Below are 71,745 nucleotides of genomic sequence, written 5' to 3'. Positions count from 1 at the left end.
GGGACCGAAATGGGCATTAACCCACTGTAGAGGCAAAACACACGGATCCACACGACCCGTTTATAAAAATCCGAATAGTTTTTCAAAAAAAAAACACAAGCCTCGGGGGCTAGATCTACAAAAATAGATCTCGAAAACGCCACCGTTCATTGGCCAAAAACACTTATCTCGGTTTTCTTTCGAATCAAAACATAGCAAGGGTAAGGGAAAATAACATGCGAAAGTATGAACTTTACCTTTCAAAATATAAATGCTTCGAAAAATGGCTACGAGTTGCTTGTAATTTTTTGCTTGGTATTTCGTATATCTCTTCCGAATGTGTTACAATAGTGAGTTACAATGACTATTTATAATGCTTGTGGATCCTATCTTTATGAGTTTAAATAATAGTAGAACTCTATCCTATTTTTAGGAGTTTGAATCCTAGCAAAATTCTATCCTATTTTTAGGAGTTTAAATCCTAGAAGGACGAAAAGGTGTGTTGACAGATGCCCCTCTTTGCCTATAGTCGTGTAACGGGGATATGTCAAAGATTAAAAGACATACTTTTCGTTCAGTGGAGTTAAAAATTGACTCTGATGTTTCAATAACTCCCTGTTGAATTGAGTTACGGATGACTCCTCCATCGTGAAGTCGAGTTCATCTTGAAATTGTATGAAATTGAAGCCGTAGTTCGGAATTTGAATCAGCACGTGGCTTCCCGTTGCCCTTCGGTCTTCTTCTCGGTTTAAAGACCTTGGATCGGAATCGAACTAAAAAATCTTCATTGACAGATAGTTTTTTCTTGACTTAAGCTATGCTGCTTGAAAATTGTTGCTTGTCACTCAAGCACGGCTAACCCAGGTCCTCTTCTCGACTTGAAAACCTCGATTGCAACCGGAAAGTAGTGCGATTGATGTGTCATCGAGCTGAATGGAATCGAACTCGACAATTTTGATGGCAGATAACCCTTCTAGCTTTGAGTTATGTTGTAAATGATGTGACTTGGAGCTGAGCGTAGTCGAACTCGAAGGTCTTTGTTGACAGATAATCCTTCTGTGAGTTGGATATCCCTCGTCGTGAAGTTAAAATCCAATCTAAAGATGAATGATGCTTGTGTGCACGATTCCCTTCGTCGTGAAGTTGAAACCGCGGGTGGCCCCTTCGTCGTGAAGTTGAGCCTAGAATTGGATATCCTTCGTCGTGAAGTTGAAATCCAAGTAAGTAGCATTGTTCCGAGTCCAATATCCTCCGTCGTGAAGTTGAAATTGGCTCTGGAATCGGGAAATTATTTGTTGACAACCAGCCGTCCCTTCGTTGTGAAGTTGAACTTGTGTTGTCTCAAGTCCAATATCCTTTGTTGTGAAGTTGAAATTGGCTCCAAAATTGGGAAATTATTTGTTAACAACCAACGGTCCCTTCGTCGTGAAGTTGAACTTGCGTTGTCTCGAGTCCAATATCCTTCGCTGTGAAGTTGAATTTGGCTCTGAAATTGGGAAGTTGTTTGTTGACAACCAGCGAACCCTTCGTCGTGAAGTTGAACTTGCGTTGTCCGGAGTCCAATATCCTTCGTTGTGAAGTTGAAATTGGCTCTGAAATTGAGAAGTTGTTTGTTGACAACCAGCGGTCCCTTCGTCGTGAAGTTGAACTTGCGTTGTCTGGAGTCCAATATCCTTCGCTGTGAAGTTGAAATTGGCTCCGAAATTGGGAAATTTTTTGTTGACAACCAGCGGTCCCTTCGTCGTGAAGTTGAACTTGCGTTGTCTGGAGTCCAATATATTTCGCTGTGAAGTTGAAATTGGCTCCGAAATTGGGAAATTGTTTGTTGACAACCAGCGGTCCCTTCGTCGTGAAGTTGAACTTGCGTTGTCTCGAGTCCAATATCCTTCGCTGTGAAGTTGAAATTGACTCTAAAATTGGGAAGTTGTTTGTTGACAACCAGCGGTCTCTTCGTCATGAAGTTGAACTTGCGTTGTCTGGAGTCCAATATCCTTCGTTGTGAAGTTGAAATTAGCTCTGAAATTGAGAAGTTGTTTGTTGACAACCAGCGGTCCCTTCGTCGTGAAGTTGAACTTGCGTTGTCTGGAGTCCAATATCCTTCGTTGTGAAGTTGAAATTGGCTCTGAAATTGGGAAGTTGTTTATTGACAACCAGCGGTCCCTTCGTCATGAAGTTGAACTTGCGTTGTCTTGAGTCTAATATCCTTCGCTGTGAAGTTGAAATTGGCTCTGAAATTGGGAAATTGTTTATTGACAACCAGCGGTCCCTTCGGCGTGAAGTTGAACTTGCGTTGTCTGGAGTCCAATATCCTTCGTTGTGAAGTTGAAATTGGCTCTGAAATCGAGAAGTTGTTTGTTGACAACCAACGGTCCCTTCATCGTGAAGTTGAACTTGTGTTGTCTAGAGTCCAATATCCTTCGCTGTGAAGTTGAAATTGGCTCTGAATTTGGGAAGTTGTTTGTTGACAACCAGCCGTCCCTTCGTTGTGAAGTTGAACTTATGTTGTCTCGAGTGTCACGATATCCTCCGTCGTGGAGTTGAAATAGTGGATGGCCACTTCGTTGTGAAGTTGAGCCTTGACTTGAATATCCTTCGTCGTGAAGTTGAAATCCAAGTATTGTATGTTGCGGGTGGACACAATTCCCTTCGCCGTGAAGTTGAAACCGTGGAGACCCCTTTATTGTGAAGTTTGACTTCGAGCTAGATATCCTTCGTCGTGAAGTTGAAATCCACTCTCGAGCAAATTTTATTGTTTCGAGAGAAACTTTCAATCTGTCGAGTTAGTCGAAGTGTAGCTTCTTGCTGCTGAGTTAAGCAACCAACATGAATCTTTAAATGTGCTTTTGAATCGAGTATCATTCGTCTTGAAGTTGAAACTTGACTCTAAAAGCTGCAAAAAATTATGTATGTGGAAAATGATAAATATGATGCTCTAAAATGTATACATAAGATGCATGTAACATGAATTGGTTATATTTTATCTCCTGAAAAAGGTCTGATAATTTGCATTAGGATGTTGAATCCCCAAATGATGCCCCAATATTTGATGTTGAATCTCCAAAGATGCCCCAAATGTTCCTCATTTCTTGCTTCAGCATTGATTCTGAGCATGAGTTTTTTGTCTAAGAGTCACATGTCATTTACCAAGATCCACTATAGAGAGACTGTCTTGTTTGAAAAAAAATGTTTTTCTTTCTCTTTTATTTTCAAAGTTCTGAAAATATCAATAAAGAGTTTCGAAAAATGTTTAATCAAAAGTTTTGAAAATATTGTCTCTTTCACGGTTTTACAATTGAGACGAATCATAAAACTAGAGTTCATTGTATATCAAATGTTTAATTACAATGTTAATCCTTCAATAAATTATAGCTATTTGACACGTGCCAAGATCAAAGCTATCTTTGGGAAATGGTTAAGTAAGGAAAAGATAAAAAGGTCTCAGGTTATTGTGTTTGGCCAAAGGTTTGGCATTTGATGCTCAAAGGTTTGATGGGGTGATTGTACGCTCCTCTACTGGAAGTGTTCTCCGACTCCCAGCTTTCATAGTCACATTTGGATTGTGCGATGCCTTATCAAGGAATTTGTGTGATCGCCTCAGTTGCACAATTTTTATATTCGAGCCGCCTTTTCTGGTTTTCAACTCGAAACCTCCTTTGGTTTCAAGACGTTATTCAGGATTTACGTCTTGAACCCCCCTTGTTATTTTTCTCTACCATGCATTAATTACATTGTTTTTTACAAACAAAGATTAATCTTGATGGACGGGATAAAATCTGAAGATATTCTCTTCTGTTTAGAAATCCATGTATGATTAGAATGGACTTTTAAGGTACGTAATGTAGGTCAGGGTTCATGGTTATAAAAGAAAAGGATAAATAGGCCCAAATAAGTGTTTCAGGGTGTTAAACCAAGGATCAATTCATTCTGATGCCTTCAATCTTGCTCGAAATGTTTCTCTCTCTTGATGCTCTATGATCTTCGAGTGAAGTGATTCAGTGATTCGGGAATGATTGTGCTTGATCAATCTCATAGTTTGAAGTTTGATGTACCATTTGTCTTTATGGAATCTTTGCATGTGCTTTTTTGTCCCTTTTTCTTTTTGATTTTTTTTTCTTCTTTTCTTTTTTGTTTTTTGCCCTTTTTGTTCTGATTGAATCTTCGCACTTGGCATTTGGTTCACCTTTTGGTATATCATCTGAATCAATGTCTTTACTCATGTGAGCATATTTCTTCCACCTTGTCCCTAGTGTGGAGGGTGATCCTTGGTTATGGTTGAATCAGAAGAAAAATACTACAGGCTCAAAAGGGGACACAAGGGATATATTTTTTCTCCTGTTGTGAAGGGATAAATAAAGAAAGTCGTTCATCATTTCATACATGTAAATCTTCACAGAAGAGGTATCCCTAGGGGGATAGATTTTCAAGATTAATTCTATTTGCATGAAAACAGTGTAATCAATGTATGATAGAATTATTTCGAATGAATTCTTCTTCTTTTTTCCCAGATGTTTCAATGTTCAGGCTTCCCGCGAGATGTCCCAAGTTGGTTCTTTAGAAGAATGCTCATGTTAAAATGAACAACTCGATGCTTTGGGTTTTAATGGTAAGAAAGGTTATTTTTTTAGTCTAAAAAAGAAAGTGGTGTATTCTTATTGACTCAAAGAAAGGTATGAGCGTATCAAAAAGATAAAGGCAATGTTCAAGAATTTCAAAATGAGGTAATGTCAAAATTTCATCTTTTGGTAATGATCACGAGTTGTTTTGGGCAAAGAATCAAGGTATTTTATTTTGGGGTTTGAGACAGGGTAAGAAATGTCTAATCTTTCCATATGTCAAAAATCTATAATTCTTGAAGAATTAAAAGAATCATTAATTCATTTAATATTCGAAGAACTAAAGATTAAAATTTGTTCAATTGCTCCACCTTAGAAAGCAGCATGAATTCAATCATTTAAAAGATTAAGCAAACATGAAAGATCAAAGACGTGTTCAAACAAAACAATCCTCTAAGTGCAAATGGTATATGCCATGCCCCCTTCTTCGGCAAGCGCCTTACAGTTTTCAGAGGAATGTTTGGGGCTTCTTATGTGGTAACAGCTAACAGCTTCAACATCGTAGCTCTTAGGATATGTGGATTTTTTTCTTAGATCATCCTGGCTGGCTTTGTCCTACAATCAGCTGATCAGGCTCTCACTGTATTATTTTCAGTTTTTTCTTTTGATGTTACAATCTTGCTTCCATGTGGTGTCATGTCGTTAAAACCACTTCATCGAATCCTCCATGAAGAAATTTCATGTTTATAAAAATGCTTAAAAATGAAATGTAGATGCACAACGCAAAATGAAAAAAAAATGCATGAAATGTTCGAGGCATTGATCCAGAAAAATGTCCATTATTATAAATAATCCTTATTTTGTCAAAAATGTTTTATCTTGTAAGAGACATAAAAACAATCAAAGGTACATTCGGACTAAATCCTCTAGACCCCGAACAACTTCCAGCAGGTTGACAAGTCTTCTGTTTTCATCTGTCACTGGTTGTATACCTTGTCGAACCACTCCAGCTTCCCTTGTCAGGCCATGTAGATGGCGAGCTGCCTTCTGTACTTGATCCAGGAAGTCTCGGATGACTGTGTCTCTGGCCTTCACACTTTGTTGTGCTTGCTCCCAACGGAAACGCCACTGCAAATCCCCGTCGAAGGGCATTATCTGAAGCTCGCTCACTTGCTTTTTGAATCCATCTACAATAGGTTCTAACTCAGCTATTGTTTTACCATCTCTCTCATGTTGTTTTTCCAGATCAGCCATTTGGATTCTCAGGCGTTGGTTTTGATGCTGACTGTCTGCTAAGCGCCTCTGGGCAGTCTTCATCTGTTCCTTCCAAGTTCTCTCATCAGGCCCCTCGAATTTTCTTTTCAGGCTATGGGCTTCATCTTTCCAATACTCAGAGGACACTTTCAACTTGGAGTTATCCTTGACAGCATCTTGATACCCCTTTCTCATATCTTTGAGCTCAAAACGGACTCTTTTCTGCTCTCTTTCCAGTTTATCTGCTCGATCTTTCTGAGATTCGGCATCTAGCTTCCACTGATAGCGCTCGGCTTCAAGTTCTCTGACCTTCTGCTTTAACTCATTTTTCACAGCTTCAAACTCTGCCTTAGCTATCTCAAGTTCAGAAGGGACTTGCTTGAGATGTTCCTCCATGGTCTGTGTGTCCTCACAGTCTGGCACCGGGATGTTATCATTCTTTCTCAATCTTCGCCATTCCACATAATCCGGAGTGAACATATCTCTAGCAGCCACAACATCTATCCGGGATACTTTCTTCCATGACTCGACTATCTCTTTGATCTTCTTCTTATAACTGTCACCGTGATACACAAACTCTGATGTAGATAATACGTATGTTGCTGGGACAAACTGACGTGCCCCATACTGTCTAAGTGTCAACAACAGAGCATACCCAACTGCACCCTAAAGTCCAAGTAAGGTCATAGTATCAGAATCCCCAAATCGAAAAAAAACATCACTGAGGAACAACCAGGGGGCTCTCCAAGTAATATCCCGGTCCTAAATATGTGTGAAGACCTTCATCCATTTTTCATTCGAAACACCTTCAAGCCATTTCATGGTGATGAACTCTCTCAAAGGTGAATACGTAGTGCTAAATCGGCGGTAGGCAACCCCATTAGTCTTCCAGAAGTGGCTGTGAATCCAGACTTGAAGGAGCTGAACACATCCAATGAATCTACCTCCGCCATCTCTTCGGAAATAGTTGAGAGACCGAAAGGTCTCGGCTAAGATGGTTGGTGCTGGGTTGACTCGTTTCGGAAGTTACTCAATCAGTTCCACCACGGCTGTGTCAATGCATCCCAAAATCTTCGGAAAGATGATCAAGCCATACAGACCTAGTGCAAAAAAGGTCTATAGTCTTTCATTCATCAGGGTGGTCATTAGTTTCCTTATGTGAATCCACTCAATTCCTTTCCCGTTACCTTTGTTTCGGAGTCGGTCAGTCACCCACTTTTCATCAACCCCTGCAATCTTGGCCAGTCTGTTCTTGAAAGGCTGACTCTTGATGTGTTTGATGTAGGCTCGCTCCAGTTTAATGCTTTCACAGTGCAATAGTGTAGTATACTCATCGATGGTAGGTACCATGTCCTCTTGGTTAAAAGTGAAGCAATTGTATCTCGTGTTCCAGAATTGAACCAAGGCTCTGATTAAGGGCTCACCGGTCTTAACATGAAGCAAAAGTGCAATGTCACTATACCGCTGACTGAACTTCTGTTTTCAATCATTCTTCCAATTGTCCCAGATGTCTCGAAGTTCTTGCATATTGTTCTATTTTAGGCTGATAGAGGCTTAGCTAACAAGCTCTGACACATAACTTCCTTGAAGACTGTCTCCCTTTTCTTTCTGAGTATTCTCGGACCATAGTCGTACCTCGGGGTTTTTAATCTCCTGTATTACAACACCTTTGTCCACTAATGCAGATTATTTATGGTTAACGAACACATTTTTTGGTGGATCAACACCTCTTTTGAATGATGCAGATGATGGAAATAAAATAAAAGAGAGGAAAAAAAATGAAAAGAGTTAGTAAGGTAAAGATAATAATCAAAGCAATCATGAAAATAAAAGTCATATCCCACATGCTTATTATTCCTATCCGTACATGATCTCTATCCCACAAGTTGATTTTGAACAAGTCCTAACCGCATAAATTTCTAGTTCACATGTTTTGAACAGAAAGTAAAGCAGAAAATAATTTTAGCATCCTAGGGTTTAAAACGAGGTTTTGGGATGGGCCCTAACTCCTTGTAGTCTCCGAGTTTAGGTTCTAAAAAAAGGTACTTGAGTTCTACTTGTCGGTGCCCCTTTGGGCTTGCCAGACCTTTAGTCCTAAACCCATCACAGGCTTGTGTGGACTAAGTTAAACTCGAGATGACACATTCCCTTATGCCTGCACGGTGAATAAATTCACACGAAGACATAAGGTATATGAATCCCGAAGGCTACTTGCTAGGCCTGCACGGTGAATAAATTCACACGAAGGCGTCGTTTTCACCCCCACTTAAAATAGGGTTTGAAGCTCGGGTATAAAGCCTTAGATAAAAAAAAACTTTGAAGGCTGAAATCATGAGAAAACGATTATTCCAACTATTTACTCGAAAATATAATCAAAAGTAAGTAAAAAGGATCGAAATATTACCTTAAAATTTAAACTTACCCTTTTCGTTAAAAAGACAACTGGAAATTACCTTAGCCTGACTCATTTACCTGTGTCCCCAGCAGAGTCGCCAAGCTGTCGCAACTTTCTTTCGGTTGGGCCCCGAAATTGGGCTTCGACTTGAAAAATATGGATTGGAGTCGCCACCTGTAACACCCCCAACCCATACCCGACCCGGATATGAGTCGGAGATACTACATTGACTTTAAAACACAACTCTTAATAAATAATAGTAAAATATTTGTACTTGTATTAAGAAAATACAATAATATACATACTGTAATATAAGTTTATCAAAATTTTCAGAGCATACACAACTTAACCCTTTAATTACATGCCAACTGCTATTTACATCACAAAATGACCTACTGATTAAGTTGCTTCTGATCTGATGGTTGCAGGAGTAATACTGTCAAGCTGCTTCACCTGTCTCTTCTAATTTCCCGGATCCTACGTGTGAAACACTCACACGCTAAGTCATCGACTTAGTGAGGCAATAATAATAAGGCAATGTAATGTAATGAAAATGTCAGGATCATATGAGATGAGATGCAAACATGTACTTAATCAATATAGTATACTTCATCAAAATCCATACCTGTAAGCGTATGACTGTAACATTCATTATTCTGTATTAATAAGTTTATTGGCCCATGATAGCATATTGAGAACCTAAGGTATTTGAGTAATGTGAGGTTGTGCACTATGCTGTCACCACAGCTCGTATAAATGCACCGAAGTGCCCGTAGAATTGCACCGAAGTGCCCGTAGAATTGCACCGAAGTGCCCGTAGAATTATGTCCATAAGGACCACGTAGAATTCTTTAAGAATCATATACATATACTATGGATCAAGTATGTGTCTTTCAAGACTTCACACAGGTTCCAAAGGATATACATATGTCCTAAAGAACCGAGTATACCCTCTACCCTTGGCATGCCAACTATACCTATAGTTCTCATCTACATAACATGGGCTTATACATTTCCTGTAGTTCATATCGCGTAGTCATATTATTTCCATACCTTTATCACATAGACATATCAATTTCATACCTTTATCACATAGCCCATATAACCTTTTCTGTATATTCATGTCATGCAATACACATAATATAAATTCATGTCATGTATCATAATATGGAATGTGATCATATATCAAAATATAGAATCTAGACTTATCACAAGTCTAGAACTGAATATAATACTATATTCATGCTATGCATATGCACTCACCTATACTTCTTTGCCTTTTCCTCGATCGATCCTACTTGTAGATTGTTCCCGAACTCGAGTAGGCTCGGTATCTACATAAACATAATTTTTAAGATGATCATCAGACGTCTATGTCTTGAAATTAAGCTTTAATAGCTTACTAATTTAAAGAATCTATAGCTTAGTCTTGCTTTATTTTCTTTCTTCTTCTTTTTCTCATGGGGGAATCGGTTCCCCCCCCTGGGGGTATCGATTCCCCTCAAGCAATCTGGAATTTCATATACGATGAGGGGGTATCGGTTCCCCCCCTGGGGTATCGATTCCCCTCTAGCATTCTGGAAATCATATTCGTTGAAGGGGTATCGGTTCCCCTTGAATGGGTACCGATTCCCCTAACCCAGAAATCCTATTTTGAGCCCAGAAATCATCTAATTTCAGCTCAAACATACTTATTTCAATCCCTTTAACACTCTTAGCTCTCATACACTTACTTAAACTAATTACTATCCATTCAATACCTCTAAAACTAAGAAAACTACTCATCCATATAGAATTGAAGAATCTTACTCCAATTTCAACTTGTTCTAATTTCAATTCTATTACTTCATACTTCTTAATTAGCTTATTGACAAGTCAAAAATCTGATTTAAACATCAAAAACTCATCCATATCAAAATTTCATCTAAAAACTCATTTTCCAAATCATTCTCTAAATCACTTATCTTGTTGTTTTAATGTCCTATAAGGTTTCCTTTATCTTATATAACATACAAACTTTCATTTCCAATCTTAACAATCAAAGAAACTACCAAGTTCAGTTTCTTACCTTTAATTGCAAACCCACGTTGGAGAAGGAAGAGAAGAAACTAAGAAAGAAGGAATGAGAGTATTCTGGAACCTAATACTCCACGTGGTTCTCATATATCCCATAACATCTTATTTTAATAAAATTTCCTTCCAAATGACCATTTGGTCCCTACCTTCATTTCATATTTACTAACCTTTATTTTTAAACTATATAAATCATTCTACTTTAATCCCCAAATGTTGAAACTTTGCAAATCAATCACTCACCCGACATGGAGGATGTTACAAATCTCTCCCCCTTAAGAAAATTCGTCCTCGAATTTTTCATTGCACGAACAAATGAGGGTATTGATGTCGCATATCCTCTTCACGCTCCCACGTTGCTTCTTCTACTTTGTGATTTCTCCACAATACTTTGACCAAAGGAATAATCTTGTTCCTCAATTGCTTAACTTCATGTGCTAAAATTTTAATCGGTTCTTCATCATAAGTCAAGTCAGGACGAACCTCAATCTCTTCTGGTGTCACGATATGAGAAGGGTCAGATCTATATCTTCGAAGCATTGAAACGTGAAAAACATCATGTATCTTTTCCATCTCAGGTGGTAAAGTTAGCTGATATGCTACAGGTCCTACTCTCTTTACAATCTCATATGGTCCAATAAACCGAGGACTCAATTTTCCTTTCCGACCAAATCTCAACACCTTCTTCCATGGAGACACTTTTAAAAACACTTTATCTCCAACTTGAAATTCAATTTCTTTCCTTTTAAGATCAGAATAGGACTTTTGCCCGATCAGAGGCCACTTTGAGGTTATGCTGAATTTCTCGAACTTTCTGTTCTACATCCTGAATTAAATCCGGACCAAGAACACTTCGGTCTTTGAGTTCATACCAATTTAATGGAGTACGACATTTTCTTCCATATAATGCTTCATATGGGGCCATCTTTATACTAGACTGATAACTATTGTTGTAAGCGAACTCTGCCAGCGGTAAATACTTTTCCCATGATCCTTTAAATTCCATTACGCATGCTCTCAACATATCTTCCAGTATCTGAATAGTTCTCTCTGATTGCCCATCAGTCTGAGGATGAAAAGCCGTACTAAAGTTTAAACGAGTCCCCAACGCTCCATGCAAAGATTTCCAGAATCTAGAAGTGAATCGAGGGTCTCGATCAGAGACTATGGAAACAGGTACTCCATGCAATCTAATAACTTCTCTAATATACAGCTCTGCATACTTTTCCATAGAGAAATCAGTTCTAACAGGGAGGAAATGCGCTGACTTAGTTAATCGATCAACAATTACCCAGATTGATTCTCTTTTGTTCGGAGTCAAGGGTAACCCCGAAACAAAATCCATCGTGACATTTTCCCATTTCCATTGAGGAATGAAAAGCGGTTGCAATAATCCTGATGGAACTTGATGCTCGGCTTTGACTTGTTGACATATCAAACACTTAGACACAAATTCTGTGATGCTTCGCTTCATCCTGACCACCAAAATCGATCCTTCAAATCCATACATCTTGGTTCCACCCGGGTGCATCGTTAACGGACTGCAATGAGCCTCTGTTAATATTTCTTTCTTCAAGTCGTCATTGTCGGGTATTACAATTCTTCCTTTACAATATAGATTTCCATCTGACTTAATCTCAAAGTCTTTAATCTCTTTGTTCTTTACTTGCTCAATTCTTTTCAAACACATTTCATCTTTACCTTGCAATTCTCTTATTCGTTCCAACCATGCTGGTTTAAGGGTTAATTCCGCACAAAGACCACCGTCTCCCGTTAAAGATAATCTTGCATCCATAGCTCGTAAAGCTGCAAACGTCTTTCTACTCAGAGCATCTGCTACCACATTAGCCTTTCCGGGATGATAGTCAATTATCACATCATAATCCTTTAAGAACTCTACCCATCTACGTTGCCTCAAATTCAATTCTTTTTGAGTCATCAGGTACTTCAGGCTCTTATGATCCGTATATAAGTAACAACGCTCCCCATAAAGATAATGACGCCAAATCCTGAGAGCGAATACTACAGCAGCCATTTCTAGATCATGGGGTAATTCCTTTCATGTGGTTTCAACTGTCTCGATGCGTACGCTACCACTTTTCCTTCTTGCATTAATACACACCCCAACCCGTTATGGGATGCGTCACTGTATACTACAAAATTCTTGCCAGATTCCGGTTGAACTAATATCGGAGTTTCCGTCAGAATTCTCTTTAAAGCTTCGAAGCTTTCTTTACATTCAGAAGTCCAAACAAAGGATACGTTCTTTCTCATTAGCTTTGTTAGAGGCAGCACAATCATCGAAAAATTCTTAACGAATCTTCGATAGTAACCGGCAAGTCCCAGAAAACTCCGAACTTCAGACACATTCTTAGGAACTTCCCAATCCATTATAGCTTTAACCTTTTGAGGGTCTACTCTAATCCCAACTGCCGAGATCACATGTCCCAGGAAAATTACTTCCTTTAACCAAAACTCACATTTGGACAATTTGGCATACAACTTTTTATCTCTTAAAATTTGCAAGACGATCCTCAGATGTGTGCTATGCTCTTCATGGGATTTCGAGTACACCAGTATGTCATCAATAAAGACAACCACAAACTGGTCCAAGTAGGGCTGAAAAATCCTGTTCATGAGATCCATGAAAGCAGCAGGTGCATTCGTTACTCCGAATGGCATTACGATAAATTCATAATGACCATATCTCGTTCTGAAAGCTGTCTTTGGAATATCTTTCTCCTGGATCTTCAATTGATGAAAACCCGAACGTAGATCAATCTTCGAAAATACCGAAGCTCCTTTTAGTTGATCAAACAAATCATCAATGCGCGGAAGGGGATACTTGTTCTTGATGGTCACCTTATTGAGCTGTCGATAGTCAATGCAAAGACGCATTGATCCATCCTTCTTTTTAACAAATAACACCGGAGCTCCCCAAGGCGATACACTTGGTTGGATAAATCCCTTCTCTAGCAATTCTTGTAATTGATTCTTTAACTCTTGCAATTCTTTCGGAGCCATTCGATAAGGTGCCATTGCAATCGGAGCTGTTCCCGGCATTATTTCAATTTGGAATTCTACCTCTCTATCCGGAGGTAATCCTGGCAATTCAGCAGGAAAAACATCAGGGAACTCTAGAACTATTGGAATTTCCTCTAACCTTTTCTCTTGAGCTCTTGAATCAATCACATTTGCAAGGAAACCCTGACATCCTTGTAGCAATAATTTCTTGGCAGACATCACTGATATTACATTTGCTAAAGGATTAAACTTTTCACTGCTCACACTTATCTCTGTTCCTTCCGGACTTTTCAGAGTTACCTTTTTCAATCTGCAACTAACATCTCCATAATACCGGAACAACCAATCCATTCCCAGAATCACTTCAAACTCATCAAAGGGTAATTCCATCAGATTAGCAGGGAATTCAATTCCCTGAACCTTTATGGGACACCCCTTACAGACTTTATTCACCCGGGCACTATGGCCTAACGGAGTTGTTACTATAATCTCATTACTCGTAGCTTCTAAGGGAATCCCCAACTCCTTTACTAACTTACTTGTAATATAAGAATAATTAGAACCCGGATCAATCAGTACCAGTACTAATTTATCATACAACTGAAAAGTACCTGCTATAATATCAGGATCATCACGGTCTTCACTTGTCTTTAGGTTGTATACTCGAGCAGTGGATCGAACTTCAGGTTGAGCAGAGAATTCAGACGGGTTCCTTCCTCTGCCTCTTCCTCGTCCTCTTTGTGAGAAAGAACCAGCTCTTCCAGATGGTGCCGGCTCACCAACAATCAAGGGACAATCCCGGACAAAATGTCCGGCCTCTCCGCATCGAAAACAAGTCCCAGCTATCATACGACAATCCCCATAATGGTTTTTCCCGCAGTGCTCACACTGTTTCCTTTGACCCGGAGTAGATCTCCCAGCACCGGATTCCACTGACTGCGTCTGTCTAGTTCTTGCCTAACTTGCTCCCCTAGCAGACGATGCAACTGATTCTGATCTAGTTTGTGATCGAAATCCCGAGTCTCTTCCCCTTTTTGTTGGTGTTGAACCAGAATAAGTAGTCGTCCTCTTTGATGTCTGAACTCTTGAGTCCCCAAATCTTTCATTCTGAGCCCTTTCAAGAGCTTTTGCACGATTGATCGCCTCCTGGAACGAGGACAAGTTTAATGCTATCAACATTTCTTTAAGTCTAGGGCGCAAGCCCTCCACGAACCATTCACAAGCATCTTTCTCAGTAGGCACAAGCTCAGCTGCAAACCTGCTCAGCTTATTAAATTCACATTCGTACTCATACACAGAGCGGCTCATCTGCTTCAAATTCATAAATTCCTGCTTCATTTGTCGGATAAACTGGTCTCCAATATACTTGTTTTTAAATTCTTCTAAAAACAAAGACCAAGTCAACCGGTCGGTTGACATTCTCATGGTGACATTCGTCCACCATATCCTCGCCTGACCCCTTAATAACGACACAGCTCCATCTAATTTCTCCACTTCGGAACAGTGGAGACCATCTAACATGATTTTCAAATCATTCAACCAAAGATCCGCTGACACCGGGCCTTCCTCAGCTTCTCCCTTAAATTCGGGAGCTCCTAAACTTCTCAACTCCTTTGCTACATTAATTCTTGGAGTTAGTGGAACAGGAGGTTGAAGACGCGTCAGAATAGCGTCTAACGTTCTGAAGAACGTATCTTGATCTTGCACAGGCACTCCTTGAGATGCCTGTTCTTCACCTTGCCCGGCCAGGGCAGGTGAATTACTGCTTTCAGCATGCCTATCTTCTCCCGCTTCACTTCGGGAGCTATTATGTCCGGACATCTAATAAGAATAAACACATTATCCTATTAGCAAAACAGCATACTCATACTATACCAGATCAGAAGTTCTCACTATTTGTTGGCATGTATTCCATTTAAAGACTCCATAGACTCTGGTTTATGCCTAGAATCGGCTAAACCATAGCTCTGATACCATTAAATGTAACACCCCCAACCCATACCCGACCCGGATATGAGTCGGAGATACTACATTGACTTTAAAACACAACTCTTAATAAATAATAGTAAAATATTTGTACTTGTATTAAGAAAATACAATAAATATACTGTAATATAAGTTTATCAAAATATTCAGAGCATACACAACTTAACCCTTTAATTACATGCCAACTGCTATTTACATCACAAAATGACCTACTGATTAAGTTGCTTCTGATCTGATGGTTGCAGGAGTAATACTGTCAAGCTGCTTCACCTGTCTCTTCTAATTTCCCGGATCCTACGTGTGAAACACTCACACACTAAGTCATCGACTTAGTGAGGCAATAATAATAAGGCAATGTAATGTAATGAAAATGTCAGGATCATATGAGATGAGATGCAAACATGTACTTAATCAATATAGTATACTTCATCAAAATCCATACCTGTAAGCGTATGACTGTAACATTCATTATTCTGTATTAATAAGTTTATTGGCCCATGATAGCATATTGAGAACCTAAGGTATTTGAGTAATGTGAGGTTGTGCACTATGCTGTCACCACAGCTCGTATAAATGCACCGAAGTGCCCGTAGAATTGCACCGAAGTGCCCATAGAATTGCACCGAAGTGCCCGTAGAATTATGTCCATAAGGACCACGTAGAATTCTTTAAGAATCATATACATATACTATGGATCAAGTATGTGTCTTTCAAGACTTCACACAAGTTCCAAAGGATATACATATGTCCTAAAGAACCGAGTATACCCTCTACCCTTGGCATGCCAACTATACCTATAGTTCTCATCTACATAACATGGGCTTATACATTTCCTGTAGTTCATATCGCGTAGTCATATTATTTCCATACCTTTATCACATAGACATATCAATTTCATACCTTTATCACATAGCCCATATAACTTTTCTGTATATTCATGTCATGCAATACACATAATATAAATTCATGTCATGTATCATAATATGGAATGTGATCATATATCAAAATATAGAATCTAGACTTATCACAAGTCTAGAACTGAATATATACTATATTCATGCTATGCATATGCACTCACCTATACTTCTTTGCCTTTTCCTCGATCGATCCTACTTGTAGATGTTCCCGAACTCGAGTAGGCTCGGTATCTACATAAACATAATTTTTAAGATGATCATCAGACGTCTATGTCTTGAAATTAAGCTTTAATAGCTTACTAATTTAAAGAATCTATAGCTTAGTCTTGCTTTATTTTCTTCTTCTTCTTTTCTCATGGGGGAATCGGTTCCCCCCCCTGGGGGTATCGATTCCCCTCAAGCAATCTGGAATTTCATATACGATGAGGGGTATCGGTCCCCCCTGGGGTATCGATTCCCCTCTAGCATTCTGGAAATCATATTCGTTGAAGGGGTATCGGTTCCCTTGAATGGGTACCGATTCCCCTAACCCAGAAATCCTATTTGAGCCCAGAAATCATCTAATTTCAGCTCAAACATACTTATTTCAATCCCTTTAACACTCTTAGCTCTCATACACTACTTAAACTAATACTATCCATTCAATACCTCTAAAACTAAGAAAACTACTCACCATATAGAATTGAAGAATTTACTCCAATTTCAACTTGTTCTAATTTCAATTCTATTACTTCATACTTCTTAATTAGCTTATTGACAAGTCAAAAATTGATTTAAACATCAAAAACTCATCCATATCAAAATTTCATCTAAAAATCATTTCCAAATCATATCTAATCACTTATCTTGTTGTTTTAAGTCCTATAAGGTTTCCTTTATCTTATATAACATACAAACTTTCATTTCCAATCTTAACAATCAAAGAAACTACCAAGTTCAGTTTCTTACCTTTAATTGCAAACCCACGTTGGAGAAGGAAGAGAAGAAACTAAGAAAGAAGGAATGAGAGTATTCTGGAACCTAATACTCCACGTGGTCTCATATATCCCATAACATCTATTTTAATAAAATTTCCTTCCAAATGACCATTTGGTCCCTACCTCATTTCATATTACTAACCTTTATTTTTAAACTATATAATCATTCTACTTTAATCCCCAAATGTTGAAACTTTGCAAATCAATCACTCACCCGACATGGAGGATGTTACACCACCGATCATTTATTTAAAACAAATGGGTTGATCGGATACCCTATTTCTTACCTGATCTGTGTCTTTCCAAAGACGTGTCGGGTTCGGGAGTCGGTTACGGTCAAGGAATGATTAGCATCCTTGAACCGCCCTTTCGGTACTACGTAATTTCCAGTTGTCTTTGATTAAGAAAATTGCAAGTTAAATTAAAAGGTAAAATTTGATCCGAATTACTTACCCTTAATGAGTTTACGGAAATACCCTTAAAAATAAGATGTTAAAAGAAAATAATAATAATAATAAAAGAAAATAACAAAACTAAAGAGTAAACCAAGGAAATAAATGAAACCAATAATAATAAACATAAAATAATTGGATGAAACCAAAACAAATAAAATGAAATTGAATAAAATAAAATAAATGAAGATAAAATATATATACAAAAAGAATAAAAAAGGTAAAGTATTTTTTAAAATAAGAAAAATAATAATAAGAGCAAAGAAACTAAAAATATAATGAAAATAAATAAATAGTATAAATAAAAATATTATATATATATATATATATAAATGTATGTAATATAATAAAATACTAAATAGTAATAATAATAAATAAATGAAAATAAATATACATATAATATTAAAAAAAAATAGTAATCATAGAAATATAAAATAAAATGAAGTAAGAATATATATATATAACGTTAGGAAAATATAATAAAAAAATAGTAAATAAGTAAACATAGATAAAATAATATATATATATATATATAATAAGAAAATAATATAATATAAAGAAAAAAAATGAAAAAGAAGAGAATTATAATAAATAAATAAAATATAATTAAATATATATATATATACATATAAATAATAAGGGTTAAATTAAAACAAAAAATGAATTAGGGGTCGAAATTAAAAGACAATTGAAGAAAAAACGAACCTGTGTGTATTTAAAATCAGGGGGACCGAAATGGGCATTAACCCACTGTAGAGGCAAAACACACGAATCCACACGACCCGTTTATAAAAATCCGAATAGTTTTTCAAAAAAAAACACAAGCCTCGGGGGCTAGATCTACAAAAATAGATCTCGAAAACGCCCCCGTTCATTGGCAAAAAACACTTCTCTCGGTTTTCTTTCGAATCAAAACACAACAAGGGTAAGGAAAAATAACATGCGAAAGTATGAACTTTACCTTTCAAAATATAAATGCTTCGAAAAATGGCTACGAGTTGCTTGTAATTTTTTGCTTGGTATTTCGTATATCTCTTTCGAATGTGTTACAATAGTGAGTTACAATGACTATTTATAATGCTTGTGGATCCTATCTTTAGGAGTTTAAATAATAGTAGAACTCTATCATATTTTTAGGAGTTTGAATCCTAGCAAAATTATATCCTATTTTTAGGAGTTTGAATCTTAGTAGGACGAAAAGGTGTGTTGACAAGTTCAAGTTTCAATATTATATTTCGAGTTCGAGTTGAACTTGATAATTTTTAACTTGTGAGTTTGAGTGGAGTTGAGCTTACTTTTAAAGTTTTCAAGTTCGAGTCGAGCTCAACAATACTCGAGTTCGACTTGGCTCGTTTAACAAACGACGTTTGGTTTAATTTTTTAAAAAAAAAACAAATTTTCTGGTTTTCAACCGGTCCGGTTCGAACGGTTCAGCGGTTCTGACCGGTTCACTAGTAGCGGTTTAACCGATTTAGATTGAACCGGACTAGGCAACGGTTCCTGGTTTAACCGGTTGAACCGGCCGGTCCGGTTTTCAAAATAATGTTAACAAGTCGGATCATTTACAGGTCAGGTTAAAACAGGTCAGGTTAAAAACAGATCAGGTTAAAAACATGTTAGGTTGAAAACAAATCAGGTTGAAAACAGGTCGGATAATACCAGTTATTTACCAGGTCAATCTCGGGTTCGGGTTCATATCAGTTAGATGCAGTTCGGGTTCGGGTATCATATTTTCGGTTCAATTCGGGTTCAGTTCGTTCTCAGGTCGGATGCAGGTCGGGTTCGGATCCACAATTTTTAGATCCAAATCTTGTTCAGGTCAACACCAGTTTTGACTCGAGTCGGTTTCGGATCGCCATAGTGCAGATCAAAAACAATTTTGACTCGAGTCAATTTCAGTCAGTTTTGCAGGTCGAGTCAGGTTTTTTACGGCCCTAGTATTGAGTTTTGAGTTACGTCTTCAAATTAAAAGACATCTCACCCATAAATGAGGATATTATACTTCATTTAATTAAATTATGGGTTTGATGAAAGGCATTGTAAATGCATTGTTGTTTAATGTATAATACGTCTTTAATGAAAGTGCTCCACTTTGCATATAATTTCCAAGCAAACTGATCTGTGCTCCACTTTGCATATAATTTCCAAGCAAACTGATCTGTGCTCCACTTTGCATATAATTTCCAAGCAAACTAATCTGTGCTCCACTTTGCATATATGTAGTTTCAATAAAGGCATATTCCTTGGCTTCCGTGCCTCGAGCATATTGTTCATATTTAAGTTTTCAATTGAAGTCTATGTGATCCTAATACTAGCGAAGAGTCCTTTTAACATTCAGAAGTTCCAAGTTTAAATTATGCGATCCATTGTCCGTGTTTGAAAGTGAAAGGTTAAGGGAGATTAATATGACTGAAATAATGATTGGACAAATAGGTCAGGTAGCTTTTATCTAAGATGCTAGCATGCAATTTAACTATCATTCCAACAAAAAAAGGATTATGGTACTCCTTTTCCTTTTATACTACTCACAAAATTAATTAGGGAACTATTGAATATTTGAAATGTTCAAAACTGTCTATTACACTATAATCTGAATTACTAAGAGAAAATTATTTACGTGAATCTATATGCAAATTAGGGCATTATAAGAATTAAATTAACTTGCATTAACCATTCCTATGTTCTAAAATGTTGCTGCAAGTGCCTAGAAAACAATTTTCCACGAACAATTGCAATTAATTCCGTTAGTTGACTTACCATTTCTAGTATTTACCTTGTTTGATATGGACAGATTGTTTACAGATTTTTGCCAAATTTATAGGCTAACTTATAAGTGTTTCCATATTTCTTGTATAGTTAACTTTCCTATTAAGACTCTTGAATATATATAATATAGGTCCCTCAAGCTGTAACCAGATTATTAAAAATGCAAGAGATTCTTTTACCTACTGATATGCCGATTTACAAATTCTAAATGCAAGGATTTTAAAGTATTGTGTATTTTTCTGCACATTGTTTGTTCATCAATAATTCCCAGTTTCCAAGGGAAATTAACTCCTAACTTAAAACACCGCCTTAAGAATTCCAAGCTTTCGACAAAACAGACTACATGAACTCAATTACTAGATTGAGATAACAAAACAATACCTGTGCGCAAGTCCTCGTGACAATGCTATTAGTGCTGGTTTCACCTCCTTTCTGATGAACACGGTAGTGGCGGGTAACTGTTCCATGAGCTGCTTCAGCTTCAATAGTCTTTCCATCTGGGCACACTTGGAAAAAAATTCAATTACTCATATACCCAAAAAGAAAATACAAGATAATTTAAAATTATAGTTGGGGGTTTTATCACGGTAGCTGACAGCGTTACAAACATAATGAATTGTTCGAAGTTGTATACTGTAACCACTATAAGAACAAATTTCATGTAGTATCGTAATGGCTTTATATAAATTTTGTTTCGAGTTAAAAATTTTATTCAACTAATTTACAAATTACAATAATGTCATGTTAGTAAAACTTTATGTAAATTCATGAATCATTAATCAACAAGACCTAGTTTTCCGCATCCCATACAAATTGTCCAAGAACATCTGCAATTAAAGCTTCTATCTTCTAAGAGATGATGGATATACCCTTTTGAAAGAAGGCTAAAGAAATACTGAAGAAGAATCTGAAAAGTATTTTTTTTATTCACGAAAATTTAGCCATCAAAGACAGCATTTCTTCAGTTTTTACTTTGTTTTAGTCAAAAGCAGCAATTACAATTTTCCATTACGCCCACAAGTTCTTATTTTCTTTGATGCTTCAGCAGCCTGCATCAAAACCACCTGAGCACTACAGTACACCATTTCTCTTTCAGATATTTAGTCTTTCTGAAATTGAATTACAACTTTTTTTCAGAACATTATTTGATTTCCATCCATGTTAAGACTTACTGCTCAGAGATTTCACAAGATTATATCCAACAAAAATGTCCCTAATGGTTGTTACATTGTGGGTGCTTGTGCATGGATGCTGTGCCTGTCTTATTCCTTTTATCTTTTCTATGTATGAGGCCATTAGGCTATGGTGCATGTGCATAGGTGCTGTTCTCTATCTATTTATGGATGTGTTTAGTTGAGAGGGGAGAGAATATACCAGCACTGATGTCATCAACCCAAGAGATCCAAACCCTGTCCCGTGCAAAAAAGGGAAAAAAAGCTTAGCAAATCAACAAAGGAAAATGAAGCATGGCATTAAAAACCTTAGATAGAAATTTCTCAATGAAATGCCTCTTTTACTTTCAGAGAAGCAGCTGCTTATAATTATATATGAAGCAGATGTAATAATCTTAAATATGCTAGACTTTGGGCTAAGAAATCACTTTGCACATCACCATCATAGTTTTTGCATGCCCATACATAACCTCCTTCGCTTTTTAGAGCATAAGCAACCATATCATCAATAAGACGGTGCTCATACCAACAACACAGCAAAGCTAGTTATGCTAGTGTAGTTACTCCAAATAAGAACAATAGAAAACTGCAATGGGTACTGTATCTCACCAAACACTTTCTGCCTCAAACTTGGATTTCCATTGAGTTTCATAAACTTCCTGGAAAATGTCTTTAAATCTTCAGAAAAAAGAAAAACATCAGAAATCACCAAATTATAGAAATACATGGTTACAAATATCAAATAAGAAGTAAGAATGTGAAAAAAACAAAAAACCATATCATGCAAATGCAAACCTTCCATCATAACTCTTCATAATTGTATTTTTTGTGCTAAGATAAAGTGGCCATTTTTTCTGGTAAGCATTGTTCATTGAAGACTCGGCAAAAGCACAAATAGACTGTTTTCAATTCAAAGCCATAATAATAGTTAATGGATTCTAGAAGCCTGTTGGGCATACATGTCACATGTTGAACATGTACCTCATCAGTGTTGTACATGGACAAAGCTACACCGCCAGAACCTTTGAAGTTGAAAACCTCGAGCTCCTTCTTCCCACCACTTGTATCAGGAACCGCAAAAATAAAGAGTCATGAGATAAAATAAGATTAAAGTAAGATGAATATGGGTTTTCCTCTGCAGAAAATCTGCTAGGCCATGTCAAAGTACAAAACCTATAGATTGACAGAGTTTCTCTGTTAAAATAGGAGATTACCAAAAACAAGCACGAGTTTTCCAGGTTCTTGGACAACTAAATCGGTTGCTCGGTACTGATCACCAAAAGTATGCCTCCCGATGCAGATTGGCTTGGTCCAGCCTGAAATGTTTTAGATGAATAAAACAAATAACAGTGATGATAAGAATAATCATGGTTTTGAGAACCGGACCGGTTAATGAATCGGTCATGCTACCGGTTTATTGGTTTAACCGATCGAATCGGTCCGACCGATCGGAAGAATCGGACGACGTCATAATTATTTAAAAAATTAAATAAAAATACTAAAAATATTTAATAAAAAATAATTTTTTATATCACAAATCATATTCAAAACAAGTTATAACATATATAAATTAAAAACCATAAAATCAAGTGAAATAAAATGATTCAAATTAACTACAACATAATATTTAAGGTAAAACATATTAAATAATAAATATAATTATATAATTATAATTAAAAAATAAATTTGGGGCTAAAAAAATCATAACAAAAATGATATTGTTTGGTTTAATTTTTTTAAAAAACAATCCCATATGACTAAGAAACATAGAAGAGCATCCCAAAAGTCTAAAGAGAAAATATGAGAACAAAACAATCTCACATTGCTAAGAAACATAGAAGAGCATCACAATTAACTTCTATAAATAATAGAGGTAATTTGATATTCAAAATCATGGAGCCTTTTGGTGAGCATTGAGTGAACTATTCTTTCACTTCAATCAAGCTCGAATTTTAGGCTTCAATAGAGCTTCTAATTTTTTTTTAGTTCAAGCTTTTTTGAGTTCAAGTTTTAATATTATATTTCGAGTTCGAGTTGAACTTGATAATTTTTTAACTTGTGAGTTTGAGTGGAGTTGAGCTTACTTTTAAAGTTTTCAAGTTCGAGTTGAGCTCAGCAATACTCGAGTTCGACTTGGCTCGCTTAACAAACGACGTTTGGTTTAATTTTTTTTTTAAAAAAAACAAAATTTCCGGTTTTTTCGATTTTTTCTGGTCCAGTTCGAACGGTTCAGCGGTTCTGGCCAGTTCACTAGTAGCGGTTCAACCGGTTTAGATTGAACCGGACTAGGCAACGGTTCCCGATTGAACCGACCGATCCGATCTGATTTTCAAAACATTGCTTGTAGCATATCTTTTATTTTTTTTTCTAGATTGAATTTAATAATATTTTTTATTACTTTTATTTAGTTATCTTATTGATCTAAACATATTTTGGATTCTCAAGTTGATTCTATTTTATTAATAAACATTACAATCACCGAAGATAAATCACGATTGAAATATAATAAAATTAATTTGCTAAAGTGTCGCACTCATTGTGGACAATGACATTTATTTGTATTTATCACATTTTAATTGTATGATTAGGTTTTTAATTTTTTATGATATTATTTTGTTCTTTTAATTTTATTATATATTTTTCTCTATTAAATAAAATTAATGGCTATTATTAGTTAAAAAGTTAAGATAGAATTATTTAGTTTGGTTTGTATATTTTTCAAATCTTGACTAAGACTAAATTTATTCAAAAGTTAGATTCTGTTTATGAAAATCGAATCAAGTAATAGATATCATTACATTTAAACTAATATTTATGGCTCTTTCATTATAAATATTATTTTTGAAAAAATTGCTCTCGTTAATCTCTTCATAAGTCGATTATAAACCGAAATTCAATCATTACAATGAAAGAAGTAAGAGAGTATCAAAAATATTTATTCCCCATAACACATAAATTATAAAGACATGAATATTGAGTTCATTCAACATAACTAAAGCCACCAGCTACGGGACTATCATCGACTCTTAAGAGGTTGTTTGGTTCACGGCATATAATATTATCGGGGTAATGAAATCCTTACTCCCCCGTTTGGTTAGCCGGTAATTTTATTCACGGTAATATTTTATTATCAACAGTAGATTTTTTTTGGTATATTACCGAAAATGTAATTATCTCATTCTCTTAGGTATTGTTAGATTACTGACGTTTTAGACTAAAATGCCCTTAATTTTTTTCCTTTCAAAATTATCATTCTTCTGTCATTGAATAATAAAAATTCTACGAAAGTTAAATTACAAATTTATCCTTAAACTATTTTAGATTTACAAAAAAAAATCCATAATTATAATTTTATATGAAGTTCACAGGTTAAAATAAAATTTTACCCTTTCATTAAACCTATTTATCTTTTTAATTTTGTAAAAAAAAATTATATAAATTTTATGAATTTAAAAATTTCAAAGAAAATATATAAATTAATTATAGTAATATTATAGTAGAATTCAACTTGTTAAAAAAATAAATATATAATAAGGAAAATTTGGCAAAATATACATTCTAATAATCTTTTATTCCTTTAACCAAACATAGTAATCTTACATTTTTACTAAACCAACCAAACACAAAATACAATATTCCCAGTAATCATATTCTCTGATAATCTTATATTCCGTGAACCAAACGCACCTAAGTACAATACCGGACCAGAACAAGGCAGCGCATCCGAGGGGTCTATATCAATCGAGCCATGAAAAGTAATTATATTTTTAAATTGCAAGTATTGTTATAGTTTTATGGTGATTTTAGATAATAATGATTATATGAATTCATTAAGTGATTTTAACGGTAAAAGATAATATTATTTTATTAGAGATTTTGAATTCGAACATCTATATTTACAAGGTGTGTGTTATCAATTAGTTAAAAATATTTTGAACATATATTATCTTATACCCCTCGACTATTAAAAAAATATTACAACAAGATCATTATGTTATTTAATCACCAGTATTCTATATATTGATTGATTAATCCAAATCAGATATTATATAAACTTAATATAAAAACTTATTATAAAATGACTCTTTATTTAATTTATTCTTATCACAATATTAGAATTTTAATCTTTAATATTATTTAAAGGATTTAGTATCCTATCTGGTTAAACCAACTTATTGTTGGTCGCAACATATATGCTCTACAATTTAATTAGCTTAAGCATAGCCTTCATACAGCATTATAAGTGCTTCATTATTGATCCCTAATTGATGGTCCGGATTTTAGTTAATAGCTACTCTATCCTATGCTTTATGTAGTATATATGATCTTAAGCCATGGCCCATGCATTGTTTCACATCCACCGACATCTATATCTACTTTTCTTTTCAATATTCATGTTATTAATTCTTTCATGATTGAATTAATTTTTCATTTTTTTGAAATATGAATTAAATTTTTATTTTTACTTTCGTTTTAGCAAAGTGTAAAATAATATTTTTAAAAAAATTAACAGTGAATGAATTAAGTGGGAAGTTATTTCTGCAACATCAGCCATTATTAGGCACACAAATTCCGAACAATCATATGTTCCTATAAAATCACTCTAATTAGATACTTACATATTAAAACCAGAAATATAACGAGTTGCTTCATTTCATCGTTGTGTTCTGCTATGTCTTGCTTTTCTCATTCCTCATTCTGTCATTGACGAGAAGACTGATATAAAATAAAGGGTAAAATGAATTAGTGCTTGGGGATTGTAAATTAGGAATTTTATATGAAATAAAAAATTAAAATATATATATATATCCTATTTGAATTATTATATGGTTTAAGTCATCACCATCACGGTTTGTAGTATTAATGTCATTATCCCGTTAATAACTTAACGATAGAGTGATGTAATTGATGTAAAACAAAAAATTAATATTATAATTGATAAAATTAAAAGTTCAATCACATTAACGAATTAATATATAAAGTTAAGTGGTATCCAATATGATTTATACTAATTATTTATACCTTGTTTAAGATGTACTATATTCACGGTTTCTCTCCGTCTTTCTCAAAGAAAGAAACCAAAAAATAAAACCTTCTTAGATATTTTTTTTCTTCTGTTTAGCAAATTACAGTGCATTCGACGGCTCTCATATTTGTCTGCAGAAATCAGGTTAAAGTTAAAGCTCTCTTCCATATATAGTTTTTCTTCATCTCTCATTATTACCTTTTTCATTGTGTTCAATGTTTAGATTCAGACCCACGCAATTATATCCATCCATATATCTATTATGTTATAGATTATTGAACTTTTATTTGATTTCTCCTTTAGATTATTGAGTTTTGCTTTTAGCTTCTGGACATCGGTGATGTTGGGCGCTTTAAGGAGAAAAGTTGCGACCGGAGGTTCATCAGCCTCATTTAGAACTTTTATTTTTTTAAATTGTGGTTTGTTCAGCTAAAGCACTTGGATTTTATTAGTTCTTGTTTCCATTTCTTTTACAGGTATTAGGGAAGTCCTTGCAGGTGATTCGGCCGAGCGTTTCAGCATCTAGAGTGTCTTCAAATGCTGGAAAAGAGGTAAATAGTTCAGCTGAGTATGAATATGATTCGATAAACATGCTTGTGGCTCAGTTTCTCTTAAATTTTGATTGACGTCGATATTTGATGTTATTAAACCTTTAATCTATGTGGAAGATGTTTGGATTTTTATCATACAAAAGTAAGCATTCTCACGAGAATTAATTCAAGTGTTTGAACAGATTCTGTTACTTCAGCCGGGAGGAATTGTCAATGTCCGCAACTTCTCTCATCTTGTTCTGCCAGGTAAAACTTTTGCTTTGTTTTCTTCTCATTTTGGTAAATTCTGTTGATTGTCTTTGTTATTAATTGAAATTATTTCTTCTTTATTGCAGGCTCTTCTGCTGGTTTGACAAAGACAAGGTTAGTTGGTACTGAACTTTTGTAACCCGCGTTAATTCTTATGAATTATACTGTCACTGGTTTGTCATTTCATATCATGGTGAGGGTATGAGTGAACTGCTGGAGTGATCTGATTCATGTAGTGTAATTACCATATCTATCATTATCAGAAATTCATTTCATGTTTTTTTTATCTTTAAATCAGTTTGCTGCTTCTTGGCACTTCTTTCCCCTGACAACTTTTCTTATGTGCAGGGATGTCATCTCTAGCATTCAGTCGGAGACTATCATTCAAAAGTCATTCAGAGCTTTCTCTTATGGAGATGGTATGATATTGATCAACGTCCTCTATGATATTAATTTTACCAAATGCCTATTAGCGTTTTTTTCCTTGTTTAAAATGGTTATTATTATTAATACATGGGTCTGGCATTTGGTGTTTTGTTAGAATTTAGTTCCTGTATATTCTAATTGTTCATTTGATGAAAACTGGTTATTATTATTAATACATGGATGTGGCATTTGGTGTTTTGTTAGAATTTAGTTCCTGTATATTCTAATTGTTCATTTGATGAGCAGTTTATCTGGAATAGACCATTGGCAACTATGTACTATCAAGCTCATTTAGCAGTTAGCAATAGGGCTGACCAAGAGGTTATTTTAAATTATTTCTCTGCAAAAGTGTGAATGCAGTAGTAGGGAGATTTTGGCTGTAATTTAGTTGTATAATGATTTTGAGTAGCAGTATTGTTGTGCTAGACTAGCAGGTCCTTGGCTTCTACGTTTTTGTTTCTGCTTGGCACAACCATATATTCCTTTTTTTGTCATTCTTATGTTGATTTAAAAATTTTATAACTTCTGCAATTTACTTTTGGTGAAGGTGATCTGGTTGATGCTGTTGTCCCTTTTATGGGAGAATCAATTACTGATGGCACTTTGGCAACATTTTTGAAAAGTATGTTTTCAATTATTGTAATTTCCATCCTTTACTAGACATGTTTATTTTCATGATTGTATGTGCTTGATGGTTGATATATCTGACTTTTCGAGAACAGAACCTGGTGATAGAGTTGCAGCAGATGAACCAATTGCTCAAATAGAGACAGTTAAGGTACTATTTCTTCACTCTTCTTAAAAATGCATGCGTTTATACCTCTAATACCTGTAGTATTTATATTCATCAGGTAACAATTGATGTTGTCAGCCCCCAAGACGGTGTGATACAAGAGGTAATTATAATTTATCAACAAATCTGTACCTTTAGTCAAACAGCATGCACTTGTCTTGTTTGTTGGTTATTTCTGGACTCCTATCTTCTCATTTTTGGGAGCAAGGGGACTGCATTGGATCCTGAATATAAATATTACAGTTCTTTCCAGTATGTAGCCAAGGAAGGAGATACTGTGGAACCAGGTGTCAAAATTGCTATCATTTCAAAGTCTTCAGAGGGTGCAGCACCTGCTGCTCCTGCTGAAAAGAAACCAGAAAAAGCTGCTTCGAAGCGTTCTCCTCCCCTTGAATCGGTAAAGGAGGATAAGCCAAAAGCTAAAGTTGAAGCTTCTCCTGCTGTGGATAAGCCTAAAGCCCCTGCTCCACCACCTCCAAAACGAACTGCTACTGAATCTGTACTTCCCCCCAAGGAAAGGGAAAGAAGAGTAAGTTTTCTCATTTTCTCTTTACATCCAAAATGTAGCTTTGGTGTAAAATGATGTTGGGCATCATAGAAAATAAGTCGACTAAATGGCTTCGTGATTACAGGTTCCTATGACAAGACTCCGGAAACGAGTTGCTACTCGGTTGAAAGATTCTCAAAATACTTTTGCAATGTTGACAACATTCAATGAAGTTGACATGTGTGATCTCTTTTCCCTCGTATTTTAATTTGTGTAATGCATCCTGCAGATTATCTGTGCTAACCAACTTTCTGAACATTTCCATTTGGTCTGTACGGAACTGTTTGCTTAATTCTTCTGTTACAAGTTTTCTGTGAAGTTAATTAAATCAGAATTCTTTATAAAAGCTGTGGTGTATTTCTGATAAAAACTGGATCTGTTATTCTTTTCTGATTCATTTGCTTCTCGCTGCAGGACTAATCTGATGAAGCTTCGCTCTGATTACAAGGATGCTTTTGTTGAGAAACATGGTGTCAAGTTGGGATTTATGTCGGGATTTGTTAAAGTATGCAATATTTGTTCTTGAAATGCTCACATATGCATTCATAGCCTGCCTTCACCGCTTTTTTCCCTTACCATTTCTTCTATTTTATTGTTTCAGGCTGCTGTCGGTGCACTTCAGCATCAGCCTATTGTAAATGCTGTAATTGACGGGTATGATATTATTTATAGGGATTATATAGATATCAGCATTGCTGTTGGTACTCTGAAGGTAATATCCTTTTTGTGTTTGTATTTCTTTAATGTTGTTTGATTTGCCAATCACAATTTAGCCATTTAATGGCTTGCTGAAGGCTTTTTTTGTTGATACAATCCGTCTACTATTCATAACTCTCCAACCCTTAAATTGGTGGCTACTTCATGCTTAAGAACATTCAAACCCATAGCCTCCAGAATGCTATAGCAACAACTGTGCCAACCAAGCTAAGACTTGGTGGGTTGCTGAAGCTTTAATTGTTATTTTTCTCTCTAGTTTCCGAAGAAACTTATAGATCTGTGGGTTTTATGCATGTAAAAATGTGTTGAAACGGAAAATTTCGTGTGAACTTGGAGCAGTTTTTGAAACTGAAACGAGGAATCAGCAGGTTCAGAATTCTATCCTAGGTGACCGTTAAAGAAAATTACTTGTTGAAGGGTCTTTTTCACTTGTTTTCTTTATCACTGAGCTGAAGTTGCTTTATTTATTTCATGAAAAATGAGATATCTAGAAGATTATACAATTCTTTTTTCTAAACTTGAAAGTTGCCAATCGTATAGCCTAGTGTTCATAAACGAATGAATGGATCATAACTGCATAGGTACTGAAAGTAAGAAAATAAAATGTGATTCATGTTTCTAGGTTAAGCTTTTTGTTCCTTTTGTCTTTCCTGCCAGGGTCTTGTAGTTCCGGTTGTCCGCGATGCTGATAAGATGAATTTTGCCGAGATAGAGAAGACGATCAACGGCCTTGCAAAGAAGGCAACTGATGGGACCATATCAATTGATGAAATGGCTGGAGGCTCATTTACAATATCCAACGGCGGTGTTTATGGAAGTCTGTTGAGTACCCCTATTATCAACCCTCCTCAGGTTAGTGGTTACTGGTTATAAACAGAATATGTGTACACACTTACACATGCTTGTCAGGGTTCCGTGTGGTTGTGACGTACTCGTATTGCTTTGGACCAGCAAGAGAACCTGACATGATTAAATATTTTTTTTGGCAGTCGGCTATCTTGGGTATGCACTCAATAGTGTCCCGACCAATGATTGTTGGAGGTAATGTAGTCCCAAGACCGATGATGTACGTTGCCCTCACTTATGACCATAGGTTGATCGATGGAAGAGAGGCTGTCTTCTTCTTGCGTCGTATCAAAGATGTTGTGGAAGACCCGCGCAGGCTGCTACTTGATGTATGAAAGCCCTAACCATAATAGCAAGTGCTCAGATATCTCATGGTTTTGTGGCACTCGTAAACGCTCGGTGTATACCTTGTGGCTTCATAAACAAGAAGAATAAATGACTGAAGTCTTGTAGGGTTTCATTTTTTGATTCACCCTTTAATGGGTTCCGGAATTTCCGGTGACCACTTTTGAACCATATCGAGTGTACATATTTCTAGTTTTTGTTGCGCAAAATAAGATTTTTACTTACACCATTCGCGGTTTGAGTTCACACACGGCATGAAATGTCTTTGGTTTTGCCTTAATACAAAGTTTCCTGGTTATTGGCAAGAGGTTTTATATTTTACTTTTTCATGTTTGAATCATCATCTCCAATTCATTCATGTTGTTGCAAGAGATGTATGATATAATGGATATTGTAGCAGATAAGAGTTAATATGTACTAAATGTTGGAGCACAATGTGATAACTGGAATGGCCTTTTGTTAAATTCAGTCAAACCGAATGACGGTTACAGCAGCAACGATGGCCGGAATTGCTTTACATGGCAGCGACCAGGGTTTTGATAGTAACGACGAAAAGAGTTTACGGGTCAAGATTGCTTCCAATCGTTTGTCTCCAACCTCATGTTGGAATGTGTCGGATACAAATGTTGGCGAGAATTCGGAGAAAATAAAGAGTTTGCATAACATAATGTTGGCGAGAATTCGGAGAAAATAAAGAGTTTGCATAACATAGTTTACGCTACTTGAACATTGAGGCTGCAAGTTATTCTGATTCTCCTTGTTAATTCTTCCTAGAGCAATGGAAAGTATAATTCTTTAATTGAACCGGGAACTGAAGTTTTGAAGCGGATACCAGAATTTCAACATGTTTTTAAACATTTTCAATTGCAGGCTTTTGGCTTTCCATCCCCTTTTTTCACCCCATAAATTGTACGTGACTTCCCCCCAGAAACCATTGCAGTAATTTGTTGAATACTTATCGATCGAGATGATTCATCTCTTGTTAATGCTCTTTTCGGCTGAAATGGCACTTGTTTTGGTGATTCTCTTCACTTCTCCTCTAAGGAAACTGGTGATCAAGATACTAGACAAGATGAAAGAAGGCAAAGGCCCTGTGGTTTCAAAGACTGTTCCAGGAACATTGTTTGTTGTTTTCATCTCAATCATTTACAATGTGATAGAGATCCAGAAACGATAATTCGAAAGCGGCCTTCTTAATCCGACCGACAAGGTTCTAATGGCTAATCAAATCTTGGAAGCATCTCTAATGGGTAACTTTACATTCATCAACTCGTTTCATAACTTCATAAAAAATGTCTGAAAACTTAAGTTTTGATACAAAACAAATATATATATATATATATGTATATATTTCAGGGTTTGTTATATTCCTTGCACTGGTTACATATAGACTGCATTATTATATGAAAGAGCTTGAAACAAGGAGGAGGAAAGAGGATGCTGAAGAAATGAAACCAAAGCCTGATCTAAAGCTTGGTGATCATGAAGAATACCCAAATAAGGCAACATCTTCAACTTGAACAATTGATTTTAGAATTTAAGAAGTGAAATGTCATGCATAAGACAAGGTCGTATGCTGTAATAAGAACAAATAATAAAAAAAAGAATGTTAACTTCTGCAATCTGCATTTTAGATTTCAGTATCTATCTTTATGCCTTACACATTAAGATTTGTCTGATACAGAAAATATCATCTGTTGCATAGTAAAATGCCAAAATTCTGCTGAAAATCAGGGTCACAACCTTGCTATATCTCTGTTTAATTGGAACTTTGAAACTAGATATTCATTATATTATGCATGTTATCTTCCGGAGGGTGTTCATTTCCCGAATCGAGTGACTCATCATCTGAAAACTTTTTGGGACGAAGATTTGATTGAAGGTCTTTTCTCCAGCAGCACTACTCTTGAAGATTTGGTCATAGAGTATTGCTGCATGGAGAGTGGCATATTTCGGTATTTCACATCAAGAGATTGGCTATACTTACCCTGAAATAGTTCCCTTTGTTGGTCAACAATTGATGCCCCGAATCTAGCCTACTCCGAATATGTCGGCCATCTACGAGTTAACGTATTCACCGAAGAATATGCAATCTCTGAAACGTATTCACCAAAGAATATGCAATCTCTGATCCATTTTCTCAACAGCATGTTTTAGAGAGATCTCTAAAGTTCATTCACTCAATCTGTCAGCTATCTGTCGAGGTCTGTTTCTTGACAAAAAAAAATGTTTACAAGTTGTTGTTTGTTGCAATGTGTAGATTTCTTGGTTAAAAGTACTTGGTCAGTCGACTCATACAAAAAGGTTGGTAAACTGCTGCAACATGTTGGTTTCCCGTTGTTGCTACCTAGAAACCCTCTTTGTGTTTCACATGCGTTGACCTTCCTCATAACTTGACTTTGTTAAAAGTCAATGTCCCCATGGATTAAAATATTGGAAAGTCAACCCACCTTCCAGTCTCCTCCAAACACCCACTCTCCTCCACTGTCATACATCTTTTCTAGAGGAAACAGATGCAACAAACCAAATATCAATGGAATATTAGGTTGCAATGCAAGGTATTTTGACTATCTAACATTCTACTACTATCTGTGTTGATTCGACTCTTTATTTTTCTCAAAGTATTCGTGTTGAAATCTTCGAATATACAGAAAATTACCCGTGTTGTGGTTCGATACTAGTCTCCAATCCGTGTAATAACATAGACGACATATGAACTTAGCTAGCCATATGGGTTGCTGTCTATTGCAGAATATGAAAAGGTTGATTAATTAGTTGTTACTCTTTACCTAACCTAAACTTGCAGAGAAGCCAAAGTTGACTTCCTTTATCTTATCTGATCTACCTAACCCTTTAAGTCTCCTCTGTTCACACAAGTTAGTCACTGGAACCGGCGTCATTGTACCGGCCGCTGGTCTCTGCCGGACCTCTAAAACTATGGAAAATTTGTTGTTGGGGGGATTAGCATTGGAATAGAACAAGAAATTTCTTTAATTTTCTCAAAATTGAGATCATCTGATACAAAAATATCATCTGTGACACTTTCAATTACCAGAGTAGTGGTGAATTCCATGGTGTTTTCTGTAGAATTGTCTAGGAAGAAATCTTCATCGAAGATCAAACTTTCGGTTTCAAGTTCTTCAAATGAATCCATGGATGACATAGTTGGAAATTGAAGTTCATTGTGTTGTTCAATGCCACTTCTTCTAACCGTGATCCAATCTTCTTCACACAATGTCCAATTGGAAGCTGGTGGCAGAGTTGATTGAAGCAGTTTCTTGATTCTATCAGCTGGAGAATTCATGGAAATCTCTCTGGGAATCAAATTCTTTTGATTTTCCATCACGTTGAGTGAATCCCATAAACCCTGATCCAGCACAGAATTAGGAGAATCCATGGTGGATTCTTCCAAAAGTGGATGTTGAAGCAATTCTTCAGCTGTCCATCTCTCTTTCAAATCCCTCTTCAAACACTTTCCTAGGAAATCCTTTCCCTCCTCGGATAACCATCTCGGAATCTCCGGTATGTCGCCGGAGAATCCGATCTTATACAGAGCCGACACCGGATCGTTCAGCTCCGGCCACGGAGAATTCCCTGTGCTCATCTCTATAATTGTACATCCAAGTGCCCATATATCAGCTTCAAAACCCTGCTCCTCACCGCGTGCCACCTCCGGCGCCATGAAAGCCGGTGTACCGGAAATCGCCGACATGTTGAAACCGCCATTTTCACCGTCTTTCCTCATCAATTTAGCACACCCCAAATCAGCAATCTTTGCACCTTCTTTGCCGATCAAAATATTTTGGCTCTTGATGTCACAATGTGCCACTCCATTAACATGTAGGTAACTCAAACCCTGTAAAATCTGCAGAGTATACAATCTAACTTTCTCTTCACCCAATTCCCCTCCGACCCTTCGAATTTCATCGGAAAGCGTGCCACCGGCAACATACTCCATGCATAGATTGTACATAGCCTTGTCGTTTGCTTCATTCGTAACATCATACCCTAGGTACTTAACTATGTGAGGACAGCTTAATTTGGACAAGACAGAATTCTCTCGTTGTAAGAATGTAGAGTGACATAAATCGGTCGACTTAACGGCGAAAAGCTCGCCTGAAGGAATTGCAGTGGCTAGAGACACGGTGGCGGTGGCGCCTCGGCCTATTGCTGGTCCTCTAATCCACTCCATTAGAGAGAAAGAAACAAGAAGAAAAATGTGTCTTTTCACTTATGCTATGATATGCAAGAAAAAATATATATAGCTTTGATTATGGTGACTTAATCCAAACACCAAAGCATATGCAACAACTTAGGAAAGATTCTTATTGACAAAAATATTTTTCCCCATTAATTTGTTAGACGTGGTTTTCTGAGTACGTGGATTGAAACGAGTGCTTGCTGACCGCCTATGGATGGCGTCATGGCGGACGCTTTAGCTTGTAATAAAGCCATTCACATGAAGAAAGATGAGCACGTGCCGAGATTGCGGGTGGTTAATTATAATAGGTCGAGTTGTGATATCAATCCTTTTACTATACTGAAAGTGGGTATTTAGTCCTTATACCTTAATTTGGTAAAATTTGATCCCCAATTATAATAGTTAACTATTTTTTTTTTTTGGATAAGTAGAATTTTATTACCCAATAGAAGTGGTTCATCATACAACTGTCATCCCAATTGGGAGTATAAATACATATTTACAGAATTAGTCTATACCCCAATAATTACAAAGTCTAGAATTAACATAGTCTAGTCTATTAAAACCTTTGGCACTGAGTTTGAAACGAACAAGCTCCTTAATAGCCTTTAGAAGTTGGTCTGTTGTTCTTGTTCCTCTATTGAAAATTCTTCTGTTTCTCTCCTCCCAAATGAAGTATATGAAAGCAGTCCAGGTGATCCTCAATATGGTAGAAATAAGGGATTTGCCCTTCCAAGTTTGAGCAGCCCAATGAAGCCTTGAATCCCAAGACCTGTAAGTATCTCTCATGCTAGATAGATTCATAATAGAATGCCATAGTGAAGTAGCGTAAATACAGTCAACAAACAAATGATTTCTAGATTCATGGTCCTGATTGCACAAAATACAATAACTATCAGTCACAATACCCATTTTAATAAGTCTATCACGAGTAGGAAGACGATCCAGAATTGCCATCCAAGAGATAATGCTTAGCTTTGGGATGTGTAGTGGAAACCAAATCACCTTATGCCAGAAAACTTTGTCTCTATGAACTCTTATATTTTCCCATAAATCTTTTGTTTTCGTGGCACCAACAGTTAATTTTGGATAGGCTTCACTTTTTATTTTCATCAATTTTCTGATGGTCCAATTGTGGGAAGAATTAACATTAATGTCGTTAAGATCATTATTTTTAATAACATAGCAATGGATCCAAGCAACCCATAGAGAGCCCTCTCCAGCCATTATTTTCCGTATTAGTTGCAACATGCAAGCTTTATTCCAGGAATGAATGTTCTTCAACCCGAGACCTCCTTCAGATTTAGGACAACACAGTCTATCCCAGCTAATCCTAGCACCTTTAGCAGCAGTATCATTACCTTTCCAAAGAAACCGAGAGAAAAGTTGTTCTAGACGATTGATAACTTTCTGAGGAAGGATAAATTGCCTATTCCAGAAGTTAACAACACTGTATAGAACAGTTTTAATAAGCTCAAGACGACCAGCATAGCTTAAAATTTTACCAGACCAATGGTGAAGCCTACGAATAATATTATCGTAGAGAGGTAGACAGTCTTTTTCAGTAAGCTTCCGAGTAACTAGAAGAACTCCTAGGTACCTAACAGACAGGAAACCTTGTTTGAAGCTAGTGACAGATTTAATGGAGTCCAGGGTTCTATCAGGAATACCAGCCGCGTAAAATTCTGTTTTGTTAACATTGAGGTTCAGACCAGATAAAACATAGAAATGGTTTAGAACATTTGTCACTCCAGCAATAGAATCAAGATTGCCTTTGCAAAAGATTAAGAGGTCATCAGCAAAAGATAAGTGAGTAATACCAAGTTTTTTGCATTTAGGGTGGTATCCAAAAATACCTCTAGCTGCAGCAAGATTGAGAAATGGTTAACTATTTGTACTAACTATTGATATTATAAAACCAGAGATATCAAATCATACCAAAATAATATAAAGGGACTAAATACTAATTTGAACATAGTAGAGGGGAAAAACCAGAGTTTGACCATAATAAATTCATTTTAATCTTGTAATTAGTATTGTCAATTATTGCGGCGCGAAAAAAATCAATCTGGACTTTTAACAGTGTGAACACAATTAGAGACTTTTAATGATTCTATTGTTTAGCTTAACTTACAAGCTGTAAACATAGACTCGTTTCTGTAGTATGCATGGATCATAAATGTATTGTTTGTATTTTTGTTGCTCAAGTAACTTAAGGAAATTATTTGGTTCTGGAAAAACTCAATTTTACTTAAACATGGAATGGTCTAAATCTAGAAATACGTAAAAATGAAAGGGGAAAAAATTAGATTCAAAAGAGTTCGAATGCATAAAATTCAATTTCGATATCGACTCGAACCCAATTTTATTCTTTGCGATGTGAAATCAACCAAGCATTTTTTTCCAAGGCATAAAGGGATTAACAAAATGATGTAGCCCCAATGGGTATCAAAAGGTGAGAGTTTGGCAAATTGATTGGAGGAATGAAAGGCAAAGTAAATAAGCCAGCAAAAGAGGTTGCAACCAAAATACATAAAAGATTCGAAGGCAAAATGAGCACAGCCTGTTATTTTCAGAAGTCTGCAACATGACTTGTAAATGAACAATTTGAGCGAGGTTCAAGCAATTCCGGTGTATGGCAAAGTCAACTTATTGAAATCCCATTTGTAATATGAACTCAAAAACCTAACCCTTTTGAGCGGGGAGGATCTGTTTATGGTTTCGGTGCTGATAAGTGGTGAAGCTAAACGAGCTTTAAAGCTCAATCTTTACAGCTAGGTTAACACATGGTTTTATGATCCAATCTTTACTTTGATCTCAATTTTGGAAGATGCCACCACTTCCACTCTTTTTATCACTTCTTTTTATCTCTTCATATTTACTTTATTATGGCCCAATCTTTACTTTGATCTGAATTTTGATTCCAATAAAACCCCAAAAGTTGTGCTTTGTTTGCTTAATGATATGGGAAATAGGGTGTACATTGAGCATTGCTCATTACCCAATATGTGTTATGAGCTGTACAGACAAATAAACCAAAGCAAAACCCCAAGACTGACAATGTGGGTATCGAAACAGCTATGGAAATAATACTAAAAATTGTGCGAGTTATTATTCCTTTGTTTCAGATTGGCTGGTTGTATAAATTCCATTTCCACTGACAGTTGTATTCTGCCCTTACTCTTTACAAGTCATTAGTCCTTTATCCAATCAATCTAATCATTGTTTTCGATCCACTCTATTTTCTCTTTTATTTATCATTTGATTTTTCGATTAATAAGCTAGTGTAGTGATAAAAAAATTTATTGATATAAAATAATAGTAAATCTCAACAAATTAATTTTCATTTTTAAATTCTAAACTTTAATTTTTTACCCTAACAAATATAGAATCAAATTACTTGGAAATGAAAGCTGTGTATCTAAATTTTTTAATATTTTCCAACTTCATTACCCTCCAACTCCAAGCCAGAACATCAAAATCTCACATAAATTCATCCTGCCAGCTATTCTATTTTAATACACTTAGCTGGATATTGTTATCCTAACCTAATTACCTCACTGCTTTAACTTCCAGTGGATTAATCACTTCTACCATACATGAAAAACATGTACGTGCAACTTGCATGCCTTAAATCAGTTGAATTAAGAAGGGCATTAATGAGGGAGTGTTAAATATTCAGTTAGTCCTCATAGTTATCATTTTTCTTATTTTGGTACCTAAAGTAAACATCAATTTAATATTTATAGTTATCATTTTCAATTTAACATAAATATCAATACAAGTTACTTATATCATGGAGCACTTTACGGTCCTCAAAAGAAAAAGAAATACCCTTTTTTTTTGGATAAGTAAATACCCATCTTTCGCTCTCTGATATCTCTTTTTTTTTCTTTACTTTAATTTTTATTTTCAGTTTCTTCTAGAATTCTCAATATATTTTGATAATAATTATAATTCGTATCATTAGTAATTTAGTATCACAACTATCAGGGATAGACTGGAAATTGGATGGGCCGTTCGGCTCTAAAAATTTTAAATTCTTAACCAAAACTCGTGTTGCATTATAGATAAAGCCATCGGGATGGATGTGAAATTTTTTCCTTTACCAAAGTGCATAACAAGAAACAATGTAGCACAAGCATTGCAGTAAGCTGAGGCGTTCAAATGTATAAAAGATTCGCTTACACAGCCTCGGCGAATCCAACCTGCATGTTCCCGTAGTCGAATACGGTATGGAACTGGCCCATAAATACGTCGCCAAGGATCCTGTATATCGATGAATACTAGTTTGATTATCAAGGCATTGCATGTTTTCCGGCCTAAGAGTTAATGTCTAATATAATTATAAGTTTAATCATAGAAGACATAATTATCCTTGGTTGTGTATGTGGACGAGTGAAAAAGAATACCAAAGAGGTCCGCTAGGAGGTGGTACATCCAGAGCAGTGAATCCACTGAGGCATTGGGCTGCATCGCCCTCGCCCACTTTCACAATATACTGGTTCACATCACCGAAAAAAAGAAAAGGTCGTATAAAGAATGAATCACCGGACACTAACATGACATTGCAACCAACTCGGCGGTCCGTGATCATGAATCATATTGAAGGAAAAAACCGATGTGCCTTAACAAAAAAATCAGCATAGTATATCATACCTGCTCAGGGCTGAGCTCAAATAATTTTCCGCCAATTGTGAAGGAGACGTTAGGCATAGATGAAAGACTTTTACAATCAATACTTGATTCTCCCATTGGACTAGGTATCCGATCACAGAGCTGCAATTATCAATTTCTGAAAACATAAGCACAGAAATGAACTAGCCGAAATATACAAAGGTTGTTAAAAGGGAATGATTGTTCACCTGATTGACATAGTCAAGTATACGCTCGGCTGTCTGGTTCTTCGTAAGCTGGTTTTGCATCCATACAACCGCCATCTCACAGGCAGAACACATAGAATCACGTAAACCGCCAGAGACTTTTCCGGCATTCTCATTTATAACGCTTTTGATCCCCATACTGAACATGATAAAATTTACAAGTCAATGAAGAAACATAACACATTTATTAAGACGAATACAAATATTTCTAAGCTCATTGATTTAAGTTAGCAACTTCAATCAAGATAGGAAACAGGGTGAAAAACAGGAGATTTTTGTACAACCTTACACCTTGAGTTCCATCAAACATGCACAGACCTATCTGAGAGCAAATTTTCTTCGGTTGGTCCTATTAATGCAGAATAATAAATAGATTAATTAGGAAGTGCAGCAAGAAACACTCTTAACCATCTCCAGATGCCATTTGCATCACAATAAAAGCAAGCAAAAATAGATCGTATACCTTTGCTATTAGCATATCAATTATTTTATCACCATATTCAGAAACTACAGCCTTGCATTCTTGACTTACAACCCCTGATGCTCCGATAGCATGATTGATTTGAGTAATAATACCCTGAAAACATTGTATAAGAAACAATCACCAACAAAAGACCAGTACAAACAATCCATTTTTATCAGCAATGGGAAATGCATTCACAAGGTCAATGCAATGACTAATATTAGTACTCTGCCAAACACTTATAATCATAGGCATCTATCTATAATCACAAGATAGAAAACAAACTTAAGAGGTAATGGAGTGAAACTTAAGTGGTTACAAACAACACGACTTAATTAGGAAGGAACACATTGTTACTTCAGTCGTTAACAATAGTACAAATACATCCTGAGAATTGTTTAGTAGGATTTCAGCAATTGCTTAGAATTGTTAGTTTTTTTTATAGGAATGGTAGGCCTCATTAAAAACCCCCTTCATGATTAATGGATCACCATGTGCTCCTTAATCAACGGAAGGAGGAAAATAGTGCCTAAAAATTCATTAATAACCACAAGTTACATAAAACTTAAGAACAACCATACAGACTTCCTTTACAACAAACCAACCCAAATCCTAAAAGATAACCTAAAAAAACCAAAACATTATATCTAGCCAATACCCTCCTTTGCTAAACTGTCAGCCTCAACATTGGCTGACCTAGCAACCCATCTAATAATACCATTCAAACCTCTGAACTTATCGCTAATATCTGTCACTAAATCAATGTAGACATAGGGGCAGCGTTCTTTGTTCTTGATCCAATCCACTGCTAATTTACTATCAGATTCAACGATTAAACTTTCCTTAAAACGCTGCTTCATCGAATCAAAATAGGATAAGCCCTTCTTTATTGCCATAAGCTCTTTCAAAATAGGAGGACCTGGACCAGCAGCCTCTTGAAAAGAACCCACCACCGAGCCATCCTCAACTCTAAGAATGCCCCCAACACCACTTTTCCTCCAATCTGCAGTCACCGCCGCATCCACATTTAACTTTATAAAGCCCTTTGGAGGATGAGACCAAGACACAATTTTGATAATAGGAGAGCTTGAATAAGAGCAACAATCCCCAAGTGATGGATCATTGATGAGAGAGTCCTTAGGGATAGAAACATCCTTAAAGTTAACTAAGAACCAAGCAACCAACCTACTTCTAGCCATAAAAAATACATTAATCTGATCTAAACTCTCCCCTTTGAACACAATTGCATTCCTACACTTCCAAATTGTCCAAAGAACCACTCCCGGAATGAAGGACCAAATCTTAGAATAAGGTACCAATTCTTCCCAAGCAAACAAAAAACTGAGCATTGGCTTGAAAAGCTGAACAAACTCCCCAAAAACTCAAAAATTTATTCCATAAGGACCACGCCACAACGCAAGTAAAAAATAAGTGTGTTGAGGATTCATCCGCCTTGTTATATAAAGGGCAAACAACTTCAACAACAGCTGAAACTCCTCTCCTCTGTAACTCTAGTTTAACTGGCAATCTCTGAAGCACCACTTGCCACATAAATACCTCCACTTTCGGAGGCACCAATCCCCTCCAAACGTACTTTACCCAAAAAGAATCTTCTGTACTGGTAGGACAGTATGTCTTCACACACGAGTTAACAGTATATACTCCTTCCCCATTCCCTCTCCAGACCAACCCATCTAAAAAATCATGGGAAAGAGAGATATTGTGAATTAAAGCCATTAAATCAGAGAACTGATCTAGTTCCCAATCACTCAAATTCCTTCTCAATTGAACATGCCAAAACCAACCTGAAGACCGAAACTCCCCAAACTCATTGAACTTCTCATGCTTGTTTACCGAAAGAACAAACATTCTGGGGAAAACCAGATTTAGGAGAAAATCATGCGCCCAACAATCATACCAGAATCTTATACCCCCTCCATCCCCCACTCGAACTTTAAACATACTCCGAAACTTAGCTCCAAACTGATCCTGTTTGAAGTGATTATGAACCACCGATTTCCAAATCCAAGAAACTTGTGCAGATAGTTCCTCGTTCAATACCAGTAAATTAGGGTCTAGATTATATTTACAGCAGATAACCTTCTTCCACACTGTCTCCCTATCGTTAGCAAACCTCCAAGACCATTTCCCTAGGAGAGCTCTATTCATATAACTAATATCCAAAGCACCAAGACCACCAGCAGTTTTTCCAGCACACACTGTCGACCAATTAACCCAGTGTATTTTCCCATGGAGATAATGATACATCCAATGTTTCCATGAGCAACCATCATAGAATGGACAAAACATGGTCAACACTTGACAACAACCTAGCTCAACAAGCAAAGCTACACAAGCATGCATACACATAAAAAGACACAAATTAATACAAACCGTAGGACCAGCCAACATCGAAGTGCCCGAGTCAGCAATAGCACTGCAGCCACTGGCACAAAATCCTGTAAAAGGAATGAGTGCAAGGAAACCAATAAAAGAAAACTAATAATTTGCATGTCCCTTATCAATTATCTTTATACAGTTAAGAAGAATATCATGAAACATGTTTGCCAATTATTTTCATTAGATAACTTTGAGGACAATTTCTCACCTGTTGTTTCATTACCAATCAGGAAATCACCCAAATCAAACTGCAAGCCAAAGAAACAGTAGCATTATATTAAAGGATACATTAAGTCAAATATATTGTATAACACACAAGGAATGATTAAAATCCTAACCTGCCAGTATCCTTTCCGTGTTACAGGAACATAAGTATGTTCTCCTTTGAAATGTTTAGGATCCATCCCGCCAAAAACCAATTCCCCGCCAAAATCATCCTCGGGGTTGCGGTTAAGCCAAAATGAAAAAACTGGTTGCTTTACAAGACCTTGATTGACCAGATTGTACCTGGAGCACTCAACAGAATCAAAACCCTAAGCAGCGGCAGTAGCATCCTTAAGTGTTACACTTTAAGCATCTTAAGCCAATAAAACTGAAACAAAAAGCACATAAAAACAAAAAAGAGGCTACTGCATACCACACAGGCACAGCATCTCCCACCGAAATCTCTTGAAATCCAAGACCAAGTATACCGTCAAATTTGGCAAGAAAAAATGTTACGCTGGGCTCCTGTGTTGCCTCAATAAACTCCTAAGCAGATGAAGAAAAAAAGTTACTTCTAAACATGGACCATCATCTCGTGAATTACAGCGCATAATAAAAAAATTAGTGAAGATACCTGATTTTTAACTACAAGAGCGCCAACTGTTACATAGTCTTCACTAAAGAATCCAGAAATGGATCCAGTGCCATATTGAATTTCTGCTGGTTTACCTGCAAGTGGAGTCATTTAAAAGAAAATATATAGGCATCAGCTTCATTATCCTCACTTTGACTGCAATTAATATCCTTCCAGTCACCTGTATGCAAAATTTTCCAATCCAAAGTACAATAGAACTGATTATGCATGACAACAAGCAGATTTGAGTTTTCCCATTAAAGGAGATGATGCTTATATATAATAATTTAAAAAAAAAAACTTAAAATATGCAAAAGGAGAAGCATAATAACACCTAAATCCAACTACTCAAATTGTTGCCAGTGGCACTTACAGATTGATCAAAAGACAATAACCAGTTTATGATATAAAGAAAATCGTAATCAAGAAGACAGATTTCAGGAATGTTAGAATGAACCAAGAAGCATAAACAAACCATTAGCCTTATACGTTTGTGAACGCCTTGATTTATATGTTGAATGGAAATAGCAAGCTATCTGCACCCAGACACCAGTAAATCGTTAGAAATATTCCAGATTTATACAAGTCCAACCGTTATGTACTCCAATAACAACTTAATGACTAAAACTCACCGAGAAATAACACTTAGATGAAGGCACCAACAAATTAGAACTGCCAGTGTCAAAAATTACAGTGAATTTCTGTGGAGGTGTGCCAACACCAATTTCACCAAAATACTGAGCATCCATGTAGTTCTTTAGTGCCACAATATCGATATCCTTTGAATCTTGTAAGTGTCCATGATGATGATATTTTCCAAGATAACCTCTCAATGCTTCTCCCTCCTTGGAATCAGATCGGGCAGTTAACAGATCACTCCGTTCAAGCTTTCTCTTTTTTAGTCCAATTCTGACCAATCTATCATTGGGTGATGAAAACACAATAGGAAACAAAAGACAAAGAAAAAGAGTGATAACCGTAGTTCTAACTATTTCCCCCATCCTGATAACTTCGAGTCTGCAATGGAAAGGCAATAGCAAAGACTTTTATCAAATATTACTAGAACCACAAATGGTAAACTGAGAAAATTATTATATCAACACACAACTAGTTGTATTTTCACTTAACAGGTAGCACACAAGCCACTCTCTGCATACATGGGAATAGAAACTATCTACAGTTCAACCAACTCTACAACACTTATTTGCTGCCATGTAAAATCACATCCTCAAAGAGAAAACATATGCTCAAATTTTGAGACGTCATGACTATTCAATGCTTTTTATGATTGAATTTTCATACCGAAGCTGGGAAAACACAACACTGTATACATAAAACCATCTATAATTGCTACTAAGGTCAATATAGCATTTTCTTACGAAGAGGTTAAAATAGTTAGGTTCAAGCTACGGGGAATCTTAATTAAAATCAAATTGTTGCACTAAACAAATTAGTAGAAAATGTTTGAAACCATTATGTATTTCAATCGAAACTAACTAGTCAACCTTCACTTTTCCCAGGTAACAAACACCGAAAGTCCTCTAATATCTCATCAACCAAACAGGGAAAAGAACTAATATCAATGATCAATCAAAGTAAAAAAAAAAAAAGTAGATATTCACTCAGTAACTTCTATTTTCCCAGGCGATTTCGGCTTTCTGCTATTCTAAGAACTAAACATCACACAATATTCCTACCAAAGAAAAGCAAAATTACTATCAGAAAAAATAACTCTCTTAAAGATTGTAATAAAATATATGAAAAAGATTAGAGAAGGGTAAAGGGAAATTACAGAATAAGCTAAGAGTTAGAAATCCAAAAAAAAAAGAGAGAAGAAAATTGGCTCTTACATTTTTGTTTATGATTTCAAATTTGAAGAAAAGCAGACTGAGCAGAGAAATAAAGTTTTGAAGCTGAGCTCTTTTTATCATGTTTTCAGAACCGGATCGATTAGCGAATCGATTATGCTGTCGGTTCATTGATTTAATCAATTAAATTGGTTTGATCGGTCAGAAGAATCGGACGACGTCATAATTATTTAAAAAATTAAATAAAAATATCAAAAATATTTAATAAAAAATAATTTTTTATATCACAAGTCATATTCAAAGCAAGTCATATTATATATAAGTTAAAAATCATAAAATCAAGTGAAACAAAATGATTCAAATTAACTACAACATAATATTTAAGGTAAAACATATTAAATAATAAATATAATTATATAACTATAATTAAAAAATAAATTTGGGTTAAAAAAATCATAATAAAATGATATTGTTTGGTTTAATTTTTTTTTAAAAACAATCTCACATGACTAAGAAACATAGAAGAGCATCCTAAAAGTTTAAAGAGAAAATATGAGAACAAAACAATCTCACATTACTAAGAAACATAGAAGCGCATCACAACTAACTTCTATAAATAATAGAGGTAATTTGACATTCAAAATCATGGAGCCTTTTGGTGAGCATTGAGTGAAATATTCTTTCACTTCAATCAAGCTCGAATTTTAGGCTTCAATCGAGCTTCTAATTTTTTTTTTGAGTTCAAGCCTTTTTTAGTTCAAGTTTTAATATTATATTTTGAGTTTGAGTTGAACTTGGTAATTTTTAGCTTGTGAGTTTGAGTTGAGTTGAGCTTACTTTTAAAGTTTTCAAGTTCGAGTCGAGCTCAGTAATACTCGAGTTCGACTTGACTCGTTTAACAAACGACGTTGTTTGGTTTAATTTTTTTTAAAACAAAAATCCCGGTTTTTTCCAGTTTTTTTCCGGTTTTCAACCGGTCTGGTTCGAACGATTCAACGGTTCTGACCGATTCATTAATAGCGATTTAACCGGTTTAAATTGAACCGAACTAAACAACGTTTTCCGGTTGAATCGATTTTCAAAACAGAGCTTTTTATTCAGTAGTTCAAAGCGAAGTGTATTGACTTAGATTAGCGAACTTCTTGGAGGATCGCATCCGTACACGTGGAGTCGTGTTACTAGTGACAGTATTTTTAAACTTTGTTGGCTTTTTCTTATCGAGTAAGAAATTGAGAGTGTTAATCCAGTTCGGTCGAGTGTATGACGAGAGCTGATTGGAACCGTTGACTTTGTGATGATTGGTTGCAAAAAAGTGAAAAAGTTTGAGATGATCAAGTAACACTGGAAGTTAATAATAGAGATTTTAGGGTAAACTACATATTTAGTCAGCCATATGTTACTTAGTTTCTGTTTTGATCTCTTAACTATTATTTTTTTCAGAACCATACCTAGTATTTTGTTTTGATTCTGTTTTAGTCATCTATCATTAAAAAAATTAACGATGATGATGACGCGTTACTATAAGGTAATGCTACATCAGCATTGAAAAATAATAAAAAAGATTTCACATCATCATTATTATTAATTTTTTAACGACAAAGAATCAAAACATAACCAAAATATAATATTAAATATGATTTAAAAATAATAATAATTAAATAATAAATGTGTGATCAAATAAATAATTTACTCTTATTTTTATTGACGAAAAGGAGATGAGAAATGGTTGAATTCAAGGATTATAAGAATATTTAAATTTGGTGAATTTTAATTATATAAGATTCTGAATTTTAAAACATAAGACCTCCGCCATCGTACTAAGACTATTTCGTCTTGATAATTAAACCAAGGCTTTATGCCTTTCATCAGTATTCTTTTCTTTTTACATTTTCGGCAATTAGGGATAATAAACGGAGGGGTAGGGTGACCCTACCCCATCTCTATCCCCATCAGCTTACCACTCATGATAGGTAAAAAAATTTAAATTCATACCTGTCCATATGGGTACATTCTCAAATCCATCCCCACATCCACTACCCAACTGGAGACGTACTCAACTAAACTCGTCTGACAACATATATCTTATACAATATTAAGATTTATAAATTAGTCTCTAAAATTATACATAAATTCATAATGATCCAAAATTTAATAGGTATTTAGTGAGCGGACGGATGCGGGACGGGTAGATGCGGACGGGTAAGGTCTCAAACCCATCATCCGCCCACTACTCGCAATTAGTACCACTTTCTAAATCCATACCCGTTCACTACCCACTAAAGTTATACCCATCATCGCCCCAATTAGAACGGGTACTATATGGAATCTATGAAATTGTACTTGTTTACCATCCCTAACTGCAATAATATATTTTGGGCCCTTCAAATTACTGCTTTTGTTGTTTCTGCAGAACAATGATTCAATCCTACATATGACCCCATGCCTAATCAATGGGCCAAATTCAAGATAGTTCGAGATAAGATTTTATTATTGAAGTACATATTAATTTATTGAGAAACATTGTGAGTTAAGTTATTTTTACATCGCGTGTAATGTAGTTGATGAGGATTGTTTAACGGAGAGAATAGCTAAAATAGTATTGCATGAGAAGTGCATACAATTAGTGTGTGGTTAGATTGAGGATTCATATAATGAACTTATTTTTAAGAAAAGTTTGCTCGAGATAAGATTATTAATTGATTTGATTTGCATGAACAAATTCTATTATATTCTCATTTATATTTTAATTTTTTTTAAATGATTTACCAAAGTACGATCGACTTAAGTATTGTCCTACACTAACTATATAAGATTGTGAATGTCCAAGAGATACACGTTATATGTCGTTTTTTACCTGGACTTCATGAGCATTTGTTAATTTGTATTTTTAAAATTAAAAATGGATTTGAAACATGGTGTGAAACACGTGTTCAAACTATACAATGGAGATAGAAGATGTATGTTAGGAGTGTCATACATGCATATCAATCTCATGATCTTAATACATGCTATATGGAGAGTGTGACTTGGTACCTCAAAGTCTAATTTGGTCCCCAAACAATAATACCTAGATGCTACCTAGAATTTCCAAGGTTTGGCCTCTACTATTTATTTTCTGACCTTAAGTTGTATGAGAAGTTGAGTGTATACCTTGCATTAATTTATCAACTAATTTTATCATTTTTAAGCATAAATCCTGAAAGGAAAAAAAAGGAAAAAAAATGATCAAAATTTATCTTAAAGAATTTTCTGAGAGATTATATATTATCCGAATCTATTATTAAAAGATACACATGCGTGTGTATAAACATAAAACCCTAGAAGATACAACTTTCTAAAATTTGAAGAAAAAAAGTATAACTAAAATATACGTCAACTTTCTAAGGAAAAATAAAGGGTACAAACATCGAGTTAAATACATTAATTCAAGTATTGTTGTCGCCTGTGTTTCTTGACGTTGTGCTATTGTTATTACCACCACTATTGTCTCGATGAGAATTGCCAATAATAGATGTAATGGCCGCAGCCAGCGCCGCAGTGAAGTTGGGATCAGCCGTGATGGCAGCTGCTGTGGCGGCCGTATCAGCCACTGGATGTCCCCGCATTTGGTTTTGAGCTAGATGACCGCAAAGTTCATTAATGTTTCCTTGAGAGCTAAGAAAATTACCCAATAGTTTTGATTGGTTGTAAATCGGCTGGCCGAGCAGGTGAGGCGGCAAACTTGATAAACTGTGAGGCCAATGTGGAGAAATAGGGTGAAATTGGTTCAACGGTCTTTGATTAGGGTTGCGAGTGAGATCCAATGTGAGAGTCGGAAACGGAGCTGAAGCTGAAAGGGTGACCAAACTAGGTGAACCGGGAAGCATCATCCCTTTGGGGACGAGATTCGAGTTCATAATCCCATCTGCACTAGGCATCGAACCGGATAATAACGTAGATGCTGCTGCTGATGTTGTCGAGGCCATTGCCATTGCGGCCGGAGGTAGTGGATGGTTATGGTTTCCTTCATAAGTTGTAACAAGGATAGTTGTATCCTCCGCACACCTTTGCACCTGTTTAATGCGTAGATTAATTTTCAATATGCCATAGGTAAGTTAAAACGGTCAAACCCTATTCATTGAAACTAAGAATCGAACAATGAATGAGAAAAAAAATATACATACTTGTTTGCGAACCGGACAACCGGTAGCCATGGTGCAACGGTAGTAAGCTCGAGGGCAAGGGTTTCCTTTTGCCATCTTCTGCCCATATTTTCTCCATTGACAGCCGTCAGAAATCTGCGCCCATTGAAATACGTGTGGTTCACTATGATATATAAATTTATTCGTATACACATACCCTAAAAAGGTCTTGAAAATTTTGGATATAACTTTACAGCTTCTGCTAATGACTTTCTCAAAATCTACTTCAATAAAAGTAGGCGGGTGCCAACCTAAAATTGTGTGCTCACCGCCATGTTTTCTTGCACGTGGGGAGTTTGATTCTTTTTGCTATGTTATCAACTGTTAGAAGCAATTGTTAATTCTTTGATTAACCCAAACAAAATCTTGAATAATCCAATCTAAACCTTACCATTGATGCTTCGGATCGAGCTCGAACCGAGACTCGAGCTCTTCGAATCATGGCCATGGTCTGTTGTGCTTGTTCAGTATCCTTTGAGGTATTATTAAACTTGGGAGCTTTTTTAGGTGGCCATCCCTGAGGATGAGGAAAGCATTCAGGGGTAGTACTGTTCTTTTCTCTTCTATCCATAGACTCAACAATGGTGTTCCCGGCCGAAGCTGATAACTCCGGCGATCGATCCTCGGACGAAGATTCCAAAACCTCGTCTTTTTCAGCCTTTGCTGCTTGACCCAGATCCATGAATTGTCTTGCCACAGTGCCTTCACCATGTGTTTTATCTTCCATTGGTCTATCAATCTAATACAAAAATAATCAAAAATCACATACAATATATATCAGTAACTAATGATTTCTCTATGCTGCAATTGTATATGATATCTGCTGCAATTTTACCTCAGTGTTGTTAGCTTCTGAGCTCTCAGCTATTCGATTTTGTTGTCGTTGCATCAATGAAACAAGATGCATCTGTAAAGCATAGTAGTTATTGTTCACCTGGCTAAGAGAGAGTTTCAATCGTTGATTCTCTGCGTTTATTCGTTCTAACTCAGCTCGAACATCTGCTAACTGCACCCACGAAAAAAAGTTGTCAAATATCAGCTTCCAAAGTCTCCTTTTGATTGAAAATTACTTACGAAATGCGTTGTCAGTTACCGTATCTTCACTAACCTGATTTACCCTTTGTTTCTCTTTCAGATTCCGTGATGATTTCTCACTTGCAGTACTATTAGTTGTCAAGAGATTTAAACAAGTCTAAAACAAACCAAAGAAAACTTCAAAGTAAATAACTAGCTATATACATCTATTCAATATATCATATGTGACAATTCTCTTACATTTACATCCTCAGCTTGATCTTGCAGCCACCCAGGATGCTCACTTTCTATCTTCACATGATGATCATCATCATCATCCGCCTTTACATGTCGTATCGAAGATTGATCGCCGGTGAAGAAGTCCATCTCGTTGACTACTCGTCTATGATCAACGGGCTCCATTATTACAGCTTGTTTCTCTCCAGGAAAAAGGGTTTCACACAAAAAGCTTCGAAAATATAAACCAAAAAGGGTTTGCTTGGGATGAAAGAAAGAATCAAAAGGAGCGTTTCATCAAGGAATCCAGAAAATGGGAGAAAGAAAAGGGATAAAGGGATTATATAGGAAGTCTTGATTAATTGATTTGTGAATTATAAGAGAGAGAGGTGGCAAAAGGGCATTTAAAATGGGGTTTGGACTATGACCAAATGTGAAAGGAGTGATGAGGTAGGGGATCATATTAATTTCCCAAAGCATGAAAATGGATTTTCAATGAGAGTAAGGTAAGATGGTGCGTCAAACACGACACTTGGCTCTACTTCATGGCCATAGCTAGCTACCTTGTTTATTTCGCAGAGAAATTCATGAGAATGAGTCTTCAAAAAGTATTGGAAAAAGAGAAGGAAAAAAGAATTTTTTTTTATCAAGTATTAAAAAAATAAATAATGAGGAAACAAGAAATATCTTTTGTATTTTACATTAGTTTTTTTTAGGTTAAATTACACAACTATAAAATATTATTTTATTAAATCTCTAACTATTAAAAGTTATAAAATAGTCATTAGACTATATGATGTTGCTTTGTTAAGTCTTTCGACTATTAAAAGTTATAAAATAGTCCTTAGACCATATGATGATGCTTTGTTGAATCCTTCGACTATTAAAAGTTACAAAATGGTTACTCGATTGTTTATATGTTCCAAAATCATCTTTTTTGGATAAAAATTTGACAGGTGTCTAAACTAGACGTTAACATGCTGACTGAGATATGATAGTCATTTGAGATTATGAGATTAAACTTTAGTATATCTCAGTCAGCATGTTAATGTCCAATTCAGTTTGTCGCCAATTTTTTAACGAAAAAAACGAGCTTGAAACATATGGATAGTCGACTGATCATTTTGTAATTTTTAATAGAATGACTCAACAAAGCAAATCATTATAGTCAAAGGAATATTTTAGAACTTTTAATAGTCGAGACTTAATAAAGTAACACTCTATAATCGAGGATCATTAGTTTACTTTATCATTTTTTTATTAGTTTAAGTAAGGTTTAGGATATGCATTTCTTAATTGATCCTATTTTTATGGGGTTAATTTTTTTGAACCATGTGTATTTTTCTTCACTTATTAATTTAATGATCGAAATATAAATTAATATCATGGAGCCGAATATGATCAAAAGGACAGTTAAATTTTCTATCAAACACTTAACATGATTGTATTTTTAAGATCTCAAAATATTTGATATACTGACACTAAATAGAATAATCGCATATAATGACGAGTAAAAAAATATAACATATTTTAAATTATTTTTAACTATTTTTAATGATATGTCATATCATTTGAATATAAAGTATGGAAATCATGTAATACCAATGTATCAATAAATATACATTTTATTATATATATTTAGTAAAATATTTATTTTATATTTTGTACATGTGAAGTGTTGATTTTTCGAATAAGATTATAAAATTAACATATATTCTCTTGGAGTAGAATAGTAATTAATGATTTGCGATTATTTTAATTATTATTTTGAGAAAAAAAATTCAGTATATGATTTTTCGCTGTACTAAAATCTAAATTTATAATTTTGTATTTCTAAATATTGCTTGTTACTTACAATTTCCTTTCAAAAGCGGCTTTGCCTTTGACTGGTTCTAAAACCGCACCGCTGTGATTGGTCGCGTTTTGATTCCACGTGAGGGTAAAAGCAAAAAGTCAATGATATGGACGGACTGGATTCTTTAGTTGAGATGTGAGTCCCACATTTTGTTTGACCAATCCACGTTAAATAATCGTGCCCGTTTCTAAACGGCCACTCTCTTTTCTTTTTAACCATAAATTTCCTCTCCTTATTTTCGTAGGAATTTATATTATATACATTGGCAAGTAATTTTATTTAATATTAGTTAATATTTTAAAATGCATTATTGATAAATCAATATTTTTATTATTAAAATTAAATATAATTCCATAATTTTAATATACTGTGTCTTACTTATTGCTGACAATATATAAGTTTAATAGAAAATCCTCTGAAGGTTTTTTTTTAATTTTGACAATATATTAGTCAATGATATATTTCTTGTTGAAAATGAAAGATTAAATATTTATAACCAACAGAAATTCTAATCCTACACGAAACTATAAATTTAAGGCTTCCCTTTATTCCTTCTTTATGTATTTTTAATAAAGTTTGGTCCACAGTATAGCTAAATTAATCAAACATAAAAATTATCGTCAACATGACTAATATTTTTTTTTATTTTTCTTGTGTTTTATAATATTAATTATAACCGAAACCAATTTGTTTTAAATTTCCACTCATTAATATAAATATTATTATTTAAATTTAGTTTATAAAAAATATAAATAATAATATCAGTTCATGGATTTTGCGTAGATGAATATTATTGATATGAAAGAAAAAAGGGTTTTCTAAGGGGGTGCTTCTGGTGGTCACATACTCACATTATTAACTGATGTTTATTTATTTTTCTTCATTATTCATGACCTTCACACCTTTTTCTTTGCTTTGCTTTGTCTAAAATGTTCCAATATCACGTTAATGTGTGTGTGAACATAAAAGACAAATCAAGAAACCTTTTTCCTACTCGTGAGCTGAAACTTGGACTTCAAATATTATTTTTTATAATAATTTCCCTATTAGTTTTGGAAATTATTCCAATCTTAGAGCATTAGAGTTTATATTTGCTTTTGTTTTCTCACTTATTTTTGTTTTACCTTCTTTAGATCTTTAAAAAAATATTATTATTTTTATTTACTGCATAATCAACAAATAATAAACTTATGAAAATGATATTATCTCAAGAAGATTAATAAAAATATTAATATTTTTAAATGATAATCAATTGGTCTAATAGAATAAAACACTAAATTTTCTAAAAATAAGATCAAATGTTCAAATCTTAATACTATGAATGGAGTAAATCAAACTAAGAAGATAATCTTTATAATAGATCTCTGTAATATCTGAACTGAATCAATCAACTAATGGGTCATATATCGATAATTAATTTAAAAATATCTATAATAAAAATAAACAAAGGAAGGTACATGTAAGTTTTGTCAAAAGGACAAAATAATGCCTAGCTTTTTTTATTAAGAAAACAAGAGGAGTTTAAAGCATGCACGTTGTTTAACGTTTCCATTTACCGACTTAAATGATGTACGTTGAAACTGCGTTCCCACCGTGTCATGGAAATAGACTTTTGAGCTTTAATTTTTGTTTCATTTGGGCATTTTCATAAAAATTAGGGTAAAGCCGAAAATTAGTAAATATTAGTATTGTTTTATTAGCTGTGATGTGACATATATATACACAATTGACTTGTACTAATGTAGCTAATAAAACGTTGCCACTGTTGGTAAGAATATATCGAATCAGTTCAAAATTTTTAGAGCTATTTATTAAGCATGGTTTGTTCAAAAGGTCGGTTAAAATTATTGTTTTTTCTTTGATTATAGCGTAGGGAAAATTAAGGCTTTAGTTAGTTTTTATTAGGATAGGGCTTGGGCGTGGCTAAAGAACCAATTTTGAGTGCTAAGTCAAAACAAGCGTAGATCCAACTTTGCTCCAACTTTGCTCCACCGGCAACGGCGAGAAAATGAATTTGCGTACAAATATTAATGGATAACTTTTAATTTAAGATAAAATTTTAACACTGACGGATATTAGTTCAAGTGATAAGTAGTTTAATAACTCTTAAGTAGGTGTCGAGTTTGAGGTCTTGTGTATGCAAAAAATCCTTGCTATGAGATTCACCCATTTAAGTCATGTGTGCAACTTTGATCGATCCAAATTGGTCAAGGTAAAACCTTGGAAACTGAGAGTGCAACAAAAAAATTGATTAAAAAATTCAATTGAACTAATAATCACAAACGGTCGACAAATAACATTAAGATTAGTGCTACTTTGAAGGCTGCTTGGTTTTGGAGTAGATTAGGATCAAAGGTGCCAAGGTTGTTTGGCAGAAATTGTTATGGTTTCCTCTGCGCATTCCTAAACATAGAATAATTTCTTGGATGGCCTTGTTAGGGAGGCTTCCCACTTGTGATAGATTATCGCGTTGGGGCATGCGGGTTAATGGCATATGTTGTATTTGTAATGATGTTATGTAGTCCACTGAACATCTGTTCTTTGAATGTCCTTTTGCTAAGCACAACCAGAGGGCTATCTTGAGACTGTGTGTCTTGACTAGGCAAGTCAGATGTTGGAGGATGAAAGGGAGGGGGAGTGGGTTGTTGCCAAACTCAAGGGTAAATCTTTGCTCACAATCATCCTTAAACTTCCTTGATATGCCAACATCTATCTCATATGGGAGAAAAGGAATTGTATGTTGTTTCGTGGGAAGGTTAGAGTAGTTGCTGCCATTCTTTCATCTGTTATGAAGGTAGTTGGGATTAAATAGCAGGAAGGAACATAGCCATGGTGGATAACGTTAATTGCAACCTTTATAGTAATTGGGGTATCGCTTGTTGAGGCCTTTAGTGCCATTTTTTGTTTGTATCTTGTAACAGTTTTTTGTTGTTGTTTTTTGTGTGTATCTGTAGCAGATTTGCCGTTTCTTTGGATAATATAAACCATTTATTCAAAACAATATTAAGATTAGTGTTTGTTGAACCATGTTTTATAATATTTTTTGATATAACAAATTAAAACAAAATGTTTTTGGACTAAATTGAATTTTTTTCAAAGTTTTCAAAAATAACTCAAAGTCCAATAAACTAGAATTTGAGCAAAAACAAGTTTTTCATGTACAAAGTATTGATATTGTTCTTACAGTATCGGTACTATATGAACAGTACCGATATTGTTCATGTAGTATCGATACCCTAGGTAAGAGAAGTATTTATACTCTCTAGGTAATACCGATACTACCAACTTGCTCAAATTCCATAATGCAAAATAGGTACCGATACCCAAAGGGGTATCAAAACTACTTTACATAGTAATATCGATATCATAGTCACAGTATCGATACCGTCAGGCCTAAATGCTAGTTTTATTTTAAAATAACAAAGGAAGTATCGATACCCATAAAAGGAGTATTGATACTCCCTGTATTGGGCAACTTTATTTTGCATGAAATTTCATCCCCAACGGTTTTAAATCATCCCCAACAGTTAGAAACGACCACAAACATATTCCAACATATAAATACAAGTTCAAGACACTTGAAGAAGTGTTAGAACACCTATCCAAGCAATCAAACACAAGATAATAACTTTTCAATATTTATTTCATTTCTCTTGTAAATAGTTGTGTTTTTTTAGCTTTAAGTTGTAAACACCTTCCTTTTTAGAGGTTTCTTTGTTTACATCTCTTTTCTTTTGAAAAGCGGTTTTGGTTATAGTTAAGCCTTTGAAAAGCTAGAGAGTTTGTAAAGGTTATCTCTTTGTCATTGAAAAAGAATGAACAAATTAGTGGATTTGTTGGAAAATCCTAAGTGAGGAGTTTAGATAGTAGATTTAGACTTTGGTTGAGAAAGTCGAACCACTATAAATCCTGTGCAACGATTTTTTATCCCTATAATTCTCCTTACTCTATAAAATTCTCAAAAAGTCAATTCACCCCCTCTTGGCAATATTTTCTGTTGTCATTGGAGCTTTGTCAATCCTAACAATTAGTATCAGAGCTTGACTCGTTAGAAGATCTAACAACCTTGAGATGATCCTTGAAGAAGCTTTACCGATTTCCAACACAACCAATAAGAAGATGGCTTCGACCTCTGGCTCTTACTACAATGAAGACTCTCAATCGGTCAATAAGCCACCTTATTTAAATGGTGCAAATTATGTTTATTGGAATAATATGATGATGCTCTTAATTCAAGCCAACGATCTAGGAGCTTGGAACTCTATCATGAAATGATACTCCACTTCAACCGGTGAGATATATGATTGGAGTGATAGAGAGAAGAAGAAGTTCCAACTCAATGCTAAGGCTGTGTACATCCTCTTTTGTGCATTAGGTCCGGATGAATATGGAAGAGTATTCTCTTATTCTAATGCCAAGGATATTTGAGACAAGCTCCAAGTCACTCATGAAGGAACCATGAAGTGAGGTAAACCAAAATCAATCTTCTCAACCATAGCTATGAGAATTTCAAGATGAAATCAGATGAAGACATCAAAGCTATGACAGATAGATTTTTCGTGATTGTCAATGGTCTCAAGATATTTGGAGAAGTAATCCCTAATGAGAAGTTTCTGAGAAAGATGATCTACTCTCTTCTAAAGTCTTTGCAATCGAAGAAGACAACGATTCTCGAAGCTAAGAACCTCAAGTCACTCACTCTTGATGAGATTATCGATTATCTTCTCACCCATGAGTTGATAGTAAAGGAAAAATATAATGATAAAGAAAAGAAGAACAAGAAGAATGAGGTAGGCATTGCATTCAAATCCACCAATGAGAGCAATCAAGATACAAATAAAGAGGTGGATGATGATGAAGAGATGTCCAATCTTTTTAAAAGATTCAAGAGATTCATAACTTCCAAGGAAGTAAAGCATAAATCAAGCAAAAATAAGAGTCCCCCGGTGTGCTTCGAATGCCAAATAACGGGGCATGTCAAATATGATTGTCCCATTCTAAAGAAGAAGGGATCAAGTAAGAAAAAGACATTTCTAGCAGCTTGGAGTGATGAGATGACTCCAATGATGAAGATGAAGTAGTCAACCTATGCCTTATGGCTATCAATGAAGATTCAATGGTAACTTCGAACTCTAGTGAATTAAATTCTTATTCGTTTGATGAGTTACAAGTTGCTTATAATGAGACCATGAATTCCAAATATAATAAATTAATTTCAAAACTTAAAGTTGAAAATGATTTGGTTTTGAAAGCAAAAGTTAACTTTGAAAAACAAAATGAATCTTTGAAAAATGATTTAGAGCTTTCAAAAGTCAAAATCAATGATTTAGAAGAATTTTTTTTGATTTGAAAGTTAAGCTTGAGAGCTTAACAAAAGAAAAAGAATTAATTTCTAAAAATAACTCATTATGTTTAAAAATGGCAAAATGCTCACATTGTCATTTTCATGGTCATTTGGAACATACTTGTCTCATAAAGAAAATAAAATCTTTTAAAATTAGACAAGTATGGGTTCCTAAGGGAACAAGGGGCATTAAAACTAACGTCCAAGGATCCAAAGCAATTTGGATACCAAAATCTACTTAAATGTCTCTTGTAGGTGTGTGGGAGAAATGGTGATGAAAGTGACGATACTCAAATGCTCTATCCACACTTGAAATGGAATGGGTAACCTTTAAGCTTAAAAGCTTTTTGATTTTGCATAATTGGTTGCTCATTTAGTTTTATGCATGCATGAGTTTTGATCTTAAATGATTATGCATTGTTTTTCATCTCATGTTTGTTGGAAAGTGTATTATGATGAACATTTTAAAGTTTTAATAATTTTTTATAATTTTTAGTTCATCATAATGAATTGTGGTCAAAATTGATTTTAAATGCAAATGATATCTCTCTAACAATTGATATCAATTTTTCAAATGCTTTGTTTTTTCAAATTTTAATTTTTGACCTTAATTTTAAATGTTTATGCATGTGACTTATTTCAAATGATATCTCTCTAACAATTGATATCAATTTTTCAAATGCATAACATTTGTTTTGGATAACTTTATGCATAACATTTGTTTTGGATAACTTTATGCATATGCACTTAATTTCAACAATTGATATTGCATAAAGTATATTAGACTTAAATATATTAAATTTCATATGTTACTAACATGTTTGTTCATCTTTGTTGAAATTCATTTTTTTGTGTTTCAAGTTGTTAAAAGTAAAATATTTGTTTGGAATGCTTTTATTAAGGGAGAGCTTTTGATTTTTCAAATGATTTTATGATAAAATTTACCACATACTCTCCATTGTTATTTTTGAACCATAAAGTTGAATTATTTTTATATAACAAAAAGGGGGAGAAGTTAAGTTTGAAAAAATCAATTTCAAGAATGAAAAGGGAGTTTTAATTTTTTTCAAAATATGTCTATTTTTCATTAAATGTTTTATTAACGGAGAAGTTTTGCCAAAAACAATTTTACAAATGTTTTGTTTTATCAAAAAATGGGAGATTGTTGAACCATGTTTTATAATATTATGATATAACAAATTAAGGCAAAATGTTTTTGGACTAAATTGAATTTTTTTCAAAGTTTTCAAAAATAATTCTAAGTCCAATAAACTAGAATTTAAGCAAAAACAAGTTTTTCATGTACAAAGTATCGATAGTGTTCTTACAGTATCAATACTACATGAACAGTATCGATATTGTTCATGTAGTATCGATACCCTATGTAAGAAAAGTATCGATACGCTCTAGGTAATATTGATATTACCAACTTGCTCAAATTCCAGAATTCAAAATAGGTATCGATACCCAAAGGGGTACCGATACTACTTTATATAGTAATATCGATATCATAGTCACATTATCGATACCGTCAGGTCCAATGGCTAGTAACAGCTAGTTTTATTTAAAAATAACAAACGAAGTATCGATACCCATAAAAGGAGTACCGATACTCCATGTATTGGGTAGTTTTATTTTGCACGAAATTTCATCCCCAACTGCTCCAAATCATCTCCAACGGCTAGAAACGGCCACAAACACATTCCAACATATAAATACAAGTTCAAGACACTTGAAGAAGTGTTAAAACACCAATCCAATCAATCAAACACAAGAGAAGAGCTTTTCACTCTTTATTTACTTTCTCTTGTAAATAGTTGTGTTTTTGTGAGCTTTAATTTGTAAACACGTTCCTTTTTAGAGGTTTCTTTGTTTACATCTTTTTCCTTTTGAAAAAAGGTGTTAGTTCTAGCTAAGCCTTTGAAAAGCTAGGAAGTTTGTAAAGATTATTTCTTTGTCCTTAAAAAAGAAAGAACAAATTAGTGAATTTGTTGGAAAATCCTAAGTGAGGAGTTTAGGTGTGGATGTAGACTTTGGTTAAGAAAGTCGAACCACTATAAATCTTTGTGCAACAATTTTCTATCCCTTTAATTCTCCTTACTTCTTAAAATTCTCAAAAAGCCAATTCACCCCTCTTGACAATATTTTTAATTGTAATTTGAGCTTCGTCAATCCTAACAACGTCGTTACTGACTAACTAAAACTTAAAGGGAAAAAAAAAGAAAGTGTCACAAAAATATTGAGAAAAAACCTCGTTAACATTTTTAAAATCTTAAGTTTCAATCGTATTATATGTATGTTTAATCTAGATGTAATTTTGTGAATTAATTATTTAATTTAATAGTTATAAAATGTAACAATCGGTCTTTATTAAAATTATAAATTTAAAAAATCTAAAATTAAAACAGCTTGAAGCCACTACTTTTGTCCGTTTACCACCTACATTTCTTAGCTACTTATTAGGGATTAGTTGTTTAAATAAACTTACCTGAAAGCGATAATTAACTGCTTGTTCAACTTGAAAAGACTAATTAAAAGAAAATTAATGCTTTGCGACTAAACCTAACTCCCATGCCCAAAAGTAATCCCATGCCCTGAATTGACCATAATTTACTCATATGCCTAGTCCTTTTGTCCTTCACTATATACCTTATTTTCACCTTAATTTACTCTTTATCTTCCTATTATATTGTCCTTTAACAAAATATAATTACCTTAATCTTTTCAAACAATAGTATATTTATGATATTATATAAATTATAAAATAGATCTAATAATATTAAACATGACATATTTTTTTATTAACATGTGATAAGTATAAGACAATATATGTTCAAATATAACTCTTAACCAATTAACATTAAACATTTATATCTCTGACATTCATGGTGCTCGAACCCGGGACCTGAAAGATCAACAATAATTTTTTTACCACTAAGATCACTTGGTTCGTGCAACATGACATTGTATAATATGTAATGTATAAATATTTTAAAAAATTTATAATATAATTATGATCATTTACGATTACAAGATAAATATGAGTTATTGTACCTAATTTAGATTTTTTTTATTTGTATATACTATAGATACGTAATAGATACATATGAAAAAAAATGAGAGATTTGCTAAGTTGTGCACGAAAGTAAATGATTTGTAGTAAATAATGATTAATGAGTTGAAAAACAATGGGAAATTATAGCCAAAGTCCAACTTCAACTGACGTTGCAACCCAATATTTTCCTTGCTTCTTTCTTGCTATGCATGGCTCTATGGAAGATATAATTGAAAATGACTCCCTTTTACTTCTATATATATATATCGATCAAATCAATATGAATTATATCATTAAAATTAAGATAAAATATTCTAGAAGTAACTAAATTATATCAAAATATGTTTTTTTGTTATCGGACTTATTGGACTATTACAAAGTGGTCAATCTAATGGTCATTTCGTAATAGTTCAATAAGTGTTTACGATCATTTTATAATAGTTCAACAAGTTAATGATCATTTTATAATATTTAAAAGTTTACTGACCAAAAAGATTATCTTGACATAGTTTAGTGACATTTCTTATACTTTACCCGTTAAATTATTTTAAAAAATATGTGTTATAATCTTTACTAATCCAATATTTATTAAAATAAAATAAGTATTTATGATAAATGTGATAGAATAACTACTTGAAAATTATTCTAATACTATAAATCTGGGGATCATGTTACAATATGACTTTGACTAGTTCCCCAAGCCACATCATTTTTATGTTGTTTTAATTAAAATCAATCAAGTTCAGCTGCTTCTATCTTCTATATAATTTTTCATTATTTTTTTGGAATTAATAATTAATATTTTAATTCAGTCAACAATGTAAAAAATGATGATAAGACATCGAGCGGTGTCAATGATTAAAGGGAGTATTATTCTTTTTAAATGTTTTGGGTTCGAACAGTTGTATATGTAGGGTCTGTATGCATCATTAATTACTAAAAAATATTTTAAATAGATATTATCTTATAATTATCTCAGATTATTAAAAAAGTTTGACGATGAGAAATGAAATTATAATTAAAGCTTGACTGAAAATTATTGTGTTGACGAAAACGGGTAAAGAAAACAAAAGAACACGAGAATTTTACGAGGTTCGGCAATGTGCTTACGTCCTCGGTGCCTAGGCGGCGCTAGAAGTTTTTATTCAATGATATTTTAGGTCTAGGTTACATCTCTATTTATAATAGAAAACCCTGGTACATAATTACAAAATTAACCCTGTACCGTACTGCGGGGGCTGCGCCCCCGCACCCCCAACCCACATAATTCGTAACCCCACAACGAGACTTTCTTTGTAAGGACAGTTGATGTTCGCTTCGCTCACTCTGCTCCATCTCCTGTCCTCTTTACTGGTATATTTATGAGCCATACCTAACAAATCTCCACCTTGGCGAATATCCTGCCTCTTGAAAATTCAATGTGGGTTGGGTTACCTTGATTCTTTAACAACTCGAAACATTCAACAAGTCCAAGCAATGCTTGAACTTGTCTGTCGTAACTGGCTTAGTGAACATATCAGCGGCATTTTCATCAGTATGTACCTTCTGAAACAAAACCTCTCCAGATGCAACCAACTCTCTGATCTTGTGGAACCTTACATCAATATGTTTAGTTCTAGCACGATACACCTGATTCTTAGCCAAGTGAATAGCACTTTGATTATCACAAAGCAACTGAACTCCACCTTGTTGAACACCCAACTCCTTCACTAAACCAGTAAGCCATAAAGCTTCTTTTGCAGCTTCAGCCGCTGCCATGTACTCAGCTTCAGTTGTAGATAGAGCCACAATAGATTGAACAGTAGACTTCCAACAAATAGGCCCTCCACCAAGAGTAAAGACATACCCTGTCGTAGATCTTCTATTATCCAAGTCACCTGCATAGTCTGAATCCACATATCCTACAACCAAAGGATTATCCCGCTGACTCCCAAAAACAATTCCATGTTCCACAATACCCTTTAAGTACCGAAAGATCCACTTGACTGCTTCCTAATGTTGCTTACCAGGTTTAGACATGTACTTACAAACTTGACTAACAACATGAGCTAAATCAGGACGAGTACATACCATCGCATACATCAAGCAGCCACCAGCATTAGAATACGGAACCTTTGCCATATCTTCAGCTTCCTTATCTGTCTTGGGGCACTGTTCTGATGAGAGCTTAAAGTGATTCGCCAATGGAGTGCTAACTGGTTTTGCGCTGCTCATCGCAAACCTTTCTAGCATTTTCTCAACATAACCCCGTTGAGATAGCCGCAGTTTCCTTGAGTCTCTGTCCCTGCAAATTTCCATTCCAAGAATTTTCTTTGCAGCACCTAAATCTTTCATATCAAATTCCTGACTCAATAAAGTTTTCAAACCGATAACATCATCCATGTTCTTCGCAGCAATCAACATACAGTAATAGAAAAATAAAAGAACCATCATCAAGGCTCTTAACATAGACACAACAATCATACTCACATCGGTTGTAGCCAATCTTGATCATATAGGAGTCAAACCGTTTATACCACTGTCTCGGAGACTGTTTCAACCCGTACAAAGATTTCTTCAATCTGCAAACTAAATGCTCATTTCCAGGTTGAGTGAAACCTTCAGGTTGCCGCATGTAGATCTGCTCCTCTAAATCACCATGCAAAAAAGCAGTTTTAACATCCATCTACTCTAAATGCAAATCCCAACTAGCCACCAATGCAAGTACTGCTCGGATTGAAGTGTGCCTGACCACAGGAGAAAAAGATTTCATCATAATCAACTCCTTTCTGCTGTGAAAAACCCTTCGCTACCAAACGAGCCTTGAACTTCTCCCCCCTCTTTTTCTGTTACTACTGCCATTTGCAACCAATCGGCTTCTTACCCTCAGGAAGGGGAACTAACTCCCATGTGCGATTGTGATTCAAAGACTCCATCTCCTCAACCATGGCTGCCATCCACTTGTCGTTTTCCTGACTAGTAACGGCATCATGAAAAGTAACCGGATCATCACTGCTAACAATAAGTGCAAAAGATACCAAGTCTTCAAAACCCAATCTGTTCGGAGGCTTTATATTCGTCCGTCTCACCATGTCTCTGGCGAGACTATAATCCTGCAAATCATCCGTAGTGGAACCACCAGAAGTCGGTTGAGAAGTTTCTGGTTTCTCAACTGGAAACTGCTCGAAATCCACCACTGTCGTGTCTTGCTTCTGCTGCAACATGGATTGTTCATCAAAAACGACATCTCTACTAATCACAACTTTCTTCGCAACTGGATCTCAGAACTTGAATCCTTTGACACCTTTCTTGTAACCCAGAAAAATGCACTCCTTCGATTTTGCATCAAGTTTGGATCTCTCATCAGCAGGTACATGCACATAAGCAGGACAACCAAAAATCCGTAAGTTATCAAAACTAACATCATGACCAGTCCATACCTCTTCTGCAACTTTCCCAGACAGCGATGCCCTTGGCGATCTGTTGATAAGGTAACACGCCATGTTAACAGCCTCAGCCCAGAAGTGTTTGGGAAGCCCCGCATTCAACCGCAAACATCTGGCTCTTTCATTCAACGACCTGTTCATTCGTTCCGCAACACCATTCTGTTGTGGTGTCTTGCGCACTGTAAAATGCCTCTGAATCCCATGCTCCTTACATAATTGTAGGAACTGTGAATCTGTGTACTCCGTACCATTGTCAGATCGCAAACACTTGATTTTTCGTCCTGTTTGGTTTTCTACCTCAGCTTTCCACAGCTTGAACTTCTCAAAAATTTCAGATTTCTGTTTCAAAAAATACACCAAACTTTCCGTGAAAAATCATCAATAAAAGTAACATAGTACCTAGATCCACCCAAAGACGATGTCGTGGAAGGCCCCCATACATCAGAATGCACATAATCAAGAATCCCTTGAGTTGTGTGCTTCGCAGTCTTGAAACGGACTTTAGTCTGTTTACCAAGAACACAATACTTGCAAAAGTCGAGCTTACAGATTTTGACACCATGCAACAAGTTTCTCTTGTGTAATTCTGCCATACCACGTTCACTAAGATGAGCAAGGCGCATATGCCACAATTTTGTCGTATCATCACAGGACTCAACAGAGTGAACTCCACCTGCAACGGTACTCCCTAACAATCTGTAGATATTCCCTGCAGTCATCTTGCCTTTCATCACAGTCAATGCTCCTTTAACAATCCGAATGGTTTCCCTATCCTCGTCAGCCTTAGGGATAAAACCATTCTTGTGCAAAGTGCCCAAGGAAATCAAATTCTTCTTCAAGTCTGGGATATGTCGAACACCACTCAACGTCGAACGGAGCCATCGTGCATCTTAATTCTGACATCACCAATACCAACAATATTGCAACATCGATCATCACCCAAATAAACCGAACAGAATTAACCGGCCTGTATGTCGAAAACCATTCCCTATTTGGCGTGATGTGATAAGAACATCCAGAATCAAGAATCCAAGCATCCGTCAATTGTGTCGTTGAAATAGAAAGCATATCACCCTCACTGCAATCAGAATTATCATCCTCGACCACGTTCACAGACTTGGATGAGCCATCACGCTTCTCATCAGTCTGCTTTTTCAACTTCGGACAGTCTCGCTTCATATGTCCGCCTCCTTGCACTTGTAACAGTGAATCGTCTTCTTATCCCTGGATTTGGATCTGGAATTCCGCTTCCCAGACCCTGCCTTCTCTGGCTTCCGTCCACGATCTCGATTACCCTTGACATATAAGCTATCGGCTTGAGAGCTTTCCCTGCATTCTGCTTCCGCTGGTTGTGAGCCAACAAGGCTGCAGTAATCTCCTCAACATTGATAGTCTCTTTCCCATATGTAAGAGTAGTCACCATGTGTTCGTAAGAGGGAGGCAACGAACACAACAGATCATCGCTCTGTCTTCATCCTCAATTTTCACATCAGCCGAGCCAGATCAGAAACAATTTGATTGAAGACATTCACGTGTTGCGCCAAATCGTGATCGTCCTGCATCTTCAGCCCATACAGCCGCTGCTTCAGATACAGTTTTGTCGTTAAGGATTTGGACATAAACTGACTTTCCAACTTCCTCCAAATTTCGTCTGGAGACGATAGATGCATGACGTGATACATGACCTCGTCCGCCAAGCATAATCGTATGGTTCCTGCCGCTCGCTGCTGCAATTCTTCCCAATCTTCCTCATCCATCGACGCCGGCTTTGTAGATCGCAAAGCCTTCAAGATCCCTTGCTGCGCCAATAGATCCTTCACCCTCGTTTGCCATAATCCGAAGTTACCCTGACCATCGAATTTCGCGACTTCGAATTTTGCTCCTGACATCTGATACCAATTATTGACGAAAACGGGTAAAGAAAACAAAAGAACACGAGAATTTTACGAGGTTCGGCAATGTGCTTACGTCTTCGGTGCCTAGGCGGCGCTAGAAGTTTTTATTCAATGATATTTTAGGTCTAGGTTACATCTCTATTTATAATAGAAAACTCTGGTACATAATTACAAAATTAACCATGTACCGTACCGCGGGGGCTGCGCCCCCGCACCCCCAACCCACATAATTCGTAACCCCACAACGAGACTTTCTTTGTAAGGACAGTTGATGTTCGCTCACTCCGCTCCATCTCCTGTCCTCTTTACTGGTATATTTATGAGCCATACCTAACATATTGAGATTCAACGTGGCAATCGTTGTGCCGACCTATTTATAATGTGGAAAACTTATGGTTATTGAATTGCAAATTTTAATTAAAGAAGAAAGATAGCTGACTTTGAGAAATTAAATTAGTATCATTAGCGGGAAATGTTAGGTTGAAATTCTGGGTGATCGAGATAAACATTTTTCTTAAAAGCAAGAAAAAGACAAAAAAAAAATTCTTATTCAAATTGATTGATCAAATGGATTCAACCATTCATCTTAATTTGGTGATGAAATTGGATATAGTACAATGTTTGCGTTTGAATCCCCATTTTTTCTTTTAAATTAAAGAGGTATAAAATTCAATAGCTTTTTAGGGCTTTCTTTTTTGTATTAAATATAAAAAAATATTTAAAATTGTTGGTAAAAGTTTTAAATTTCATTAATAAAATAAAAAAAGCTTGCTTACATATATCCTATTAAAATTTTAATAAGCTTTTGTTCAGAATTTAATATTTAACCATGTCGAGTTAATTGTGGTTTTCAATTATCCCTGATTAATCCAAAAAATAATAATTGTGGTTTTAAAACTTTTTGTCCAATACGTAAAATCATTCGCCATGAATTTTACTTCTTCTTTTTTACATCGGGGTTAAAAATACCGAAAAATTAATTTATATTTTTTGTGAGATTAATTTTAATAAGATTGGAAATAATAACATATGTGAGATTAATCACAATAGCGATGACATTAAATAATGTAACAATGAAACTAAAATCAATAATGAGATGTGTGTTTGACTTCAAACGCAATAATGAAAATGAAGTGAAAATTAGATGATATTAGACTAAATTTTATTTAAAATAAACGAAATAATAAATATTAAAATCGATTAAGTTGTTTAATTCAGTTATAACTTTCATTAACCAAACACCATCTGATTTGATCAAAATAATAAATTAAACCAAAATCAATAAAATAAAATAAAAATATTAATTAAGTTGACTTAGCCAAATTTTACCCACTCTAGCGTGAAAAAGATAAAAACTGCAATTCTTCTTCCAACCCGCAAATTAAATAACCAAATTCAATTAAAAACCTAAGCGTAAATTGCGGTCCAAAGATGAAAGGTTTGCCAACCCTTCTTTGGCTATTTCTGAAAAAAATATGAAAACACGTGCAATTCTTCTCCTAAATTGTGGCAAAATTAAATAACCAAAACTCAACAATAACACCTAAGCCTAAGGTGTAATTTACATTCCTATGATCATAGCTTTGCCAAATTTCTTAAGCTACTTTTGAAAAATATGCGATTATATGATAATTATAATATATGAGATAAAATCTAATTACACAATATAAATTTTTTTAGTTTTATATAGATTTAAGATTGTAGGATGAGCGGAAACAGATGATTGAGATTAAAAGCAGTAAATAAGAAAATATTCTTAACGATCCTAAATCTGTTTAAAATTAAAAAAAATGTGTAAGTGAATATTAACTTATAATAATTATATTTATATATATATATATATATATATATATATATACACGGATCAACTTTACAGCTATACCATTTGACAAGGATACAATTATTCCATTTTTATCAAAGTTGCCATTCAATTTCAAGCATTCCTTAAGATAAAAACGAAAGATAATTATTAATTATCATAAGTTGATTGGAAAAAATTGTTGGCTCAAATCAATATTTTCTTCTATCTCCACCCTATCTCATAAGTTATCTTCCCATTTTCTTCGTTTCTGATTTTTAATTAATAATCACACATTTATAAATTGAATTTTCTCTCCTAGGGTGGTTCCCTTCTATTATGAAAAATGAAAGTTTAAAAAATGGTTTTGTAAAGGCAATCCATTTCCTAAATAATTGGGGATTATGACTTGTTTAATAAAGTTTTTGTGTGTGGATAAATCGAATTCATATATCTAAAGAAAAATAGCAAGCTGTTATAAAAATATCAAAGTATCAAAATAAAACGCGATATTCAGTCCGAAAGCCTCCGAGCTGTACAAAGTTTAGTATTAGTATATCCTACCCTGTTCACCTTCCTGTTAAGAAGCTGAAGCTGAACATTTGTCTTCACCATGTTGAAAATATCTTGTCCACTTCTAGCCGAACCGCTGAAGATCCTTCGATTACGCTCCTCTCATATAAAATAATAAACCAACGCACTCCAAGCCAGCTTAGGGATTAGAGTAAGGAGCCATCAACCTTTGAGGGAGTTGACCGCCCAAGAGAGCTCAGCATCTCACGAACTAACCGACCTCATGCACTTACACAGACCGAGTATTCTATTCCCAAACCCCAGCAGAAAAGTTACACTAAAAAATGGTAACACCTCGACTCATTCCCCGTCCCACAAGGAATACATTTGTTATCTACCATCAAACTCATCCTCAATAATCAGTCTTTAGTCGCCAACCTGTTCAGAATAGCTAACCAGACATGTTTAGAAATGTGTAAAGAAAACCAAATTCCAACCAAATCTCCTTCGTTGTTGACACACACCCTCTAGGCATCATATCACGTAAGTGACCAGCCTCACTCCTCAACGAAAACAACTTCTTAAGGCTATATCTGATATTCCCTTTAACCTCCGTGATCCAAAAATCAGCCGACTTAATCACGTATATTTTCACTCACGCAACCCAAAAATGAACCTTCATCAGTGAGGATGTTTTTCATCAATCGAAGGAAGCAAATTTTATTCCAACAGCAAAGGTTCTTTAAACCTAATCCACCCTCGGACTTAAGCACACATACCTGCCTCTAAGCCACTTTCGCCCCCACAGCTGGGACGTCCTGTCTTTCCAAAAAAATCGAGAGCGAAGCTGATCTATCCTTTTCATCACACCTTTTGATTAAAAAAGTTTTTTAGTGTAAAAATAATTAAAATTTTGAAATAGAAAAAGAAATTATAGATATTGAGAGTTTCTTTTCAATAACTGTTCCCAAATGTAATAATCAATTAATGTTTTGAATAATATTTTGTGGTTTTCAATATTTTCTTTGAAAATATAATATTTCTTTATTTAATAAAAAAAATAGAGAACAGGGAGACATCAATTTTAGCTTTCACAGTTTTGACTTTTGATCCACTGGAAACGCACCGTTTTATCTTCTTCGTATTATTGGAAACATTTTGCTCTGTTTTGAATGTATTTGGGCCTTTAGTGTTTCTATTCCCCGACAAATTAAATGGGCCGTTCTGACCTTTCAAGTTTATATATTTATAACTCAATTTTTAATTCATGATGAAAATTTAAATGTTATTAATTCTTTTTGTTTATTATTATTTAATTCATTTTACTGACCTTTCAAGTTCATTAAATGTTATTATTTCTTTGAGAAGATGTGATTTTAACATCTTTACTGATCCGTTTATATTTTTAAAATATAGAATATGGCATTCTTTACCGTCTAATCTTGTGAAAAAAATGAATTTCATATATCCTCTCTCAAATAATGGGGAAGGCCGGAGCATGTCCTCGAAATGGCAGATGATGTAGCCCAAGTTATGACCGGTAGGAGATGGCCGATGAGCAGTAGTTTGTAATACTGAGGTTAGCTCTTTCCTTCTCTAGAAAAAACTCGTGTATTTTTTATTTTAATTCAGAAAGGAAAAGTAAAATTGTATGGGGCCGGGGGCGATAATTTAGTATTAGCATGTATCAACGGTATTATTTATTAGTACGTAAAGGTTATGGAAAATAGAATAAAAGGAACAGCGTCGAATCGGATCTCCATTTACCTTTCCTCTGTTGAAGTAATACCAGCTAGCATATCAAAACACCGATAAAATGATATTTCTCATAGTTTAAAAGTGATGAAGATTAAATATTAATTTGAAGCAAATTGTATTTGAATTTTAGAATTTTGTTTGAGATCAAACCAAATCAAATTTATTTAATCGAGAGATTAAGTGAGTAACATCCACATAATAATAAATTATCATGTGATCTAAGAAGGAAAAAGAAAAGATGTTACATATTTATGATTGTTGGATACGTGAAAATAAACACTTAAAATTAATAGTAGGAAATGAGAAGATATTCACTGAAAAAATAAAAAAATTGATCCCAATAATCTATTTTCACTCCTCAAATAGTCCTAAATCTATAGTAATTCGATTCATATAATCATGCTTTTAAACTTATGAACTACAAACCTATAGTTGGTTCGTTTTTTGGTTTTTCTTGATTTCCTTACTGTCGAAACTCTCCCCTTCCTTTTACGCTAGCTGAACCGAGAGCCTCACAACCAATGGCTCCGACCGCCGTGCCATGGTAGCTACAACCCTCTCCGATCGCTAACCTTTCTATCATCTTTAACCGAAACCCTCGAGACCCCTCACGCTATCTACCCTTTCGAAGCTCACATGACGATACCCACTCTACTCTCACAAAACCAACGATAACGTTTCCAGCGAATAAGGTAAACCGATTAAAACTCTCTTTACTTCCTTTAAATTCTTAAACAAACTAATTTCTAAATGCCCACTAAATTTCCTTTTCTGTTTTTTAGAAACCCAAACCCGACTACTAAACTTTCCTTCGAACATAGCACCGGAAATAACCCCCCTATGGTGAACATACCATTATTTTAACTTGGTTTCGATTCAAAGCATATACACACAATAAAATTATGAAAGCAATTAGAATGGAAACTAAGAAATAAGTACCCTTTTTTTTTATTCCGTATATTGCTTTGGTTCGATAAAAGAGGGCTTTGTTTCCTTTGATCTTCGAATACAATGTTTTTTCCTTCTCTG

At 35.0% G+C, this 71,745-nt stretch overlaps 5 protein-coding genes across 8 annotated transcripts; 1 reads left to right on the top strand and 4 right to left on the bottom strand.

Annotated features, from left to right (window-relative positions):
* Positions 1–21,665: 21,665 nt before the first annotated feature.
* On the bottom strand, positions 21,666–22,629 carry LOC120197996 (cytosolic isocitrate dehydrogenase [NADP]-like). Its single transcript, XM_039199395.1, has 5 exons — positions 22,530–22,629; positions 22,344–22,447; positions 22,158–22,226; positions 21,959–22,074; positions 21,666–21,785 (listed from the first exon to the last, which is right to left on the bottom strand). The coding sequence occupies exons 1-5, from the start codon at positions 22,545–22,547 to the stop codon at positions 21,706–21,708; spliced, it is 387 nt and encodes a 128-aa protein (XP_039055326.1). The 5' UTR covers positions 22,548–22,629; the 3' UTR covers positions 21,666–21,705.
* A 3,989-nt stretch (positions 22,630–26,618) lies between these two features.
* Positions 26,619–31,223, top strand: LOC120197782 (dihydrolipoyllysine-residue succinyltransferase component of 2-oxoglutarate dehydrogenase complex 2, mitochondrial-like). Of its 2 annotated transcripts, none has more exons than XM_039199181.1 (15): positions 26,619–26,718; positions 26,878–26,964; positions 27,050–27,125; positions 27,308–27,371; positions 27,461–27,488; positions 27,738–27,793; positions 28,348–28,422; positions 28,523–28,578; positions 28,652–28,696; positions 28,847–29,122; positions 29,226–29,320; positions 29,555–29,645; positions 29,742–29,852; positions 30,515–30,709; positions 30,847–31,223. In XM_039199181.1, the coding sequence occupies exons 2-15, from the start codon at positions 26,915–26,917 to the stop codon at positions 31,036–31,038; spliced, it is 1,410 nt and encodes a 469-aa protein (XP_039055112.1). In that variant the 5' UTR covers positions 26,619–26,718; positions 26,878–26,914; the 3' UTR covers positions 31,039–31,223. The 2 variants fall into 2 exon arrangements, with proteins under 2 accessions (XP_039055112.1, XP_039055111.1); XM_039199180.1 differs by having other exon boundaries at positions 27,723–27,793.
* A 2,760-nt stretch (positions 31,224–33,983) lies between these two features.
* On the bottom strand, positions 33,984–35,304 carry LOC120198484 (mitogen-activated protein kinase kinase kinase 18-like). The gene has a single exon (XM_039199816.1). The coding sequence runs from the start codon at positions 35,238–35,240 to the stop codon at positions 33,984–33,986; it is 1,257 nt and encodes a 418-aa protein (XP_039055747.1). The 5' UTR covers positions 35,241–35,304.
* Positions 35,305–39,386: 4,082 nt separating this feature from the next.
* On the bottom strand, positions 39,387–45,750 carry LOC120198421 (aspartic proteinase A1-like). 2 transcript variants are annotated; one of them, XM_039199769.1, is made up of 14 exons: positions 45,700–45,750; positions 44,466–44,852; positions 44,309–44,369; positions 43,834–43,928; positions 43,633–43,745; positions 43,334–43,502; positions 43,204–43,243; positions 42,990–43,054; positions 40,596–40,709; positions 40,417–40,481; positions 40,115–40,271; positions 39,909–40,028; positions 39,662–39,750; positions 39,434–39,518 (listed from the first exon to the last, which is right to left on the bottom strand). In XM_039199769.1, the coding sequence occupies exons 2-14, from the start codon at positions 44,832–44,834 to the stop codon at positions 39,434–39,436; spliced, it is 1,542 nt and encodes a 513-aa protein (XP_039055700.1). In that variant the 5' UTR covers positions 44,835–44,852; positions 45,700–45,750. The 2 variants fall into 2 exon arrangements, with proteins under 2 accessions (XP_039055701.1, XP_039055700.1); XM_039199770.1 differs by lacking the exon at positions 45,700–45,750 and having other exon boundaries at positions 39,387–39,518; positions 44,466–44,834.
* Positions 45,751–49,055: 3,305 nt separating this feature from the next.
* On the bottom strand, positions 49,056–51,353 carry LOC120198422 (WRKY transcription factor 6-like). 2 transcript variants are annotated; one of them, XM_039199772.1, is made up of 7 exons: positions 51,168–51,353; positions 51,098–51,125; positions 50,931–51,014; positions 50,657–50,828; positions 50,214–50,563; positions 49,805–49,918; positions 49,056–49,693 (listed from the first exon to the last, which is right to left on the bottom strand). In XM_039199772.1, exons 1-7 carry the CDS (start codon positions 51,257–51,259, stop codon positions 49,067–49,069), a joined length of 1,467 nt encoding a protein of 488 aa, XP_039055703.1. In that variant the 5' UTR covers positions 51,260–51,353; the 3' UTR covers positions 49,056–49,066. The 2 variants fall into 2 exon arrangements, with proteins under 2 accessions (XP_039055703.1, XP_039055702.1); XM_039199771.1 differs by having other exon boundaries at positions 50,214–50,561; positions 50,658–50,828; positions 51,098–51,148; positions 51,179–51,352.
* Positions 51,354–71,745: the final 20,392 nt, after the last annotated feature.

Source organism: Hibiscus syriacus, unplaced genomic scaffold (genome assembly GCF_006381635.1).
Source record: "Hibiscus syriacus cultivar Baekdansim isolate YM2019G1 unplaced genomic scaffold, ASM638163v2 tig00117056_pilon, whole genome shotgun sequence".
In the NCBI taxonomy this organism is placed as follows: Eukaryota; Viridiplantae; Streptophyta; class Magnoliopsida; order Malvales; family Malvaceae; genus Hibiscus; species Hibiscus syriacus.
The sequence above is the reverse complement of the archived record's forward strand: the minus strand, read 5'-3'. Positions and strand labels throughout refer to the sequence as shown.

Bases quoted from the DNA above. Each gene is read 5' to 3' on its own strand.
- LOC120197996 (XM_039199395.1), bottom strand. The intron at 22,075-22,157 runs GTGAGATACAGT...GCTGTGTTGTTG, and splicing joins TTTGAGGCAGAAAGTGTTTG to GTATGAGCACCGTCTTATTG. The intron at 21,786-21,958 runs GTCTAGCATATT...TGCACGGGACAG, and splicing joins AAGTGATTTCTTAGCCCAAA to GGTTTGGATCTCTTGGGTTG.
- LOC120197782 (XM_039199180.1), top strand. From the start codon at position 26,915: ATGTTGGGCGCTTTAAGGAGAAAAGTTGCGACCGGAGGTTCATCAGCC. The intron at 26,965-27,049 runs ATTTAGAACTTT...ATTTCTTTTACA, and splicing joins ACCGGAGGTTCATCAGCCTC to GGTATTAGGGAAGTCCTTGC. The intron at 29,123-29,225 runs GTAAGTTTTCTC...TCGTGATTACAG, and splicing joins CCAAGGAAAGGGAAAGAAGA to GTTCCTATGACAAGACTCCG.
- LOC120198484 (XM_039199816.1), bottom strand. From the start codon at position 35,240: ATGGAGTGGATTAGAGGACCAGCAATAGGCCGAGGCGCCACCGCCACC.
- LOC120198421 (XM_039199769.1), bottom strand. From the start codon at position 44,834: ATGGGGGAAATAGTTAGAACTACGGTTATCACTCTTTTTCTTTGTCTT. The intron at 43,929-44,308 runs GTTTGTTTATGC...CTCCACTTGCAG, and splicing joins ACAAACGTATAAGGCTAATG to GTAAACCAGCAGAAATTCAA. The intron at 39,751-39,908 runs GTATGATATACT...GATGTGAACCAG, and splicing joins TTGAGCTCAGCCCTGAGCAG to TATATTGTGAAAGTGGGCGA.
- LOC120198422 (XM_039199771.1), bottom strand. From the start codon at position 51,259: ATGGAGCCCGTTGATCATAGACGAGTAGTCAACGAGATGGACTTCTTC. The intron at 50,829-50,930 runs GTTAGTGAAGAT...TCGTGGGTGCAG, and splicing joins AGAAACAAAGGGTAAATCAG to TTAGCAGATGTTCGAGCTGA. The intron at 50,562-50,657 runs GTAAAATTGCAG...TTTTTGTATTAG, and splicing joins CAGAAGCTAACAACACTGAG to ATTGATAGACCAATGGAAGA.